At 40.9% G+C, this 54,677-nt stretch overlaps 1 protein-coding gene across 1 annotated transcript; it reads right to left on the reverse strand.

Moving 5' to 3' along the window:
• Positions 1-1,643: 1,643 nt before the first annotated feature.
• On the reverse strand, positions 1,644-47,967 carry KIF5B (kinesin family member 5B). Its single transcript, XM_053261885.1, has 26 exons — positions 47,566-47,967; positions 35,102-35,189; positions 32,568-32,641; positions 30,869-30,973; positions 29,890-29,938; positions 27,017-27,072; positions 26,847-26,934; positions 25,425-25,549; positions 23,022-23,126; positions 22,493-22,638; positions 21,743-21,891; positions 21,056-21,249; positions 20,055-20,123; positions 18,621-18,827; positions 14,671-14,814; positions 13,812-14,000; positions 11,862-11,979; positions 11,345-11,406; positions 11,135-11,244; positions 10,573-10,674; positions 9,076-9,136; positions 8,903-8,974; positions 8,705-8,809; positions 7,121-7,337; positions 6,328-6,478; positions 1,644-4,056 (listed from the first exon to the last, which is right to left on the reverse strand). Exons 1-25 carry the CDS (start codon positions 47,689-47,691, stop codon positions 6,342-6,344), a joined length of 2,898 nt encoding a protein of 965 aa, XP_053117860.1. The 5' UTR covers positions 47,692-47,967; the 3' UTR covers positions 1,644-4,056; positions 6,328-6,341.
• Between the last annotated feature and the right edge of the window lie 6,710 nt (positions 47,968-54,677).

Raw genomic sequence — 54,677 nt, forward strand, 5'->3', positions numbered from 1 at the left:
CACTAGAGAAGTACCAAATGTTTTAGCTGGAAGTCTTACCTGCTGTACACTTTAGTTGTACATCCAATTTTCTGTTCATTAGAAGGGATCACCTCTCACATTACTTTGCAACAGGATGGATAAACAGGGGTTTCCCCGCCAGGGGTTAGCTATACAGTACATTTCTTTTAAAGAGTAACTGCAGAGGTATTCTTGTTCAAATAGGGAGCTTCAGGTCTAAGACATCTACTCAAAGCCTGTCTGACTATTCACATATTAGAAAATGCAGGTCTTTTAGCAGTCTCCCCATGCTTTTTTTAAAAGATAGTTTGAAACTAATGCTTCATCTCTTTTCTTCTATCTCATCTATCAATGGTATAGACATTTTCAATATAACAAAAAGAATTATTGCACCCTCTAGTGGCTATTTATGTTCTTAGCAATTCAATCAGCATAACTGAGGTCATCAACAGATACCCTACAGGGATGAGGAACCTTTGGCACTCCAGCTGTTTTTGGACTACAGCTCCCATAATCCCCAGCCACAGAGGCCAATAGCTAGGGATGATGGGAATTGTAGGCCAACATCTGCAGGAGTGCCAAGGTTCCCCATCCCTGCATACATTTAAATGGAGAGTGTGTGCTAGGTTTGTTCATTCATTCATTCATTCATTCATTCAATTTCTGCATGATATGGGAGCGTGAATTAGTGCAGACAATGGGCAGCATCCACCATTTTCCCTAGTCTGGAACAGAAGGTCCTTCCCTCCAGAACAAGAGCTCCTGTGAATGAGTTTTCTTGGTGCAGAAATCAGATTTCCTGCATACAAAATCTAAATACTACTGCATACACAGTGGATTTCTGTATTTAAGTACACTCTCCTGTAGTCCCCCTCAAGAAATTCTAAGAAAGAAATCTATATTAGCTCAGGAAAAGTCTTGGGACTTTATTTTACAGATGACCTTTTTATGTGTCGTCGTGTCCCCCCCCCCCCCCCGCCCGCCAACACATACACTTTTAATTGTATCTTTGCTTCTATGGGTATTTTAAATTGATGCCTGCTTTGAGCATCTGAGAATAAAAGGTGGTATAGAAATTCTGCTAATCAAAATTAAAATCAAGGAGAAAACATCATTGAATTGTTACATGGATATATTAAGTTTTAAAAAATACAAACATATGGGTAAAGGCCAGCTCCATATGGCCTGGGCATATGTACTCCACAAATAGTAGGTCTGAGGAGCCTGCGCACACACCCCTTTCATAATATTTTCTATGCAGTCCTATGCACATTTGTTCTTGTATTGCACTATCCTGCAATCTGTTCATCCTATTTTTGCAGCAGACAGTATATACACACACAAGTTGGATGTCCTCACATACAAGTGTACACCCAATCCCCTGCAGCTCACTCCTGCTTCCCACTGTGCAAAGCACACGCATGGACGTGCACACTTACACTATGGCAGTGTGTGAACCAGCTCTTATTTTTATACTGTCCTTTGTCCTGGGACCCCAGACGCTTATAAGGCAGGCTGTTGAAACCACTTCCAAAATTTGTACTGCATCAATATACATCTATGATTCCCATATGGAAAAACAATACTACGAAAGTGATCCAACTAGCAAAGGTTATATAGGTCTCAATGAAGTTCACTAAAAATTCAAAGATTTTCTTTATTTAAAACACAAAAACATTTACAGCATGCAGGTAGTTGAAACTATATGGCATCTTCTCCAAACCATTTATTCTTCCATGAGAATGCACTGAGAATAAACCACTGTGTCCACAGGCAGACCTGTCATTTCATGTCTAATTCAGAGTTAAAATAAGTTCATCAGTAATGTTAAGCAAATAATTTAGTTGATCTCCACGAATAAATAGTGTTTTCATCTCACTCAATGCCTACCCCAAGCCATTTTTTAAAATGACCTAGAGGAATAAGAAAACCAAAGGGCTGTAAACTACAAGAGCAATGCATTTAAAATTCGATTGTAGATTGAAGTTTTTAAAATTTACAAAACCAGTAATTGTCCCATCTGTGCAACCTACCATAGGCGATCCAAACAACTAAAATAGGAGTTGTTTCAAAAATCTAAGTCGCAATTCTTGGTAAACTTCATAAAAGGTTAAAATAAAAAAAGCTTAGGTATAAAAAGGATGTACATTTTGAGCTACATGCTAGTTACAGTTTATTTAACTGCTTAATTACACAGCCATGTCAGCAGGAATGAAACTACCATTAACAGGCATGAGAAGATAGCCTGCTTCATTTGAGTATATTGCCACAAAACCAGACCAACTGTGTAAACTGAATTGGGACTAGAACTATATGGTTAATGTTGAGCAACTGGCATAGGCCATTATAACTGAAAACCAACTTCAACCAATTAAATATTTCTTCACTGCCCTTTTCCCTTTGTACGTCCCCCTTCCCCTTAAGTTCCAGATTTCCTCTTAAATTTGGAGTGTTTAGTTCAAGTGCACACACAAAAAAAAAAAAGAAAAGAAAGAAAAGAAAAAGGTCTAAGGTATGGAAATTCCAAACCAGCAAGTCTGGCTGATAAAATCCAGCCCCTAAATTAAGGGTGGTTAGGGTTTGGTTTTTGTTTTTTTAAAAAGGGACACAAATCAGAATAGAAAGAAATCCAATTTTTCTATTACTATGCTCCACCATAATACAAATACTTCAGTTTGTACCAAAAAAAGTCAGTCATCAAGATCTATAGAGAACCTTTTCCCCAAAATGTGCCTGTGAAAGCAAGAAAGAAAAAGCTGGTATCAATTTACTCTGGAAATGAAGTTATTCAGAATCTCAATTGCTGCAGAGTTGCTTCTCTTGCTGCCTATCAACTGGTGACTTATAAGAAAAGCCTTCTAAAACCTTTGGAATACTTCACACAGAAACTCCTTATCAAAAGCATGGTTTTAACTTCAGGGCATGTAGCTTAAGTGCTTTTTATTATAGGGCAAAACATAACCTTTTAAACTAGGGTTGAGGGCTTCACTTGCAACACACACAAGAGGCCGTAAGATGTCTGACAAGGTTCTTGACAAAAACATTTACAAATAAGTTACAGTACAGTTTTAGTGTAGCAGTTTCCATACTCATCTGATGTTGCTGACTATTTCAAGCACTTACTTTTCCTTTGTTTATCCAATTTGCTCCATTTATTCAGTCAACTCACATTCTCTTAAACAAAATTAAATTTTGTTTAAAATTTGAAACAAGTCAAGTCAAAATATGAAGTGCTGATAATGCAAGAGGAGGTTTACAGTATACCAAATTTATCAAGCTCTGGTGGCCACCAACAGGTTCATCAAGACGAACCAGAACATTTTCACTCCATCACACTTTTTCAAGGGTGATGAATTAGGAGAGATGAAAGAGTTCATTGCCAAGTCCTTCCATGTAAACTTACATTTACTACTTGCTATATAGTATTAACTCATTAACCTGATAAATTTAATCAAACAGTTAAGCAGCCTCAGACGTTTTAGTTCAATGTTTGAGACTTCAGTGCCTAAGGGCAGTCGTCATAAGCACACCTCAATAATTGCATACTGTACAAATAATTTTAGTCTTACGCGCTATACAGCCATTCAGGCAAACTTAATGTACAGTGCTGCTCTAATTCAAGAGTGGGTCAAGTAGTGTTATGAAAAGTGGTAAAATTAAAAACATACTTCAACATTGCTCCACATTCCCTAAGACCATAAAATATACACAAATTAAGCTAGGAAATTTCAGCTAAGATGTTGCTTGACATACATTCAACTTGGCACAGTGCAGACTAAATTTAAGACGTGAAAGACAGATCGTGTAATGAAAGAGCTACGTTTTAAGTTACACGTCAATTTTCCAATAACAACTTCCCCCCCCAGTTTTGTTGGGAATTAGTTAGCCAATTCTGTATAATGAGAAGAGCTGTACAGACCAGTATAAGTTTATACAATTTTCAAAAAATAATCCTACAATCCCAAGGGAGAGACAGATATAGAGATCACTGTCACGGAATGACTCTCATTGCGTGATATTCAATCCTCTTCATGCTGCACATACTTTTCACAGCATCTAGAAAGAATCAAAAGAAAACGTATACTTAGAAAGAAAAATACAACTACGGTAGCACTAGCTGGTATGAAAACAATTCTACGCTATTTCCAACTATTTACAAACTAAGCTTGCCCCATGATTTCAGCAGACATGCTGTGAAGTGCTACCAGAGTTAATTATTTACCCCTGCTAACTGAGCAAAGAGGCACCTTTTAAAGTGATGTCTTTCTTAATATTAGCAGGGGGAGAGCAATTGTCATTATCCAACCCCAGCACGTTTTTCCAGTAGCTATCTGGTGTCTACCTTGTGCTTCTTCGATTGAGCAGAACTAGCTCATTTGTTTTTGTTGCTGCTGCTCTGTATTTTATGGTCCTATTGTGTATGTTTTTCAAACTTTTAATTAGATTTGTATTTTTATATTCCAGTGTGATTATATTCCAGTGTAATTTGTATTGTGCTGGACTAGGACCGGGGAGACCCGAGTTCAAATCCCCATTCAGCCATAATACTAGCTGGGTGACTCTGGGCCAGTCACTTATTTCTCAGCCTAGCCTACTTCACAGGGTTGTTGTGAAAGAGAAATTTAAGTACGTAATACACCGCTCTGGGCTCCTTGGAGGAAGAGCGGGATATAAATAATAATAATAATAATAATAATATTGTTATAAATGTTTTGTAAGCCACCTTGAGATTGTTTTGGAGGAAAGGCAGTATAAAAATTTAACAATAAATCAATTTCTTTTTCTATGTATGCTGCTTTGTGAACTTTTGTTGAAACACAGGACAAAGAAACATAGTTAAGATTACAATGTATCATTGTTTTATTAAATACTTGCTTAGCTCAAGCATTCTAAAATTAGATTGTCCAATTCCCATGTAATTAATCTTCCAATGTGGTATTTTAAAATCCAAGCACTTCTTAAAAGTACCTGTATAAATTCTCTAGAATAAAGATTTTCTAGCTTGTTCCTCAGTTTACATTATAAAATCTTAATTTGAAAGAGAATCTTAATGTAAATTTGATTTATCCCTGTAATATTTTTAAAGAAATCCAATCCAGTTTTTCTCATCAACATTTCTTGTAATTGATACAAAGGTCAAGTTAAAACTTTGATTCCGTCTCTAGACAACTGGTATCTTAAACTGTGGGATTATGCATCAATGGCCAAAATTACTGCATATATTAAGAACAAATCTGAAGATTCTTTTTCTCAGACATGGAAACCATTTATTCAATATAATATAACACAGGGTTTGGTTCCTCACCCGAGATTTGGTTTCTCTTTGTAGAGATATTTAATGTGAATGCTCTGTGTAGATAACAGGTACACTAATTGACCTTACTGTTAATGTTTTTAAGTTTGCAGCCATTTATCTTTTAGATTGGAGAAGGGGAGAGGGAGATGATGGTGTAAAGAACTCAGGTGGAAGTAAACAGACTGTAATGAGAATCCTTGTAATTGTATCATTTGATCACGTCTTGTTTTTTTCTTTTTTTCTTCTGTTATTCCTATTTCTCTTATGTTTTTCTGTTTATATTATGGATAAAATAATAAAAATACTATTTTAAAAACCCCTTGAATCTGAGTAGCAACTAGGGGCCTGCATGAGCTGAGGTTCGTGCACTGGTTTGGTGCAAACAGGTTCGGCACCATGGGGAGGGGAAGCAGCAAGCAGGATCTCTAAACCAGGGATTCTCAACGTGTGGGTCCCCAGATGTAATTGGACTTCAACTCCCATAATTCCCAACCAAAGGCCATTGGGGCTGGGGATTATGGGAGTTGAAGTCCAATAACATCTGGGGATCCACATGTTGAGAAACGCTGCTCTAAACAAAGAGGAGAGCAGGTCCTTACCTGCTCTCTGCCACCTCATGCAGCTTCCTGTTGTGGCAGCAGCACTCATTCCAAGAACCTGCTTGTGGCACCAGCACAAACATGGCGCCACACCCCTCCCTGAGACACCAAACTGATTCAGCGCCAAACCAAGGCATGAACCTCGGTTCATGCACATCCCTAGTAGCAACTGCATGTTGTAGATCCACTCAAAGAAATAATTCAAATATATGGAACAAGTGTTACCTATCTGGGACACATTTAGTTAATTTTTTCTTATCCCATTTCTTCCATTGAAGATGCTTCTAATCCTCACAAATCCCTTGTATATCTGCACTCCCCCCACAACATATTCAAATAAGCATTCATATGCCCCATTTTCCTAGAAAATATTTGTTTCTCTAGACATATTTTAAAGAGACAGCAAGTTAAACAACTAACTAGATGGCCAACCTCTATGGTGAAACTTATGCTTTCTCCTGCCGCACTCCACCTCCACGGAGCACAACTGGCTGGCTGTTCTGAGTAAAAGCACTTCCCCCACGAATTGCACTTGGATGAGTTGGAGACGCCGCTGGATGTTGGCCAGGACGAATAGGCTTAGCTGAATGAAATAAATGCCAGTGTTGAAATTAACAAGACCACACAAATGATTAAGACTGCAACTGAGTACACTTAACATCACACTTAGAAGAGCAAGGAGCAAGCAAGAACATTTTAGATGTCGGAAATTGAGAGCCTCACCTGGCTTCAATAACTAAAGGCAAACAACAATGACATTCAGAAACCACCTAGCACTACGCATGAAGGTTTTTACCCCCTCTCTCCTCCCCACAAAGCTTAAGTGTCTGGCAGGACACCTACTCCAACATGATGTGAACACACAAGTTACTAATTGTATATTGTACATGATCACATACATACTTAGCATGATAACAGTCTCACGTAAAATTTCAGTGCCAAGTTGTGCAATATCAGTAACTGATGCCTTGAACTACCACATGCTTATTTCTACAGCTTAGGACAAAGCTTTTAAGTGCTCTTTCTAAAGACCTGAGTAGCCAACTCCAGGTAGGCTAATGAGGAATGGTCATACTTATACTGTATAAATAGAATGTATGAATATGCATACAGTATTCCACTGCTTCTGGTTGTATAAAGTGTTCAACAAGAATAAAACAAGTCATATTTATGCCACTAAAGTCATAACAAGTCATATTATGACACTTCCATTTTCTCTACTAACCAATCTGTGCTGAATGCCCCTTCCTGATCATGTTCTTTGATCTCACAGCTTCCTTAATACGATCTACTTCTTGTTGATATCGTTTGCGATCACGAGATGCATTCTCTTTGGCTTCCTTTAGTGCAGACTCCAAAGCTTTAACTCTCTCAGCCGTAGCTCTCAGCCGTTTCTCCAGTTTTGGAAGCTCACATCGAAGATCTGCATTATCACGTACCAGCTGAGGGGAAAACACACAAGCTTATTGACTTTACTGTCACAAGGAGGAAATTGCATTCTTCCGTGTTTGTTATGAGCAACACGTCATTGTAAATAGAAGGGTCATATTATTTTACAACAGGGATTGGGCATAAATTACACAGACTGAAGAAAACCCAAGCTTTTAAAAAAAAAAATCATGTAAGAGTTGCTAATCCCATGTGTGGCAGTTCTCGTGAGAGCTCATAGAGCTGCTGGATAGCGACGGGGACAGGCGGACAAACAACGGTGCCGGACGGCAGGAAAGCGAGGAGGAGGAAGCGGCGGTGGGCGGGGACTGGGAGGAAACTGCGGTGGAGGCAGGCGAAGAGGCAGGAAACTGCGAAGGGGCAAGCGGCCGGGTGGAAGCAGGGAGACGGGGCAGGTGGGGAAAAGCTGCAACAGGCAGGGGAGGAAGGAAACAGCTGGGCGGGGAGAACTAGAGGTGCAGATGCTCTGCACCCAGCCCAGCTAGTTGAATAATAATATTCAATATCACATTGACAGGGTTTGGCTCTGATTTCCACCACAGTCAGTGTGTATAAAGCAATCACTGCAGGTTTCTGATGTTGCCATTCAATAGGTTCAAGGTTTTTTTTTAAAGGAAGAGAGAGATTTTAGTCTAGAAAGTATGGGAGACTAAAGCCCCCTCTCTCATACTGTGACAAAAAACAAATGAGAGAAACTGAGTAGCTTTCTTCTGCTCTCATAACACAAAGACAAAATTCAAGACTAGGTTGAAGGAAGCAACTTTCTAAAAATTTACTGGTCTGACTGAAGTGGAATGAAAATAAACCTTTTCCTCTGAAAAAAAGAGGCTAAAATGCTCCTTGTTTTAACCACAGAGAAAAACAGGAGGAGCCTATTGCATTCGAGGTTGCTGGTTCGAATCCCCACTGGTATGTTTCTCAAACTATGGGAAACACGTATATCGGGCAGAAGCACTATAGGAAGATGCTGAAAGGCATCATCTCACACTGTGTGGGAGATGGCAATGGTAAACCCCTCCTGTATTCTACCAAAGACAACCACAGGGCACTATGGACACCAGGAGTCGACACCAACTCGATGGCACACTTTACCCATCCTGAATTTTACATCTGAATGTGCGAATGGATCCAAGAGCAAGCCACATCAAATAAAGCAAAAAAAAAAAAAAGGGGGGGGGAGAGCGAGTTCTCTGGTTTCACTCAGTTTGCTTGAATAAAGTAGCGCAACCCAATCACACAAACTATTTCTTGCAGCAATGCAAAGAGACCCATTCATAAGCCAAAGGACTTTAAGACCTACTAAACAGATACGCTTTTACAAAGCCATAGAATCTGTATGTAAGAATACATAACATTTCACCTGTTTGTGGACTTTTGTGAGCTGTTCAAGATTATTTTCAAGGAAGGAAATCTTTTGCTTTTGAGCAGCACTACCCCCAGTGTCATCGGAGTCAATTTCTGCACTCTGTGGTGAGAAAGATAAGCAATCTACATAAATTCAGATTATTCAGAAACACTAAAATGGCAACAGAATCAAGACAATTCCATTTCATATTACCTTCTTAACTCGAGTAGCCAAATCTTGAACAAACAGTTTCCTAAGATTGTGCAGGGTCTGAAGTTCTTTGGCCTAGTAACATGAGAATGTTGTCATTATGCCATTTTTTAAAATTTAATTTTTTTTAAACTAAAACTCAAGAATTTGAAATATAGTCTGAATCAATAGCTTACCACAGTCTCTTCTAAACCTTTCAAGTCTTGCCTTGCTTGTTCTCTTCTATCTTGCATAACCCTAGAAGTTGACAAAACACAATTGTATATTATACCCTTTACCCCACAGTCATTAGACCACTGAACCATTAGCAATTTGAATTGGGTTCTGGCTTATCAATATTTTTTAATTCTCTGGTTCAGTTCCCATTCAGATACTAACTTTATAAGTAATTTGAACCTGTTTAGATACAATTCACACAGAATAATATAGAACTTTTACTTGCAATGCAACTATTTCACTTGAGAAAAGGTTTTTACTGTATTTTCTGGTGGAAACTCTGCAGCGTATATGTTCTTAAGTTATTTTAAGGTGCCTGTGGCATTTACACCAAGGAGGCATGGCAGCAGCACAGCAGTACCCTCCAACCAACAATAGACTCCATGTGGTCAAAAGAGCCTAGAAGGAATGGCTACAGTGCAGTTGGGCCTTCCTGGCTCTAGGTTTGCTTGTCTTCCCGCACCCCCTCAGATCCCATGGAGCACTGTTTGCACTCTGCATGGGGGCATTTCGGCCCCTTGTTCTCTCCTCCACCTCGGAGGTGTTTGCTCAGGCGAGAGTGTCCAGGTTGGGCCTGCGGCGAGGCCATGGCCATATTTAGTGGCTGTGACATTTATGCCGATGCAGCATTTCTACCTGAAAATATGGTAACCATTTTTGAATAAGAGGTTTTTATGAAGTAACAGGATAAAAACAAGAAAATACCCTGTTTAGAATGAATGGTAGAATGGCAGCAAGGAGGTAGTGCAGTGCCAAGGAAACACAAGAAGCTTCTAGCATCATTTTAAGTCCTCCTGTCGCCAACAAGACCTCCATGCTGAGGTCTTATTGGCAACAGCCTGGTGGTAGGCCGGTCTCTACCTGATCACTAGGAGGACCACCAGTCCTAAGCCCTACCTGCTCTCCTGTTCTTTCTCCTCTTTTCAGATGGTACACGGGAAAATATACTTTTTCTAAATCTAGCTGGAGCAGATTCACCACTCCACAGAAGAATCTGCCAAGAGACTCATTACAGAACTGGTTACCACTTTGTATGTTTAGGGTTTCAGTTCAGGTTAAAGATCAAAGAGAATGTAGGTTCAGGTTCATTTCCTATTCACTGAAAAACCTTCTCTGAATTGGTTTTTGCATTCAGTTCAACTACCTGCTCAAGTCCCAAGTAGCGTAGAATAATGCAATGCATAAAAGCCAGGAATGTCATGTGTGACTCACAGACATGACCAGGGAGTTGTTTCTAAAACTAAGAATTTTTGACTAGAAAACTAAGTTCTCTTCCCTGAAGCCAGACAGTCTTTGCCCACATTTTTTTGACACTCAAAGCTAATACATCAATATAAGATTTCCTAGGATGCACAGGTAAGAAAGCTCATAGCTCAATACAGTAGGTCAAAATGAACATAGTTTCCACACGGCGTTCAATATACTCTGCCACAGATTCTATTAGAGTTCCTACTTACGTAAGTTCATGTAGTTTCCTGCTTTTCTCTTGATCTGTAGCTTTCAGTTTATCATGCTCAATTCTGAGTCTTTCCTGCTCAAGCATCATCTTCTGATTTTGACTTAACACAGAAAAACAAACATGTAACTAATTATAAAATAAGCAAGCTCTACAAAAGTCAACATTTCCTCATCTTGTGACGTATAGTACTCATCGCCAGAGTACACACTGCAGCAGGCTGGCTTCTTTTGTGCCAGTCACAAGGATTGCAACCCACAAAGGATCAGATTTTTCTTTTTAGTTGGAGAGTACGAAACTTTGACTGTTCATTATAATCAGCAAGGTTCAAATAAAAAACTTTCTATGGTCTTAACATAAAGTTTTCTCTTTAGGGAACAGAAGTTGCAAGATCAGTATTTCTCCCCTGTGGAGAAATACCACACTACTGAATACAGACCATACTTTACTTCCTGCTACAGAACAAAGCCGGAAGTGTTTCCAAGAACATAAAATTAAAGCATAATGAATCATTTACAATGTTACCTCCCTCCCACTAACATATCATCGTTTGCAAAACTTACTCTTGCAGTTCAGTAATTAGTTTCTCCTTTGCCTCAACTTCATCTCTTAGGCTACTAATCTGCTTTTGATGAGTCTCACGGTGACTTTGAATCTGCTGCTCAACAGCTTGCTAAAGAACCAAGTGCTTTGATTACTGTACATCATCTTAACACATTTTTGAAGAAATTCATTTTGAATAATCTGTTAAAACAAACTGAAAGGTTGCTTGCCTTGACTTCATTTGCAGTTTGAACTTTGTTTAAGTGCTCCTTCTCCATTTCATGAACTTTTTCTAGTGAGGGGGAAAACAAACCCTTTCAGATAAAGAATAAACTCTTATATGAACATACAATTTCAAACATTTGAAAAGTTATAGCATGCCACTTCCCAAAATAGTGTACTTAACACAAACAAGTTCATAAGAGGCCTTCTGGACCACACCAATGGTCCACCTAGTTCAGTATTCTAACAGTGGCCAATCAGATGCCTCTGGCAAAGTCACAAGTAGGGCAAAGCATATAACAATTGCACAGAAGTTCTCATAACTGTTCAACATGCTTCATATACACTTAGCAATCTTTACAGCTATATTAAGAAATAGGCCACTTTAATCCCTGTATTACACAGGGTTCAGGTCAACAGTGGCTTGCCCAAGGCTAGTGAGTTCATAGCCAAAATCAGTTTTGAATGGGAGACTTCCCAGCTCACAACTCATGCTCTTAACCATATGCATAAAGAAACACATACTTTGTGCTCGAAGCTCAACTAGCTCATCATTAAGTGAGTCCACAGATTCTTCAAGCTGTCTTTTCTTCTGTTCCACATTCTGAAGGTACTCTGTAAGTGACTTGATCTTGGCTTCATGCTTACAGAATGAAAATAAGACTGCATGTAGTTTTATTGTAATAGGTTCACACAAACGTTTATCATTTAAACTGCAAGACCAAAATGCACACACAGGAAAGGATATGAAGGAGTAGATTATTCTCCTCTGTTAATGACATCAAACCATACTCCTTTGAATCTGTCATTGTTGAACTATAAAGCAAAACAATTTACACTAAGCCTTTACTTGTTATGTGCTTGTTATGTTAAATGTTGGACAAGAATATATTTGTACACTGCCCCAAACACACATCTGTGGACCATTTACAAGACACACACACACTAACACAATTTACAATTCAACACAGCATTAAAACTGTTAAAAACTATAAATCTAATTAAAGCCCAGGTGAACAGGTGTGTCTTAACTGCCTTTTAAATAATTGTCTGAGATGGGGAGGCTCGTATTTCACCAGGGAGCACATTCTAAAGCCTGTCCAGCAATAGAGAAGGCCTGTCCCTGAGTAGCCACCAGACGAGCCAGTGGCAACTGTAGACGAAGCTCTCCAAATAATCTCAAAGAGCGGTGGAGATCAAGGCGAAGATTACATTCTCTTAAATACCCAGGACCTAAGCTGTAGGGCTTTATACGTTATAACCAGCACCTTGTATATTGCCCAAAAACTTAGCAGCCAGATTATATTTAAATATATAATCAGTTTGCCCTAATATTAAAAGCTTTAAAAGTGTTTAAGAATAGCTTAAGACAGGTAGGCAACTTTGGCTCTCCAGCTGTTGTAGAACTGCAAGTCTCATCATCCCCAGTCACAATAAACTGTGCCAAAGCCAAGGTTGCCTACCACTTGACTTAAGGTACATCTGATGGATCTATCTTAACCAATCTGTCATGGCAGCAAAATATGATTCAAGGCTAGGGAAATAAGGAAGCCTCTTTATATCTTTGACTTTGACAGCGCCCCCCACCCCCCCACATTAGAGCACTAGAACTAGCCTTTTGAAAAAAATGCTGAAAAGTTGTGAACTTAACTCAGCTATACTGTATACCATAAGAAGCCCACTAGAAACTGACATTCAATGCAAAGTAAACATAAAATATTCAAATTGGGAACACAATTTGAATTGTGAGCATAAATAGGAAGAAGTCACGCCAAGAGCATTTGGGAGGTCAGGGAGGGTGAGGAGAGGGGAGTAGATTCTGTCAACTCCCTGACAAACAACAGCCATCTCGCTCAGCCGAGGAGGTTTGTTTTGCAGCCCCAGACCTTCTGAAGAACCAGCTTCTGAAGAACCAGCCTGATTGCTTTCCTGTTCCATCTGTGCCTTCTACTCTAGTGCTTGACTTGTTCCACTTGTCTGAGGACCAGAGATCTCTCATGAGAGGGGAGATTTCTGGAGCCCTTGGTTAACCAAGAAGACACAGCAGGAGCGGAACCGAAGCCAGCTGCCAAAGCGGGGGCCAGCCTTTGGTGCCCGACCTTCAGTATGGGACTGGGGTCTGGCGGGAGGATATATTAAGGTGGGGTTGGGGGTTTCGGTTAACATTTGTTAGTCCTTTCACTGGGTTGTGCCAGGATTTTTGTCGCCATGTGTTTGGGTTCTCTTAGGCAGGGTGATGCGGCAATTCAGAGCTGCATTGTTTTAAGCAGTGTGTTTTTTAAAATGGTGTTTTAGTGTTTTTTTAATTTGTTGTGCACTGCCCAGAGCCGTTCGAGGGGGCTGTCTAGAAATGTAGTCAATCAATTCTAGATCTTTACTGGCGAAAAAAATGCAGTTTACCTTCTTAAACAAAAAACCACTAACCTAGGCATCAAGGAGCAAAGATGACAACAAGCAGTGTAAAGTCACATTTACCTGTGAAATGCGAAGCTGACAGGCTGCTAGCTCTTTTTCATTTTCTTCCATTTTCTTATTGCTTTCTGTCTGTGTGCTTTCTAGTTGCTTGCACCGTTTTACCATAGTTTTCACTTCGGATTTCATTTTACTGATGTAGAGTCTTGCAACTGTGAACTCCTCATCTATCATGCCAGTTCCTTCTGGTTGCTGAGGAGGAACAACTTTTGTTTTAGTTTCAACCATCTGAAAATTAGTTTAAAATCAGATCGTACAACAGATTTACAACGTTTGCCATGGCCACTGTTCAATATTCAAAGCATTCCCTTGCTATCAGTGTGCCTGCCAGATGGCAAAGCTTTAAACAATTAATTATGTTTAGTCTTGTGCGTTAAATTTTAAACCACACCACATTTTGGCATCTTGTGACATGAGGCATCATCCAGATTAGTCCATCACAACTAAGCACCTTTGAAGTCAATAAAGCAAATTAATGGGACTTAACATAGTCATGACTAGTCTGGATGTCATACATGGTTTAAAAACAGTCTTATTCTATGGGTTAATTTTTCTACATTGTAAAAGTAACTGCGGTCACATTCACAAGACAATAACAAGAGTTTTGGGGAAACAAAGCTAATCCCTATCATATTTGATACTTATAGCTTTCACATCTTCTGACCAGACATCCAATATAGCAAATAAGCTACATGTTAAATTAACAGAGAGAACACACTCCAGGGGGCATTTCTAGAGTTTAGGAATCTTATCTCCCAGGGATGGGGGAAGGGAAAAGGGGAGAGAGAGCGTGCGAGAGGGGGATAGGAGTAGGTGGATGAGGATTTGTTTTCTTAATATTTAGAACTTGGCTGCCACTTACCTTCACATCATTATTTCCCACAGCAATTCCTATTTCTGCAAGGTCTTTTAATAAAGATGCCATCATTTCTGTGGCCCGTTTTTTCTGGTGATTGGTCATTTCTTTAAGTTTTTGAAGTTCTGCGTCTATACTAGCTAATATTACCTGAAACAAGAACAATATACAACAGTTGATATGTGACTACCCAGCCAAGATTTTCAGCAGCATTGGTTAACCAAGGTAACTGCTGAAATTCTGTTGCTTGTTTTTAGTGCAATATAATGCTTTTCTTCTAATACAGAAAACTGCTGCATACAAAAATCCCGACTTCAAAAGCATCCACATGATTGTTATATATTCAACATAAGCTGCAGATCCATCCCTAACATACACCAGTTCTGGAAATAGAATTTTAGAAGTCAATGCTATTAGATTTGCCAATTGCTTAGAGCCTTGTGGAAGGACCTGCAGACACTGCTAAACCAGTATCGACTGTCTGATGCTCTGGCAGTCTCAATGAGTCAGAGTAAAGCCTAGAAGGCAGTATCCAGACTAATACTTGCCCAGAGATATTCCGTCCATGGCGGAGGAAGATTTTCAGCAATTCCACTTCTCTGCCCTGTGCCTCCCCTCAAAATGTGTCCCTGAAAACATTAATCTGGCTGCTGCCCATTGATTTGTCCTCTTTTGCTTGAGGAATTAATTTTGCTATTTCAAGTTTATAAATTAGAACCACTTGCATTGTGAAATATGGAGAATTGGCTCAAATCTCAACTCAGTTGAATTAAAGGCTGCATTTTGCCTGAAAACCAATTAGATTACATCAATCTGTACCTGAAACAGGGTGACAATCAATAGTGGCAGTTAAACCACAAAGAATGCTTTGGCATTTGTATGGAAAAATGTGAACCAATGTGAATCTTAGGCGATCATGTTAGACGCCTGTTTTCAGCTCCATGGATCAATTAAGAAGCTTATTTTAAAGGTAAAGACATTGTGTGTGGGCATACCCACATAAGCGGGGAGGAAAGGTAGTATTCTATATAAGTGCAATTCATAGTCTCCCACATGATCCCAGTACCTGTCCTCGCTCTGCACCAGACTTCTATTTAATACCAACACCAAATTCAAGCTTAAAATAAATTGCCATTGAACATAATATTACTGGTATCCCTATCAGTTAACAAGTTCCTACCTATGTGTAGTACTCAGCGAGATCAATTCTGCACAAGTGTAGGCTTTGCTCTTTACAAGGAAAAAGCAGCCATAATGATCTGATACCAGATGATTGCATCATGTTCCTGGGGAAAGTGGCTTGAATATTGTATCTTGCTAGACCAGGGAAATCCTTTTTCTCCTTTAAAATGTATATAGCCCAAGACTTTATACAACATCTATATTTTCTGATCAGATGCTGCCAGTATCATTTTGGAAAGGTAACAGCCTAGCTTTGTAGCTACTGGAGCAAAATAATCAATCTAAGCTTCAGCAGAAGAGAAATGCAATTCTTTAAATGTGGCCATGCCTTTCTGTCAGAGCACCAGTGCATGCATTCATTCATTCATTCACCCAGATTTCAGATACTCCTTTTAGCTCCTACTTCAGCTGCTCTGTTATCTATATATTCAGCTTTTACATGTAACTTTAAAAAACCCACCCTATTCATGCATGTCTCAGAATATTTCACAAACATGCAGAAAAAACTGTCCTTGGAACTATAGTTCTATCTCTCCAAATTGGGACAGACAAAACATGGAGTGGAAATTGCTATTGGTCATTGACGTATTTGTACAACCTGTGGATATTCATACTACAGTCTTTGCATCTTCAGTGTTGCAGAAAAGTTTGAAAGAGTGATGGCAAAAGACACTCAGACATTAGAAGCGATGCCATATTTTTGGCCATCACACTTTTCTTAAACTGAAAATTGCCAGGTACAGTAAATTAACATTTACATTTCAAGGTCTTATGGGCCTACATTGAGTTTTCATGATTTATGCCTCCACTGACAAAGATTTTTCAAGGGCTGAAAACAAGTGCCTTTTTTAAGATGATAATTTTAGAATAAAAATAGGAGTATTCAACAGGTTAAAGATGAAGGTGTTATATGCAGAGCCCTCAACTCTTGGCTCTTTCAGTATCAGTCATTTATTTTGTTGATTTGGAGTTTGTGCAGCTAGGTTTTTTAAAGTATTAATTAAAACAGACATGCTACAGCTAGTCCATGACATAGCACATACACTTACAAAGAGTCCTTTGCGACATTGTGTGCCATAACTATTGCACATGCTGGACCTGGGGGTGGGGTGGGGTGGGGTATTCTCAAAAATGGTCAATCAGACCTTGAAATGTAAAGTGTTCAGTTACTGTTTCTGGTAAATTTTCAGTTTAAGAAAAAGCATATTAACATAGAGAGACAGGATTGTTTGCACAGTCTCAGAACAGATGAGCTCTACACTACAGAAAAACTGTTTTAGTTACCAACACAAGATACTCTCCCACCCACCTCTGGGTAGTTCTGTTGAGCTTGCATTATTCAACACATTTCTTCAGGAGATTTATTTGCTATTCAGGTTAAATGATTCACAAGAGACACACACTCGTAACACTGCAAGTTTCAGAGTTCGTTGTTTTGGAAACAGTGCTATAATGAGGCCCATAAAGTGCTTTTGCAATTGCCATGAAGCATGTACAGCCATGAGCCAGGTGGACAAGAGGTAGGCATTACTGATGTTCTCTCTCACTCACACATCTCTACGAAGTAATCTAGCAACCAAGTAGTCCATTTAGTCCATAGCTGTTGCTCCTCAGTTTGGAAACTATTGGCTTGATACTTGGACTGAACTGGTTTACGCATTATTCTAAATGGACTACTTGGTTGCTATATTACTTCGTAGAGATGTGTGAGTGAGAGAAGAAACCAGTTCAGTCCAAGTATCAAGCCAATAGTTTCCAAACTGAGGAGCAACAGCTATGAGGTCTGATCGCTTTGGTGGTCAAAGAGAAACTGAAAGGAGGCTCCCCAACCGCCAATCTTAACAGACAAGACACAGCATGTGCAGGTGATGGGGGCGTCGAGAGAAGCTAATTAATCAGCCCGCGAGGTCCCTGCGCAGGCACAGAACCCATTTCTTATGGATACAATGGACCTCATCCAGATCCAGAAGAACCCACTGAAACAGAGATCACTACGAATGCACAACTTAACTGAACAAACAGGCATTTCTCATTAGTTAAGAACTTTGCCTTAGCCAAAATCATAGCTCATTTATAAAAGCAAGCAAGGTTCTCCAATCTATTTCTGTACAGCTTTGTTGTGCTAGTACCATGGTAGAACTGGCATGGTTTTATTAGAAAAACTTGTGGTTCTCCAACTTGGGTTTACTGAATTTGAGTAGTAGGAAGGGATTTAGGAATTATTCCATGAAGTTAGCATACGTTCATCACTGCCATAATAGAGTGTTTCCCTAATCTGACCTCTGATTGGAGAGGGGTAAGAAGTTACAGCCACCTTCATTCTTTGCCCCCCTTTTTGCAGCTTCCCTCAGGTCTGCTACACTTGCTCTGAAAGAGCCATCACCCTCCCCTATTATTCTATCCTCATATAGCCTTTTACAATGTTGGCACTTCCATAGCTTCCAGCTTGAAATCCTGAGACACCTTAGATCCGTGACACTGTTTGCTTAGCTTACATTAAGAATAGTGGTATCACTTGGTATCCAGCAATGACACCAACAATGCTGGTGCCATGTCATACTAGGCAACTTGGGGACACCCCAACTGCATTCTATAGAAAACATTAATGTGAGAGTGGAATTGTAAAATATTATACATGAACTCTAGTTCAACTTGTTAAAAGCCCATTTTAGATTAGCTTTGAAGTACTAAAACTTTAGATTTAAGATGTTCGTTCCTAGCAGCAAAAAAGCTGAGCTGCAGACATTTATCAGTTCTTTCTCCTGGTTTCTCACCGATTTCTGATTCAGTTCATCACTAAGCAGTTCATATTCTTTTGCCTTGTCCTCCACTTCCTGAGATTTTTGATCGTAGTTGACAGCAAGCTCCTCAAGGGCTTGGAGCACTTCTTTCACTTCCTCTTTAGAGGCATCATTTTCAGCTTGAAGGCGATTCAATTCAGCTTGCATATTGTCTTGGTCCCGCCTGGTAGATGCTAGAAGCTATGCACAAAAGATGGCAATTATTCTTTTGAAGCAGTTATTTCCTAAACTGTAAAAACTACAGAAAGCATGCATTTTAGAAGTCTACATGAATTATCTTTTATTGATGATTATCCATTTTTGTTGAGCAGCTATTTCCCAAGATATATTGTGACATGTATTTAGTTACTGTAGGGCAGGGGTCTGCAACCTGAGCTGCATGTGGCTGTTTGATTCATAGTAAATAAAAAGCCATCTTAAATCTATCCTGGCACTACAACACAAATTATCTGAAATGGATGATCTCAGAAAACCAAATAAATTGTACTTCATGTTTGGAACTGTCTACTGAAAACACACATTCAACTTAAATATGCATTTGGGCTTCTCAGAGTTTTCAGCTCAACATTCTTGTGAGCAAATGTTTTCTAACACAAATTTCACAAAGAAATAAAGGAGCCAAACTGGAAGATGTGGATCTAAAAATGAAAATCACAGCATATTCCAACACTTAGAATATTCTAAACAAGTCCAATAGCAGAAGATGTATTGAAATGAGTTAGAACACAAAAATATCATGTATATAGTTAAACAGAACAGAGGGGGATTATTGTGAACTACATTTGATTCCCCCATTATTTTTCTTCTCTTCCAGTAGTTACAATTAATTAGTCTGTGGTATTCTCAAAATATTTTTGTAAAAGGCAAACAAGAAGGGGCCCCTCTTTGAAAGCAGATCCCTTCTGTTGAGAGTTAGGTATACTGTAAGGATCTATGATCAAACTGTTACACTGCTTTAAGTCTTGAGAACCTCTTGGATTACAAGAATTCAGCTGTCAGGGATGTTCCTTAAGACATTACAAAGAAAAGAAACTCTTACAAATCAGTGGTCTAGCCTTTTTGAAGAGTTTATATTTCTAAAGTGCTTTAAATATACACTTTGAAATACTGCTAGCACATTTTCTGTACTTTATTAAAAGCAATACATTTATGCACAAGACCAGCACTAACTTTGGCATTGTTCCTATTCATTTAGAGCACGCCTGCTCTGGCCCCCCAGCTATTTTTGTACAACAACTCCCATAATCTCCAGACAAAGGGGCCAAGAGCCAGGGATTATGGGAGTAGTAGGCCAACATCTGTAGGAAGGCCAAAGTCGAGCAGCCCTGATATAGAGCCATCACTGGAGATGATGTCTTCCTTTTGATCTAGCTAGTGTCGCAACTACAAGAGAAAAGTAAAACTTACTTCTTCCTGATCCAACATTTGTGTTTTTAGCTTTTCTACCAGTTGGCTCTGCTGATTAATTTCTTCATCCTGAATTTTAAAGAGAGAAGAAAAGCACTTGAACTCTATAGTTAATAAAAACGTCAAAATTCTGACCCTGCCTCATCTTTAGAGGCAATGGCTAGGATCCATACAACCAGTTTCATGTTCCAAGGGTCTTTGGGCTTGTGTTCCTCAAACAGCAACTCCATTACCAAACTGCAATCAACTTTTGAAATTGAAGGGACTTTCTCAAGTCATTTAAGACATGTTGATGAGATCTGTTTAAAAAGTGAAGAATCCTTTGGGGCATGCTCAAACCATCTCTCTGGATCCTGGCCAACTTTCAGATTGAATTCTCAAATCAGTAACACACAACCAGAGTACTTGGCATCACACAAGTTTCAAAGGCAAGAAACTTTTATACGTATGCCAATTGTGTTTTAATGCAAATCTCGAAGATGCATCTGTTCAACCAGGCTTTAAGCTAAATTTTAAACTATTTAAATATTGTTAACTGTATATTTTACTTTTCGTAGATATATTTCAATTCTTCTGCAAATCTCCTTGAGATTTTGCAGTAGGCAATTACAAATCTGCAAAATGTTTAAATAAATGTTTAATTCGCATTCAGCCAGTTATTTAAGAACTTGATCAATTTAAAAACAAATGTTTCCTCCTTAGCATAGGATTTTTATGGCTCTAGAACTCAACATTCAAAGTACTGAAATACAGTTACTTTCAAACCTTATGCTGTTTTAATCAGCTTCACCTCTTGTTTTTACTACACAAACACATCTGAGTATTGACAAACACACAATATTCAGTTTCAATAATACGCATACATTCTTTGATCCCAGTGGAGTGATGTACCATTTCTTCACTTGTTTGCCAGAGCAATCTACTGGATTGTATTAACTAAAATATTTTTAAATCTGAAAAGGTTAGGCAATAGATGCATTAGAATATGAACTATGACATACCTTATCATCCAGTTGTTTGTACAATTTAGCAATTTCTTCCTCACACTTTCTCCTTTCAGCATCAGTAAAATTGCCAATCACTCCAATAGTAGCAGTTGGAGTGTCATTGGTAATAGTAGCATCCTTATCCACAGCAAATGCTTCCAAGTTGGCTTTTTCTTTATCAAACTGTTCATCAACTGGTACAGTCTCTCCTTTAAAAAACATTTTTGTTGGAAACACCTTTAAAAAACTGACTCAGCTTTGGATCAGTTTACATTAAGAGAAATGTTTCACCGAAACAGCATGTTTTTCACATTTCCAAGACTAATCTAGCTACCCAGAAGTGCCTGCTGGATTAAATACTATAGATCCTCTATAACTGAAGTTTTTTCCAGTGTAGTAATAAATGGGAAGGTCTTAACATGCTAACTGATCTGCTGAAATGCCTTCAAATTCCACAAGTGACATTACACTGAAGCACAGCATACAACCAAGAAACAATTTAGAAGGGGTAGAAAAACCACTAACTTCCTAAACATTTGCATCATATTATTAGATATCTATACAACTAAGAGCCGGAGTTTTTCCAGACTTGCCACTAAAATTTGAAATTAAGTTAGTTTGCCACATGTTGACAGAGAATGCTCTTAAGACATCATTAGTCTAACAGCAAAGCTGACACTGAAGATGTGTGACATAACTCACCATTGCGCCACCTATTGAGTTCATTCTCAAGCCACTGTATGGTGTTGCGCAGGGTCTTGTTTCTCTCCTTTTCTCTTTCATACTTTTTCTTCCATTGTTCTGCAGTGAGTTCCACATTGACACATACTGTGTTCTTGATAGTCTTTGCTCTAGGAAGGCAGGTTAAAAGTTAGTTAAAAGTCAGATCTGTCCTGCCTTGGAGCTAGTGGAGGGGGATAACCCACGAGATGTCCCTGTCAGTCAGCAACCAAGAAGCAGAGGCACAAGGCAGTTATACATCAGGAAGTTAGCCTTAATGTCAGTCAGAGATGAGTAAGGTTATAAGCAGAGCAGAGGCAAAGAGATTTCGAGTCAGCAGGGCTTAATGCATCAACACTGACTCTGCAGGCCAATAATGCATCAGACAATATATCTTAGAAGGCACATCATTCCTCTATTTGTAAAGCTTTTTAATGTCTTATGCATTTTGCATTGAAGAGAAAACTCAGAATCAAATATTGACAAGCTTTTAAGTAACATTTCCAACCAACTGTTCTTATACAAGATATGTTTTTGTACAAATATGTACAGCAAGTCATCCTGAATCAGCACACTGCAACCTTAATATAGATCACAATACAGGCCATCAGTAAGAACAGTAGCTTATTAGTACATGGAGGGGGGCCTAAGAACCTTTGGTTTCCATTGGAGCATATTAACTTTCTCTCGATTATGCTGAATTACTTTTCTTTTAAAAAATGTGTTACTCACCTTTGACCAAACAACAATGTAGATTTTGTTTCAGATTCGTTGTAAGATGATGGAGAGCAGCAAATAACAATTGTGGTTCTACAGTTTCCCCCTAGTGAATCTTGAAGGATTCTTGTCATTTTACTATCACGATATGGAACATATGTCTGTCAAAAAGAGAATGTGATCCAAGTTCACTATAAAACACTTTTTTAAATGAACATAACTAAGCTTTTAGCTAAGCACTTTGCTTTTGTTAAGTTACAGGTAGTAAATTCTATATTACATTTTCACTACCAAAGACATATACAAAATGCAGCATTAAGTTTTCAAGCAAGAAGTTGTACATAGAGTGTGGCATAAATGCCAAGTATTCCAAAACAACATTAACATGTATCAATGTAGTTAAAGATATTCAACACAGAGCCTGCTTCACTGCTCCAGATGTGCATTGTGCAAAACACTCAAAACCTTAAAACAGGGATTAAAAACTACTGGCAAAGGTTTATGTAACCCAAACCAAGTTTTTTCAAAACAGAGATAAACTTACACTGTTTTCAGCTAAAGCAGAAATGACATTTCCAAGAGCAGACAAAGATTTGTTGATGTTCTTAGCTTCATCCAGCACAGCACCTTCTGCTCCTGTTTTACTAACCTACAATATAGGCAGGTGTAATAAGGTTAAAGACAAACCATATGGTGTTCCCTTTGTTCAACAGAGTTTTCTCTACCTTTCCAATGTACCTCCTACACTCCACACCCTGCCCCAAAAGGGGAGGGGGGGAGACAGACACACCCTTTAGAATTATATGTGATCGGAAAGGGGTTGCGGGGGGGGGATCAATCTTTACTATATAACCATAGATGACAAACACAAAAACTAATATGGAATACAGAAGGTGCATACTATATAAATGGCCCAGCTAGATATACTCATGTGTCATGGTGAGCAAGTCAGAGAGTCCATCAAAAATGCTAGAGGTGTAACAGTTTATATAAGATGATCTCCATGACACTGAACAGCAGTTGACCACACACATTTTTTCCTAATTTTCTCAGCAAATGCCACAAACAATGCCATCTTACAGGTAACAAGCTCGGTTCTCACCATGCTCCCCTCTATAGAGACCTGCTGGAGCAGAGGGAGAGGCTGAGTTAACCCCCTCCCTCAAAAAATTCCTAGGCTTATGGCAGCCTGTCAGTTAACTTTTTCTTGCTTAGTAAATAAGGAAACCAAATCCTAGCCGTAGCTGGTCCCTCTGGCCAGAACCTGCACCTAAGCAGACTCCAGAGTAAAATGGGGGGTGCCTTCTATCCCACATTTGAGTAGGGGTGTGCACAAACCAAAACTTGCAGCTCAGATCAAACTCAAACCGAAGCACGTGCTGCCGAACCAGTTCGGTTGAACCGACCGGTCCAGTGCATTTGACTGAATCAGTTCAGTGATTCAGCTATACTTGTAAAGGGGAATCCTAGAAAGGGTCGCCAAAACTCCCACCCACCCCAGCACATCCCAAGCACATGGCAATCTGCATTTACCAAGCAGCCTGTGTGGTGGTGGCACGGTTGAGGCCTTTGTGCATGCCCAGAGGCCAACAACCCCAAAACACCTCACATGTGCTGCTTGGTAAATATGGATCACCGCGTGCTTGAGCAGTGTACATTCCTCGTAACTTCTGTCATAAGCCCAGTATCTGAGAGACACACAACTATTGATTGATCAGGATTCCAGAATATCGGCCATCAATATATACCAAAGGGACTGCTTCAAAGCACAATTTTTGTGAAAATTTTCTTTAAGAGGGATCAGTCCCATGAGAGTTCCTTCTCTATACAGGATTCAGTTTAAACAATGTCATCATTTGGCAAAACAAGTAGTCAGAACACCTCCCTGGTACATCCAAGTACAGTCAATTTAAAGAACAATTACACTCCTTCCCTTGTTGGATATAAAAGGTGAGCTGCCCTTCCTGATCACCACTATTGCAAGTGTTCAACTGATATTCAGAGACCTGATATCACTGCATCCCTCAATTTCCTTCATCTACGAGCAAGTTCATCAGTTATTTTAAGGACATTATATAATTTTGAATCATTTACTCCAATAAGAAAATTGAAACTTCTGACATGCATCAGTTTTGAGAGCTGTTTCTAGTGTTATTGCTTAACTTCACTTTCACATGTCAAACAAAAAGACATCATGCTCAGGTTTGTGTGTACACACACCCCCCACAAGCACTTTCCATTAGTACACTAAATGCAAGAGTAACAGACTAGGACTTGTTGTGAGATTTAATATTGAAACAGTGAAGCCAGCCTCAACTGACCCCCAATATTCCTACTGCTTCTGGGGCAGACCTTCCCATCTAATCTTGTTGCAGATTCTATAAGAAGTCTTATAATGTATCCAAGAGACAAAAAAACTTTGCACTCAGACAATCCACTGAAGAATGGCCTCAGCTGCAGGCCAGAAGCAGTAGATACATGATCTCACTCCATCTTGTCCAACAGAGGGGTCAGACATGAACATCAAAAGGGTGCAGTGGACTCCACTTCCTGCTGCCAATCTGTTACTGGCAGAAAATCAGCAATACATAACCAAACCCAAGAAGCAGGAGTGCTTTCAATTTATGCAGGAACCTTGAATCCAAATATATGTTTCTAGTAGCTGCAAACAGTGTTTTAAACATTAAAGACAATTTATATGAAAACTGAGCAATGCAGAGCAAACCACAACTATAGTATTTCAGCATATGAGTTTGCTAGAAACACTTCAGACAAGATGCTACTTCCCAAAGACTCCTGCATAAGACTGTAATAAGCGACATACAAGGTGGGAGGAATAGCCTATGGTTCACAATACAGATCAACAGGTCAGCACCTCCATCCCCTTATTGGACCCTGGACAATTTAGTTCATGATTCAGTTACAAAAATTAAGTACTATATATTACCTTTTCGCTACCTGCCAAGTCTACAAGGTAGAGCTTTCCACTCAATTTCTGTTCTGTTTGTGTATTTTCTTGCTTTACATTAATGAGGAAGATGCTATGACTCCGAGAGCTATGTTCATTCATGTCTATAATGGAAAAGTTTCAGAGTTAGGTAAATATGCATTTTTGCAACACTGGCTCACCTGTTAATTCATTACAAGCCCTAAACTAACTAAAGTGGAAGAAGCCATTTGATAACCCACAGAAACAAACTGTATTATCAAGGGGACTGATTGATCCTCCTCCCCTTTCACTTTAACCTCTCTAACGTGTTTGTCATCTTCATATTGTAAGACTGAAACAAGAAACTGGTTTTTAAATATATGTTCAACAATTAGATATTAAACACGTAGTAGTCGTGGTGTTTTAAAAGCAGAATGGACCTGTCCAATATGTGTAGTTATAGATTTGCTTCTTAAAGCCATACTAGAGTCTTTGTAGCAGTAATGGAAGAAATAGGGAAGTGGTGTTTGTTAGCTTATAAGAGAGATATGCCAGGGATTCCCAACCTGTGATACTCCATATGTTGCTGAACTACAACTCCTATCATCTCCAGCCACAATAAATTGTAGCTGGGGATGACAGGAGCTATAGTTCAGCAACTTCTGGAGCAGCACAGGTTGGGAACAGCCAATATATACAAATGTTTTTATTTGTTTTGTGCTAAAATAGTCTTCAAAACTGATAAAAGTTCTCTGCTACATAGCAACCATTAATCTGCGTATCACGTGCAGAAGAGATCTAGTATGTTAACACAACTCTATTTTTCTTAATATAGACCAGAAACTGCCAACTAGCTGCCTGTTAGCCACACCCAGCTGCCACTAGCAAGACCTCCCCATCCCTGTGCCACATTTGGGCACAGGGAAATTTTAAATGGGAAATAAGCAGCTTTTTATTCCATGCTCAGAGCAGCACCTGCTCATTGAGTAATTGGCCACCGGCCAAAAGAACTGCAAAGGAGTCACACATCCCACTCTGCTAGCTGGCAGCTTCCAAACAGGAAATGGGAAGTCTCCCACTGCCTGATAGGAGGGGCACCTGCTTGCTAAATGAGAAGGAGCGCCTTGTGCCCTGCTCCTAGACTGGCCAGCCTCCTTCCCCAGCCCAGGGGACTGGCACTAGCTGGTCAAAAAGGCAATGAGCACTGCTTCTCACTCAGCCAGTAAGTCCTCTTGGCTTTCTGTTATGCCTGAACCTGCCTAAAGTTTCCCAGTGGCAGAAAGGTGCCATTTAAGCACAATATTGAACACCTGGTGCTTTTTGTTTATATTATATGCACTTACAACTCTAGACAGCAGTCTGCATAGAACAAAATTGGAGGTTTGTCAGGAGAATATAAATGGCTTTAATTAAAAATATAATGCAAAGTTAGCCACTTACTTGTAACCGCTACATGTCTGTTAGATTTTCCTTCATCTATAGTATCCATAACTTCATCTGGACTACATACAAAACGTTCAGTGCAGCCCTGAGACAGTGCAAATACAAGTGTAATGTAAGAAACAAGAAGAAAGCTAGGGCCAAAATTCTTCTTTGGTTCTTAAGCCTACCTTCACATAAGGTACTCTGTTTTTGTCCTCATGAACAGAAAGATTGGTCTTTGAGACTGAAAAAAGAAAGAAGTTTTAAAATAGTTCTGTCAGACAGCTACTGTCTCAAAGAACAAGGTCAATCAATTCCAGCTTTCTGCTTGCAACTGTGATAAGCCTGATGTCCCTGTCAGAGCATGACATGGATGGCCACCCCTTGTTGTTACTCAGCACTGGTATGAAAGATTTATTTCCTCCTAATGGGGAGGTTTCACATCATCACTGGACAGGATCCAGACTAAACACCATTGACCTATATGAGACAACTTTACTAGCTAGTCTCATTTGTTTCAATGGTGTTTGATCATGATCAACTTTGTTGGTAGATCATGTCTATCAACTGACAGACCCATTCCCCATTATGTCTAATCTCATTTTAAAGACAAATTAGTAGCAACCACCACCTCTTGTGGCAGTAAACTCCATGAGTCGATTAGAAGCCATGTGAAACAGTATTTCCGTTTATTGGTCATGAACATATTGTTAACCAGCTCTATTCAGTGACTTAACTTCTACTGTTTATATACAGACACAGAAGAGAGAATACAAAAACTTCTCCTCCCTCTCGCCTCACCATTCAAACTTTTGTAGAGCATGTCATGTTTCCCCTTACTCATCTTTCTCAGCTTCACTTTTTTAGTCTGTGTGAAAAACACTCCAATCCCTTGATAACTGAAAGTGTCCATGCTTTTCCCAAGATGTAGCCACACCATAGATTTGTGTATTCACATAACAGTATGTCATTTATTCTCTATTCTCTAATTATTCTCAATCTCAATGATTTTGCCTTTCTTATTACTGTAGCATATGAAACTGAAAGTTTTCAGTGAGCTTGTGATTAATCTTGTTATTTTAATGAAAGCCACTCACTGGAAGTATTGGAAGTAGAAGAGGTATAAACAAAACATTATCCTCTTCTATGAATAATCATAGCAAAGAGACACTAAAATATGTGCTTTGTGCAGTGTCAGAAATTGTTGAGAAAGATAATATACAGTGCATTATATATATGTCCTATATACTTATAACTCTACACAGCTACTGAACAAAACTGCAGCTCTGTCAAATTTATGTTATTTGTATTTATTCATTCAATGTATATACCGCCCTTCCTGAAGTGTCTCAGAGCAGTTTACATTAAGATTAAACACAAACAAAACAAAATTAAAAATAATTTAAAGCAGATTAAAAACTAAGACTAGATATCATTAGAAGCCAGGCTAAGAAGATGGTTCTTTAAGGCAATGAATATGTACTGAGGCCTTTGCCTACTGCCCAACTTTTAAACATAAACCCATCTATTTTTGAAATAATTCTGTTATACCTTACAAGGTTGCTGCAATGTTTTCTCAACCTTGAAGGTCTTTTACTCCAACGCCCTGCTCAGAACATGAAACTGCTACATAGAATCAGAAAGATCTTTTGAGTACTTCAAAAAATAGGATCTATGAATATATCTGTGTCTGGTATAAGAACCAAGTTCATAATTTTCTTTGGGTCTGGAATATCATGTTTGCAGTAATTCGAATGCCTGTACATTTGGAGAATATCAAAGATGCATGACCCACTACAAAGAATAAGACTAATCCCATCGTGAGGTTGTTCAAATGACTGGGTGGGGCAGCCAGCAGGGGAGACTGGTTTAACTCACCTCCCCCCCCCCCCCCGATGACTGCGCCAATATTGCTGAACTACGGAGCGCGCTCACAGACAATCCACGCTGCATTCCTGCAGCGCAGAGCTCTGGAAATTGCACAATGCACCGCGCAATACACGCGATGAATTGGAGGAGTCCCCCAGGAGAGAGGTGCTCTAAGCACCCATCTCTATGTCTGCCGAGGCTAAACACAGCCCCAGCACACAAATAATCCGGTAGCCCACATTAAAGGAGGGCGGGGCTAGGCAGGTCTGAGAGCGGGGCTAGGCGGGTCTCTTAGCCTGCATTAGGCTGCATGTGATAACAGCCTCCTTATCGTCTACAGTCTTTCCATCAGACTGCCACATTAAATCCACCTTGTTTCCACTATTTATACATAAAATCTGAACTTACTTACTGCCCTTCCTAAAAAAAAAAAAAAAAGAAAGAAAGAAAGAATATCCCAAGGCATTATACCTTTGTAATCTGCCAAAGATCATGGAATTCATCTAGCTTCCCCATTGTAGCTTCCTCTTAACTACCCACTCCTTTAAATCTGCTACTCTTTCTTCTAAGAAGCCCCTGGTGGCGCAGTGGTAAGACTGCCGCCCTGTAACCAGAAGGTTACAAGTTCAATCCTGACCAGGGGCTCAAGGTTGACTCAGCCTTCCAACCTTCCGAGGTCGGTAAAATGAGTACCCAGAATGTTGGGGACAATATGCTAAATCATTGTAAACCGCTTAGAGAGCTCCAGCTATAAAGCGGTATATAAATGTAAATGCTATTGCTATTGTGCATCGATCAATGTCTTATTCCTTTCTTCATGCTCAAGTGATGTCCCCTCAAATGGGTACCCCTTGTAAGGCCCTCTTATAATGCCCTCTTATCTTTCTTTTGTTTCCTTGCACATTTTAATCTATCCTCAAACCTACCTTTGACTCTAGCTACCCCCCCCTCCGATCAGTCTCTCCTCTCCATTTTATCTTCTCTTTAGTTTTTCAACAACCAAAGCTATCAGTAACTAGGCAACATATTTATCTGCATATGGTTTCAACTGCATGTCTAACAGATTCCACCCTGCTGGTTCCTAACTTTTAGATTACAAGACAAATTAATTGCAAGATCATCAAGTTCTATCATACTCCATTTGCAACACAGGAGCCTGATACTTCCCATCAAGAAAAGAACATGTGCTCACCATCCAGAAGGTCCCTTATTTTATCCAGATAAATTTCAAAATACGACACCTGAAAGTATAAAAGTGTTGAGAAATAAATATTCATCTGTCCATGTACCAAAGTAGCTGGCAAGCTTAAACATAAAAAGACTAAAGGCAAGAAGAGACAAATTTGGGGGGGGGGGGGTTCACAGCGTGAAAGTGAAAAAAACTGTCAGTAAAAACACACATCTCATGTTTTCCTTTAAGATTAGTATAAATGTTTTTTTTAGAGTTTCAGGATTCTAGTGTCTTTCAAATATGTGCATTGGGGCCAATGTTTTGTCAATGTCTCTGTAGAGAGAGACATGGCATATTTCCCTTGAATGACATTTGGTGTATAAATAAGATCATTACAACAGATAGTGATGCAAAGTGCTTACATTTGTAGCTAAAGAAATATTGTCTCTGCTTCTTTGCCATAAGTTGTTTATATATGTTAAAAAATCTGCAAGAGCTCATTACACGGAGGACCAGCCTTCAACAGAATATATCTGTAGCAATCATTTGTTCTATTGCCACAAGCAAACATTAGTTATCCACCTATCCACTTCAAGGCAGATCTACTCCAACCACTGTCCCCTGTAGCACGCTCCACTTTTTTACCATCTTTGAAAGGACTTCAAATCATTTATGATGTTTCAAAAGCTAGGCTTTGGGTGAACTCAGAAAACCAGTAAGCAGCCTACTGCATAGCACAGGATATAGAATTTTATTCTGCTATTTTAAAAAAATAAATACAGAATATGCAGGGTTGGTGTTTCGTTTGTTTTTAAATGTCTACATGTAAAGCATCTGGCATTTTGGGTGATCTTTTTAGAGTGGTAATTTATACTTTCTACTCCTTAGGGAATCATACTTCTATTTCATGGAGTCATGGGAGTTATACATCCCAAGTACTCTCAATCCTGAGATGAGCTGTCCGGCTTGAAACATACAATTAAAACAAAACAAGAGTTACCTTAATATGGAACTCCAAATTTTCATCCATGGAATAAATATAATTAAAAATATCTTGCACTATCCTTGGAATAATCCCCATCCCGTCTGGATCATGTAGTTTCCCCTTGGTTGAAAGAGGGAACAAAAATGTAATTACTACATATACGAGAAATGTTTTGAACACGCAGAAGAAAGATTTTTAAACATATTTGTACAATCATATCCAGAACATGCTTCAGCCAAACCTAAATCACCTTCTGAAATTTTAACTGTGGAAAGCTAAGTATCTTCCTAATTCTTCTATGGAAGTAAATAGTATGTGCAGCCCAATGCAAGCAAAACAAAGATTAAGTAGTAATGACTTTGCAGTCAGAAGCAAGAGGCAAGTTCCCTCTCTGGCATCTCCAGACAGGTATGAGAGAGATCCCTGCCTGTAACCTTGGAGACACTGCTGCCAGTCTGTGTAGACAATACTGAGCAAGAAGGACCAATGGTCTGACTTGGTGTAAGGCAACTTCCTATGCATTATTAATATGAATACTCCTAATATGCAGTCGCTCAGAACAATATCTAATGACTTTGAACTGGTGTTTTGCTTTCCAGTAACTGCAGAGTTAGAAGTCTGAATATTTTGGTCAAATAAAACCAGGAGCAGCACCCAGACTAAGACTTGTGCAAGCAAATAATTCCACTCACACACTGGGAAGAGGGGCAATTTTCATCCATCTCCCTTCTGCCTGCCAAAAATATGTTCCTGAGGGCTGGAAGACCCTTGGGGACATATTTTCAGCAGACACAGAGGACAGCAAAAGGAATAGAAATTGGTGAAATTACCCTTCCTGCCCTGTGTACAAGCTCTGTTTGCACAACTCTTCATCCAGATGCTGCCTCAGAACATTCAAAAAACAGAAAAGGAATTGCCAACATTGAACAATGAAGAGTCAAGAGGACATTAAGGAACTAGGAGTATATTGGGGTCCTTTGGATCAAGCCCAAAAATGTTGTGCACACACCAGGGGTTCTCCACTTCTCCATACACACCACAATAGCCTCTCAGACACTCTCATCCCCAGCAAAAAAACAAATCAAATATCCTATTCCTGAATGTCTCAAGGCCTTCCAGAGCAGGATTCAATGTGGCACAAACTGCTGCAGTTAAAAAGAAGGTTGGCAACTGCCCCACGCCACAGGTGGAGGCATTTTCTGTTCATGCATGTGATTCTTTGGATCCCAGCCCATTTATTATACACAAAGCAGAACTGACTTAAGAACTGATAGAAGTCAACAGCACATGTCTTGGAACAAGGATACGTGAGCAATTCAAATACACTTTTTGCATGGAGAATACCAAGATGTTTACCCACTTAAATAAATAGGAAGTCACCTGACATGACTATAAAAAATTATGCAACTAATAAGTATTTAAAATGTAACAAAACTATATTAGGACTAAACTTGTGTTCAAGCTTTAAGAATAATTACTTTATTGAAGAAAAAGTGATCTTTTGACAAGAGTTACCATAGGAAAAGGGAGGGATAACCATATAATTTATACATTTTGCTAATCTGGTACAGTAAACAAAAGTACTATTTATGCAAGTTACAGTAATAAGAATATGCAATGAGTACATTACAAAGGAAGGAAGCAGTATCAGTCACTGGTTTGACAGGGAGCTTAATATGAACATCTTACCAAATTTCCTTTCCAGATTTCTTACCTCCATAGTATGGGTTTTCCCCGATGATGTTTGTCCATAAGCAAATATCGTACCATTGTATCCCTCAAGTACATCTAGAAAGAAGGTATACGAAGGATAAATTTATGTAATTGTATACCACTACTAAGCGGTGCACAACAAAGAACACAATTAAAATAGAAACTGAGCCAGCAATGACACACAGTAAAACACCAACCAACAATAAGTCAAGGCAAATGCCAGTCTGAAAAGAAACGCTTTAACCCAACAGTGAAAAGCTACCAGTGAGAGGGCCTGCCAGGCCTCCAGGGGAAGGCAGTCTACAATCTAGGTACAAGAAATCCTCTGGTGGAGGTGAGGCTCTAAGCAGGGACCCCTACCCAAGTGATCACAATGTTTGGGCAGGCTCATAAGCAAGGAGGTGGTTCTTTAGGTATACTGGCCCTCAAACTGTTAAGGGCTTTAAAGAGATAACAAAAGCACCCTGAGTTGTGCACGAAAAACTGTGAGTCAATGTGGATGAAGCAGCAAGATACTTGCTTGGCTCCTGCCGACAGTCTGGCCTGTTGCCAGTCTGGCTGTATTCTGGAATCGTTGCAAGTTTCCACATTTTTCAAGGGCAAACCTATGCCGCACAGGGAAAATAGTAGGGATGTGCACAAAATGGATTTTTGTTTTGCTTCAAGCTCAAAATGAAATGTAAAACATTTTGTCAGAACAGGAGTTGATCCTGGTTGTTTTGAGGAATAACTCAAAATGTTGTGAGCGCTTCAGCCTTAGGGAACAATGGGGAAATTCAAGACACCCCATTGTTCCCCATGGGTAGCTCCTAGGATCCTATGGAGGTTTGAGGGAAAGGTTAAAAAAAATTAGGACTCACCCATTTCTTTTGTGGGTTGGGTAGAATCATCATGCCCTACCACACAACCCACTTTGGTGTCCCTAGGAGCTACCCATGGAGAACTACGGGGTGTCTCGAGTTCCCTCATTGTTCCCTATGGCCGGAACAAGCCGCACTCACAGAGTGCAGCCCGCACAAGTTTTGCATCGCGATTAGCAATGCATTTTGCAACCCGGCCTTGCAAAACACTGCCAATTAGAAGCACACAGTAAAAAGGAATCTGCCCCTCCCAACACAGAACACATATTTCAAACAGTCCAAAAATGGCAAAAAAAGAATCACTGACCCAGAATCCACTGCCAGCCACAGTGCCTGAGCTGCAGTAACACCACTGGCACAAGCTGCTCTCTCTCACACTATGATGTCTCCTTACTTCCTAGCACTGCAACAGCTGCCACAGCAGCAGCAAGCACAGCCATAAGCTCAACTAGAGCAACCTGAGCACGCCTTGCAATGCAGATTGCCGCGCAGACCAGAGCAGTGAGTGAAGCACAAGTTAGTCTCAAGGCCAGAAATGGCACTTATCCCAGCGATCACAAATTATACATACACCCGCCACTGTCCATTTCTTGCCACAATACTCTCAAAAACCAACCAAACCACAACTCAAGGAAGGCAGGCACCCAAGTTCTGCCTTTGTCAGTCTGCGATCCAACAAAACCAGATGGTTATAGCAGCAATAGCAAAGCATACTCTATTCATTAAATTCAGTGCCGAGAAAAGAAAACCACAAAAATCAAACCTGCCTTGATTCCCTCCTCCTCTCCTGATATATCCTCTTCAAGAGCTCTCTCTACCTCCCAGTCCCTTTGAATACATTTTGAAATTCATTCCTTATGTGCCCCCCACTCCTGCTCCCCCCCCGACCCCTGCCAAAGGGGGCACAGTTGATTTGTATGACAACAAGCCAACCAAGCAGCAAGAAGATTGCAAACCCATCAGAAGCCAGTGCCAGAAAACCAATCAGCAAGAGGAAGACAGGCCTCTTAATGGCACTCAGAATGTCACATTGTTTCTATTCGAAATGGAATGGTTCTCTTCCAAGCTCAGAACAAGCCCTTTACTTAAAAGGCATTCTGTTTCAAGCCCGTTTTGAATCAAAATGTTTTGACCACAAAACGTTTTGCACATCCCTAGTAAATAGAGCATCAATGTGACCAAGGCATGAGTGACAGTGGTCAGCTTTGCTGCTCCAAGCAAAGATGCAGGTAGTACACAAGCTAAAGAGGTAACCCTGCAGAGGTAATCCTGTCCTGACCATTCAGGACAACTCCCAAATTGAGTACTTGGGGTCACACGACTCTCAGGGATATATTTCTGGCAGCAAAGCATACAAGGAGAGAAGAGACACAAGAATTGCTTTCCCACCCCTCTCCTCTTGCACTGGACTGCATGGCAAGTCTTTGTGCAGCTAGTGCCCTTGCTCCCTCATAATGCTGCAGAGAATGTGGGCTATAAGTACAGACTACAGCTTGAAGGAGCATAACAGTCTCACAAACCAAAGTCATTCTTCAACCAAAACTACACTGTTTCCTCCAAAACCAAACCACCATTAGGTGGAAGAAGGACAAGGCAGCCATAGCACTATGCCCACAAGCCTCCATTTGTGACGTGTGCCTTTGTAATTGCTATATATTAAGAAGTCTCCTCTTACCTTTGACAATCTTTTTTGCACAGTCATTATATACTTGCTCCTGTGATGTGTGTGACTGGAATACACGGTCAAATGCATACGGTTTGGACTGGAAAGACAAAAATAAGCTATTATAGAAACAGAAGTTTACAGTTAGACTAGATCTTTAATCTACCATGTTTGATACTTTTGAGAGTTACTGCATGTAGGGACCAGTCTCCCCACCCTCTAAAGAGTTAACAGGAAGTGAACCCTTGTCTTGACTGACAGGCTGGTGAACTCCAGGGCTCAACCAATCAGTCAACCAGGTGGGTGGGACCTGAGAGCTGCAGGGGAAATTCTGGGAAGAAGAAAGAGAGTCTGTGCTCAGAGCATGGAGGAGGACATGCGGCAACTGAGTTTTGCTGCAGCAGGATAACTGAAGATCCTTGTAAGACAGGATTGCAGGAGGCTTAATCTTCAGGAGTTTGGCGAGTTCAAGGGAAGGAAGCTAGGGTCTTTGGCTTTGGGAATTCAGAACAAGAAAAGCATGTTTAGTCAGACTTCATGTCAGGAATTTATATTTATTTGTGTGTGTGCTTTGCATTTTCCTAAATAGCCATTCTTTGCAACTAAGTAATGAAGCTTTCAAAGTGTGCCACCTTAGAACCAGCAAGGCGTACTGAAGCATTCTTGTAACCAACTAAGTGTTTTTCAGTGTATCTAAAAAGCTGAAAGCCTCAGACAGAACCAGGCTGTAGTATTTTTAATAAGTCTTTTTTTCTGTTCTTTACTTTTTACACACCTCCAAGGGTTGGTTACTAACCCAGCAGGAGAAAGGGGGATTTCTCTGGTACAAGACATGTCTCAATGAGAGCTTGGCCAAATTAACAACTAACTCCATGTGCAGGCAGACGCCTAGGAGAGCAATTGGATTTATACACTTGCTTGTTAGCAAGGAGGAAAAGGCAAATGGGGGTCTTTGATCACTCCAATTCCCATTCAGAGTAGCCTGTAGGAGAGATCTGGTGGCAGCAGTAACCTATCAGAACTTCTGGGTTTACCAGAATCTTTTTCTTAGCTCTCTGGGTTTTGAAAGTTAAGGTTTTGTAATCATTTGTAGGCAGCTTCTCTGAGCACACTGCAGAAATGACTCATCGCTGATAGAAGTCATTCCTGGGCTAGTTGACTGAGAAGGCTGCTAAGAGCTGGTTAAAACTGGTTCAGCCAGTTTATTCATTAACTGACTTGAGTCAGGAAAGGAAAATTTGCATACACCAATTAACCACATTGCAAAAATGAAGTTCTTTAGAATGAAAAGTTTAGGCTAATTTTCATGTTCTTTCTAATTAAAGCAAATTTCTCTGTTTGAAAGATAAACAATTCAAAAAACCATTGAAACGAAATTACAAGAGGAAGAGGACGACATTTTTCAGTCTGGTTATTTCTGTCCAACTTTTCAGCTGACAAAGGTGACTGAAAGATGTGTACCATGTGAATATCCAATATGCAAAATGTAAGAGCCTAAGCCTTTACAACAGCTGAAATACCAAGATAAAAATATACTACTGAGGCTTGAGGTAACACTTTTCAGACACCAGAGAAGATCAGAGTATAAAACTTGAAATTATACCACTATTAGGGACTATTATTGAATTGTTTAGCAAACTAATTTTTATCTCTTAACCTCTTCCTAGTCTTACCATGTTGTCTAACACAGAGTAATGTTCAGCTCTACCAACTCCTAGCAGGGCTTCAAATACAAGACAGAGCTTGTTATTTAAAAATGTTGTCCAAGTATAGGAATGAGCTCAGTCTGTTAGTTGAAAGGATAACAATCATGGTTTAGTATTTCCTGAATTTTATTCACCAAGTTAGAAGTTTAGCAGCTGAGTCACCTGAATTCTGGTTGCTACAAGTTGTTTCTGAGCACCTTGCAATCAGGAATACTCAAGGCAAGATGACTTGAAAATTACTTGTATTCATACCTCTAGCAGCTGAGAAAGTGCCTTGATAACATAAAATCTAAGAGGAAAAAGCCACTGAACAGACAAAATCTATCTGGAGTTAGACAGCTATACATTTGGTAATTATTTTAATCACTCCTAACTACGATCATCAGGTAGAAATATTAATGAACTTTAGGTTTTAGTATTCTCCTTGTTAAAGATATGTACAGTCCAAGATCTACTCAAGTATAATCTGAAACCGATTCTTTAAATGATGAAGCAGGAGTTCCCATATTAAGCACTTAAGCCCCTTGATGTCAATGAAAAAGAATTAAAGGAAGTGCTTAAACCTCTCCAGTTGAAATCAATGGGATTCTGAAGTGCTAGACTTTGGGAGAATTATGCCCAAAGCACTAAGAGGTTGGATTTCAAAACAATTAAATGGCTTACAAACAAGCCAGGGTACCTGAGCAGGTGATGAATACTTCTGGAGAAACTCAACAATGCCAATTTAAATAACCAAAGAACAGAGGCACAGGAAGCCACTTCTTCAAGCCTTTAATAAAAGTTTAACTATTAGGATTCTGGAAACTCAAAGTTATATCTAACTGTAGCTTTGACCCAAAAGTTTTTCCAGTTACACAAACTTTACTATGCATTAATAAGGTCAAAATAAAATATTTTATTGTTATAAAACAAAAGCCAAGCTTTCAGCTGCTTTTGTCTGAAATGGAAAACTTTTAAATAATAATGAAACAGGATTTCTGGGATATGTGGATGAACACCAATTCTCAGCATTGGACAGAAATGTAAGCATGTATATTTCATAGTACTACAGAGTCAATCAACTGATACCATCATGAAGGTTGGCATTGGCTTAGGTGCATATCAACACAAATATAAAAGTTTAAATATCTGAAGTATTCACCCAAGTCTAATGTAAAATATGCCACAGATAACTCTCATTAGGTAATTGCACTAGAGGTAACACTGGAGCCCTCAACAGCAGGACAGCTATGCTGAACCCTGGTACTAGCCCTGGGGCCACCAGATTAAGTGACTTATTGGGATAGGGCCATAGCTTAGTGGAAGAAAGTTTGCTTTGCATGCAGAAGGTCCCAGGTTCAATCTCCAACATTTCCAGGTAGGGCTGGGAAAGAAGAGTCTTTCCTTGGAGCACTGCTGCCGGTCAGCAGAGAGAATATTGAGCTAAATTGTTTGGACATGGTATGAGGCAGTTTCCTATGTACCTGATGTTGTACATCTTATATTTCATTATGCATGTGAAAATTCCTCTTAAATTGGCAAATTATTTGAAAATTCAGCAATTACAACTTCATACGCTAATGGGGTGGGGAAACTACAAGGGTACTTACACAGGTTCACTGAACTTCTTGTTTAGAACAGAAAACTACTTTATAAAAATGGATTTTATCCATTTTATAAAAGTAGGTTTGGTTTCCAGTTTACATTGGATTTAAACAATACATCTTACCTAGCAACAGCAGCCATAAACCCAAGTAAAACAGCAAGTACCTCACTGAAGTACTGTTAACCAGGAAAGTTTGCCTCTACCAATTCTAGTCTTGCTCAAAGGTTGCTATTCCCCTTGCCACCCTCATTCATCCTACTAGCATGCTTGGCTTAACAGCAGCCAACACAGAGATTGGCACAGTTGATGTCAACTAAAACAAGATACCTGCAAGTTAGACTGGTCATTCACAAATGCTTCTACAATTGCTGGAGAAAGACAACATCTGGAAGCACAAATACAGATCCAAATCACTGCAGAAAACAGCAGAAGCTGGTTTGAATCCCCGCTGGTATGTTTCCCAGAATATGGGAATATGTTTCCCAAAATATGGGAAACACCTATATCGGGCAGCAGCAATATAGGAAGGTGCTGAAAGGCATCATCTCACACTCCACGGGAGGAGGCAATGGTAAACCCCTCAAACCACATTGCTCTTTGGTCACCGGGAGTCAACACCGACTCGAGGGTACAATTTTACCTTTACTGTATACCACACATACAAAATAAGTTCTGAAACTCTATTCTCCCCCTTTTCTGCAGGAGTTGCCTGCAGAAAATGCAGTCATCTGGAGTCCATAGGTGTGATTAGAAGCAACCATAAATCTTTCTGCCTTTGTAACCCCATACAAAGGGGAAGACCTCTTATCTCGCCCAAGATGACCACACTTTGCAGAGAACTCATGGAAAGGATCAGCCTCACCATAACAGGCTTTGGAGACATGTAGAAACAGCAAGAGATTCCACCTGTGTCAGAACTCAGGGAAGTAGGGAAAGGAAAATACAGACAAATATACTAAAATAATGGCCAACTATGAAGGCCAGCCAAGCTTTGTGAACCTCTGGCAGCCATGAAAACAAGGACATACTTCCACCCTATTTTATCAAAGCCTAAAGGCAAGTTCACACAAAAGACCAACATGAATTTATTTTATCTACATTCCATGCAATTTTCTTTAAAAATATAACTCCACATAGTTGAAAGTAAATCCTATTACACAGTATTCTTTAGTCAGTGAATATTCTTTCACATGGTGAAAGGTTCTGGCCTTTTCTTCTTGCAACTGCTTGTCGATATAAAAGTGATGCTTGGTTTCATGGAAGCAGAGACTTCTATTCTGCTTTGTCACAGATAACTGAAGTAGAGTAAGGACTATATGTCCTTACTCTGCTTTAGAACTAGATACTGGTAGAGCAAATGGGACTCTCTCAAGGATGTGCCAACATAAAACATTACTTACACTCAAGTGAAAGGAAAGAACATCCATGTGTGTCCATTCAATATAACTGTACTTAAGAAAAGAAGTCACAGATCTCTGCTCCCAGACTTTGCAAAACTATACATATGGACTATATTAACTCACCATATTTCTCTGAATCCAAGACTAGGTTTTTCCCCAAATTGGAGTGTTGTCTTAAATTCAGAGTCCTCTGCCTTTTTCATAAACAGAGGCATAACTTCTATTTAATCTGTATTTTTAAGGGTGTCATCTTAAATTCAGAATTGCCTTCTATTTGGGTAAGTGCAGTTCTAACTTAAAAGGGGGTGTTTGAGATATGACCATAAAGAAATCAAAGAGGATATTATAGAACTGGAAAAGTTGCAGGAGAGAGCAACAAGTGACTAGGGGGCCAGAGCACTTTTTAAAAAAAACCAAGGTAAGGTTACAACATTTGGGTTTTTTAGTTTAGAAAAATGGTGACTAAGTGGAAACATAAAATTTATAAGATTAGGCATAGTGTTTTGAGGGAGTTTTTCCTTCCTCTATCACAACATTAGAACCAGGGGTCATCCATGAAACTGATTGCCAAAAGGTTTAGGTCCGACAAGAAGGAAGCACTTTTTCACACAACACATAATTTATGGAATTCTCTGCCATTCAAGGTGGTAATGACCACAAGCTTAGATGGCTTTAAAAGGGGTCTAGTCAAATTCATGGAGGACAAGTCCATCAGCGACTACAGGCTACCTCTGAATACCAGTTTCAGGAAAGCAAGAGCAGGAGAGGGGACATGCCTTTATCTCCTGGCTTGTGGGCTTCCCACTGTGAGAAATAGGATGCTGGACTAGATAGGCCTTGAGCCTGATCCAATAAGACTCTTATGTCCCCTGCCACCCATCCAAATACATCAATTTAGGCTCATCCTTACAAGGAACTTGAATAAACTTTATGTTGAATTATGCTATGTCGCCTTCCTTAATCTGTCACGAGAGTGATACAAATACAAGACATATTTAAAACATATGTATACAGTGCCACAGAATAAGCCTCAAGAATAAATTAAAGTGTCAAACATGATGGGTTACCAATACTACCAAAACTCCAATAAGAACTCTACTGTGCCTCATGTTTTATAGCAGTAAAGTGTCAAAGCCTTCCAAACATGCTTTGACTCATGGAAGGAGAGCTGGTCTTGTGGCAAGATGAAGAGTGCCGTCAAGTCGATTTTGACTCCTGGCGCTCACAGAGCCCTGTGGTTTTCTTTTGGTAGAATACAAGAGGGGTTTACCCTTGCCTCCTCCTGCACAGTATGAGATAATGCCTTTCAGCATCTTCCTATATCACTGCTGATATAGTACCAGAGGTGATTCGAACCTGCAACCTTCTGCTTGCTAGTCAAGCATTTCCCCTCTACGCCACTTAAAGTGCTCAGTCTTGTGGTAGAAAGCATGAATTGTCCTCTTTGCTAAGCAGAGTCTGCCCTGGTTTGCATTTGAATGGAAGACTACATGTGAACACTTTAAGATATTCTCCTTAAGGCATGGAGCTTCTCTGGGAAGAGCAGCTACATGCAGAAGGTCCCAGGTTCCCTCCCTGGCATATCCAAGATAGGACAGGGAGATACTCCTACCTGCAACCTTGGGAAAGCCACTGCCAGAATGGGCAGACAATACTGAGCTTGTTGGACCCATGGTCTGACTCAGTATAAGGCACCTTCCTATATTTTCAGACCTCTATGATCTGAACTCTCATTATTAAGACAGGTATAATCATAATCCAATAACTTCTTAAAGCGTGAACATAGTTAGCAAGTGTATAAGTTGCAGAAACCCATTCCATATGCTTACCATCTTAAAAAATGTTGAAAAAATTGGCAAAATAGATTTGGACACTGAAGCATCCAAGTTTCATGTTAGACATGAAAAAGGCAAATTCCATGCTAGTGATCATTAGAAAGGGGACTGAAAATAAAAATGCTAATATTATAATGCCCTTATATAAATCTATGGTGCGGCCACATTTGGAGTACTGCATACAGTTCTGGTCACCATATCTTAAGAAGGACACTGTAGAACTGGAAGAGGTGCAGAAGAGGGTAACCAAGATGATCAAGGGTATTACCTTACTTATGAAGCAAGGCTACAGCATTTGGGGCTTTTTAGTTTGAAAAAGAGGCAACTACAGGGAGACATGATAGAGATGTATAAAATAATGTATGGAGTAGAGAGAGTGAACAGAGAAATTCTTCTCCCTCTCACACAAAACACAACACTAGAACCAGGGGTCATCCCATAAAACTGAAGGCCAGGAAATTTAGGACTAACAAAATGGAGGTACTTTTTCCATACAATGCATAGTTAATCTATGGAATTCTCTGCCACGGGATGTGGTGATGGCCATTAACTTGGATGGCTTTAAAAAGGGGCTTAGACAAATTCATGGAGGACTACAGGTCACCTCCAGCATCAGAGGCATGATACCTCTAAATAGCAGTTGCAGGGGAGCAACAACAAGAGATAGGGTATGCCCTCACCTCTTGCCTGTGGGCTTCTCAGAGGCAGCTAGTAAAGCAGCTGTGTGAAGTGTGATGCTGGACCAGAGAGGCCATGGGCCTGTTCCAGGAGGGCTGTACTTACATGTAAAAGTATACCAAAGAAAAAGACATGCAAATAGTCACTAGACTGCTTGCCTACAGCAAGCAGCATTTTGTGTTGCCAGAACCTATCAGTAAATACTCCGAGGCTCAACAGCAAGAAGACTGTTTCCATTTGGAAGTGCTCCCATCAGAGCTGAGGCTTGCTTTACTCCATTCCTATCTCACTCCCCCGGCAGCCAGTCACTACAGCCTACTCACCACGAAAGTCTCCAAATTCTGTGAAAGCAGAGCTGACTATAGCTGGTGAGGAAAGGAATAAAAAGAGAAATGGCAAGATGTAGGAAAGGGGGGGTGGAGAGAGACCAGTAAACTACAGCCAGCTCAAGTGCAAAAAAGCAGGGGGCAGAAACTCCTGCTGGGAGAGGTGGGAACACATGTTAAGTACCTACATGCAATGAGACTGCCATAGTGAGAAACAAAAATGGAAAGAGTATATGCACTGAAATACATACATGGGTTTCTCTAATGATCCTGTAAACTGAAGGAAAACAAAACAAACTTGGCTTGCATGTAGTGAACCAGACCTTATGGTGTACTTAATAGGACGACAAGCATTGTAGCTTCTGTATTCCTTCTATAATTTCAAGCTATTATTCTTAACAAGGTACATCCATGCCCTACTTATGCCATACTGTGGTACTCTACACTTTACCTGTGGATAGCTAGTAGATGGGACCATCCAGTCTCAGTGATACAGTGGTCCAAAAAAATCTTTCTGCCCCTTACAATTATTTAAGTATAAACCATTCCACACACCTTGACATTGTCACTCATATTTAGAATAAAGGACTATTGATATAGTAAACACTTTTCATACTCAATAGTTAGACCATTACACCAGCATGGTGTAGCGGTTTTTTTGGACCAGGACCAGGGAGATCCGAGTTCAAATCCCCATTCAGCCATGAAACTCACTGGGTGACTCAGGGCCAGTCACCTCTTTCAGCCTAATGTACCAGGAGAGGAGAGCAAGCATGACTTGTCCCCTTAGCTATAGTGGTGTGCATGGAACCGCGCCTCTGCAGTTCAGCACCAGGGGTTTCTTTAAGGGCAGGGAGTTACACTTACCCCTCCCACTGGCACTCCTTTTTAAAAGCAGTTATTGGGGCAGCAGCATACCTCCCTGCCACCCCTGCCCCCGTTTTTGGCCAGAAGTACCATGCTCACATGCGCATGTCATGTGTACCTGCCTGATGTATGCCTACACACATGCGCCCACCCAACATGCAAGCGTGTGACACGCGCACGGTACATCTGGCCAAAATCAGGGGCAAGGAGGCACACTGCTGCCCCCAAAACTGCTTTTAAAAAGGAGCACCAGTGAGAGGAAAGCGGTGGGAGGGGTAAGTACACCCCCCGCCCTTAAAGAACCACGCACACCCCAGCTACGAACCACCAAACTGCGCCACGTTCGAACTGGTTCGGAGGCCTCTACAATAGCCTCTGGACCAGTTCGTGCACATCCCTACTTAGCTAAACAGAGTCTGCCCTGGTTGCATATGAATGGGAGACCTGATGTGTGAGCACTGTAAGGTATTCTCCTCAGGGGATGGAGCTGCTCTGGGAAGAGCATCTCGGTTCCAAGTTCCCTCCCTAGCATCTCCAAGATAGGGCTAAGAGAGATTCCTGCCTGCAACCTTGGAGAAGCCGCTGCCAGTCTGTGTAGACAATACTGAGCTAGACAGACAAATGGTCTGACTCAGTATATGGCAGCTTCCTGTGTTCCTCACTGGGTTCTTGTGATAGCATACATAACCATGTGCAGCACTCTGGGCTTCATAGAGAGAACAGCCAGATATGAATGTAAACATAAAGAAATAAAATAAAATGTTCCCAAATCCATTCTATATTGAATGCATGGATACCTAAGGTAACTTTCAAACCTTAGCATGGTTTAAGTCTGCATACAAAGCCAGCCTTCCCCAATAACCTCTACACAGAAGTTTAGTTTGATTTGTAGACTTCGATTTTTGTCCTGAATTGCAAGTTAAACCTTTTATTCAAATGACAAGTATAAGAAGCTCAAACGTGCTGTAGCTGCAGTGCCAAACAGACTAAGTTGCTTTCGTTATGCTATGTGATCAAGATTGTAAAATATATATAGTTGCACTATAAGGCAAGGTGGAGCCAGCACATTGGTCCTGTGCTTTGGTTCCGGAGCAGAGGCCATAGGTGACAATACTTCAGAATACAGTAGTGTAAGTAAGGCAGGCAGAAAATAAGGCTTAAGGGCCAAAAGTTATGCTGGGAAGCCATAGGAAATTGAAGAAGGGGATGAAGTTTCTGAAAGTAGAGTGCTCAGACACAAGGCAAGGAAGATGAGAAAAGGCAGCCAAGAAGAGGGATTTTAAACTCCAGCAATCTTTCTGGCTCCCATCCCAGAGGCTTGCCATCTCATCCCAATCTCTAGTTGTAGATGCTCACACTCCATTACTAATATTAAGGAGACTTTTCAATTCCTGTTCATCTTATCACTTATCTTATGGCTATCATACCAGTGAATATGACCCAGGTGGAATTACTCTTCCTTGCCCAAGCCTTGGGGAGGACACAATGTATTGTTTAATCCCTTGGAAGCATGCCATATGCTTTATAGCCTTTATATTGCTCATCTTCACAGCAACCACAGAAGATATGGTTACTATAATTCATGTTTTACGGATGGGTAGCAGAAACATACTGGATACTTTTGGCCACATCACCAAGCCCGAACTGGGATTTGAACAAAGTCTCACGCCCAACACAGTCAAAAGAAAGTGTCTCCCACATACAACTGGCAATATTCTTCCATATTATCTCACTAAGCCCATCCGAAACAAGGTTTCAAAGCACCCCCATCACATCAGACATCTTACATGAGAAATTTGTGAAGGTGGAGGTATGTGCAAGGCCCTCCAAACCACCACACACACAAGCTGTAAAATAGCTTATTGTTTACAATTTGACTGTCAAGTGACCTAATTACTAATATTCTGGCATGTGTTTGTCAAGCTTATCAGAAGAGAGCAGCATACATTAAATTTAACCAGATATCCAGAATTTTGGTAAAGCTGAGTTGCAAATTTAATACTGCAGTTTAGGGATGTGCACGGAACCAGCAACTGCCGGTTTGAAGGTGGGAGTGGGATAGCTTTAAGGACAGGGGTGGGCGCTTTCCCCCACCCGCATTGGGCTTTAAAATGGCTCCGCGGGGAACTTCCAGTCCACCACACACCAGGATGGCAAGGAGGTATGCTGTCACCCTGTGGGGCCATTTTAAAGCATAGCGCCAGTAGGGGAAACACACGGGTGGGGGAGCACCCTCACCAGTCCTTAAAGCTATCCCCCCCACCTTTAGGAACATAGGAAGCTGCCATATACTGAGTCAGACCATAGGTCCATCCCGCTCAGTATTGTCTGCACAGACTGACAGTGGCTTCTCCAAGGTTGCAGGCAGGAATCTCTCTCAGACCTATCTTGAAGATGCTAGGGAAGGGAACTTGGAACCTAGATGCTCTTCCAAGTGCAGCTCCATCCCTTTAGGGGAATATCTTACAGTGCTCACACATCAAGTCTCCCATTTGTATGCAACCAGGGCAGACCCGGCTTAGCTAAGTGGATAAGTCATGCTTGCTACCACAAGACCAGCTCTCCTCTTTGTACTGGCCAAACCTCCGGACTTTCGAACCGGTTTGGAGGTCCGTAAAAGGGCCTCCAAACCAGTTCATGCACATCCCTACTGCAGTTCAAGAATTTATTTTAACCAGTTAGTCATTTGTCCTAGTTGTGAACTACTGTTCTCCTCGGATATCTGATTTGGGTGGCTTTGAATGAAAAATAACCTGCAGAGCAGCAAAATAAGTTTTCTCTAAGCCAGCTTTAAAATGGAGATTCTCTAGACTTAATGTGGCATGATGATCTTTAACACCGAAGTTAGAATAAGGCATTCTTAAATGAGACACTTGTTTTCTGAGGGGGGAAAGCAAGCTTAGTCTTACAGAACCTACGCATGAGCAAATGCTTACCAACAAGAAAGCTACTGTACACTGATCTAGAATTTGGTACAAAATGTTAAATGAGCTGTCAAACTGGTAACATAGGCAAAACTTGTGTGCCTCCACAAAATCCATTTCATTGATCTCTATGTAGTAATTTATTTCAACAAAAGTAATGTTTCTGAAGGATTTAAACATCAAACATTAGATTAGTTGATGAGCATAAAAACCTTGTTCTTTGGCATTTCTGCCTCCCAGCCCCCAACACACATTTGATGACTTCTGAAGTATTTTGATATGTCAGTTCCATGAGCATCTAGAGGTTAACATCCAAGCTTAGCCAAGACTTGGCTTTTAACCATTCTCTCTCATGTACTTTTTATTACAGTGCCTAAGTCACTATTAGTGCAGTTCAAGCTCTATGTCTGCAATATGCTTTAAGTTCAATGTGTCAAGAATTTCACATTCTGTTAATTATTCAAGAATTTGCAAGCTCACTCAGCTTTACAGCTCAACATTTTACAACCAGTAAATTGCAGAGGTTTAAAAAAATAAGCTAGCTTCACTACAAATAAGTGTCAGCTGATACCAGCTCCCAGAGACGGAAGGTGGGGTGGGAAGCCGTGACACAACTGTTAGCAGATACCATGCATTTACAAGTACTGCTTTTTCTTCCCATCCAGTGGAGGCCTGCAGTACGGAATGAAAGAACAGGCGGAGCAGAACCACACGAGTGGCTTTTTTCTTTCCTCTTTTCTTTTTTTGCCAAGAGCTTTATGACTGGCCAAACTGCCCCGCTCAGCAGCTAGGCTTATGACACCATGGAGCTTATTTTCCCCTAGACGATCTGATTGCCATCCGTGCATCCCCTACCCAGAGGAGGCGAGGGCCAAGGGCTTTGCAGCTGCTCCGTCTGCCAGAGGCCAGCGCCCACTCGCGCAAGAATGCCCATCAGTCTTCTCCGGCCCATTCAGCGGCTCGCCTCAGCTCCATCCGCCGCCCTGTGCTCCGGGCGCCTGGACTGCAGCCGCCGCCACCCCCCACTTGCCCCACAGGTCGCCCTCCGCTCCCCGCGCCCTCTCAAGCCCTTTTAGCGGGCCCCGCCACTCTCCCGCCGCCCCACCCCCGGGGGACCCCCTTCCTCCTCCTCGCGGGCCCCCTGCCTGCCCTCACCGCGATGACGACGGTGTCTTCGGCCTGGAACTTGGCGATGTACTTGTCGCCTCGAGTCACCTCCGAGTCGTTGAGGGGCCTGAAGCGACACATCACTTTGATGTTGCACTCCGCCGGGTCCGCCATCTTAGGCCAAAGCCGCCGCCTCCCGGCTCCTCAGCCCAGCCTAAACCGCTGTCTCCAACTGGCCGGGGCCGCCTCCAAATTTCCTTCGCCCGGCCGCGAGAGACCCGGGAGACCCACCGCCCTGGGGAGAATGGGGAGGGTGCTGCTCCGCCCAGGCCGCCGCCTCCTCCAGCATTCACTTCTTCTCAAATATGGCAGCCATGGCGGCGCCTGAAGCCGGCGAATCCGGGCCCTCCCCCTCTCCGGGCAGGGGTGGAGCCGACAGCAGGGCAGGGAGAGGGTGACGTCACCCTCTGCAGAGAAGGACGCCGGCTGGCTCCGCCTCGGGCTTACTACGCAGGCGCAGAAACCGTCCTACGTTCCTCTGCACATCCGCTGGGAGAATGGAGCTAAAGTGTCTGCCTCAGACAAGGAGATGTAAAGCGCAGGCGCAGGGTATTAAAGTGGCTGGAAGAGTGGACGGCGGAGAGAGAAAGTCCTATATTGCGCAGGCGCATGGAGGGATGTTTAGACGGGAGTGGGAAGGAATGACGGTGGAACAGAACGTGCAAGACAAGAGGCAACTAATAGATCTCTAGATTATGTATGAGATTTGGTGCATTTGTTTATTTTCCTCCTCCTTCCAGTCCCTTTTTTGTTTTGTACCCTGTATTTTAAAATTTGTATAGTAAGTTGTGATTTATATTAGGATTGTAAACTGCAAGGGGTATATCTAATGTGAGGCAGGTAGGGCACGTGCCCTGGGTGCCACTTGAAGGGGGCGCCATTTTTTTAAATTAAAAAGCTAAAAAAAAAGGGCACTGGAAACAAAATGTCCACCGTGCATGCTCAAATGGCCTCTGTGAGGCCCTAGGCGATGCCAGCAGCCATTTTGTTTTCAGTGGCCTATATATATATATGGCAACCACAGATGCTCAAATGGTCCCTGCAAGGCCCTAGAGTCCAGCGGGGGGAAGGGGAACCCTTGCAGACCCACCCACCCCCAGTCTTTAGGAAACCCCCTGAAGGGGTTACAGGTTAAAAAAAAAATTTAAATAATTGATATAAGTCACTGTACACATATTCAGATTGGCACTACGTACAGAGAATTAGGGCTTGTGAATACTGAGCTAAAGCTTATGAGCTAGGATTGTATTCATTTTCTCTTACTTTGCTTCTTGTGATAAGTGAGGTAACTGTGATGTCTTAATAATATGGCTATTAATGGCGAGTTTGTCTCTGAATCAGTGTGAAATCCTTAGTATTAAGGCCCACTGGGAGTTTCTTGCTCTCTTTCTCTCATTTTAACTGTCTTTCTGAAATACTAGAATATATTCCAAGTAGTGACACAGTTTACTCTGCATATTCTTTAATTATTTTCAGAGTATCTGGGAAAAGTCAAATTCTCCATTTATTTTTAAAACTGATGTAACAGTGATGCTACAATGCATAGTAGAGAATTAGACAGGCACTTCTGTTTAGTTTCCCAAGTACACCTCCACATAGTATTTGGGTATTTCATGAGCCCCAGCATACTGAAATTTGTAGTTTCCCAGCATGTTTTGGTCTGGCTGCATCCACTGCTAAATAGTTTTTGAAATATTAAAAGTTTAACGAGCTTGACTTGTATTTTTCAGCTGATATTATGGTAAAGTTATCTGAAAAATGGGTGTCAGATGTTTGGAAGGGGCAATTTCAGTGCTTGCCCTAGGTGCTATTTTCCCTAGATACGCCTCTGTAAACCGCCCAGAGTGCACTATCAGGAAGGCTATTTATTTATTTAAAAATATATATCCTAGTTCTCCAGTGCAATACTGCTGGGGGCAGCTTACAAAAATAGTAAAACAATCAACATTATAAAAGGATATAACATTAATAAAATCAATAAACATTTACTAAAAACAGAGCCCTGTTAAAGCAAATTTGAAAGTTGAAAATAATGTTAAAAACCCATGAAATACAGCTGAAGATAGAACACTAAAAACCATGTCTCTCATATATACAGGTGAAACTCGGAAAATTAGAATATCGTGCAAAAGTCCATTAATTTCAGTAATGCAAATTAAAAGGTGAAACTGATATATGAGACAGACGCATTACATGCAAAGCGAGATAAGTCAAGCCTTAATTTGTTATAATTGTAATGATCATGGCGTACAGCTCATGAAAACCCCAAATCCACAATCTCAGAAAATTAGAATATTACATGGAACCAATAAGACAAGGATTGTAGAATAGAACAATATCGGACCTCCGAAAAGTATACAGTGTACTGTGCTTGATTGGCCAGCAAACTCGCCTGACCTGACCCCATAGAGAATCTATGGGGCATTGCCAAGAGAAGGATGAGAGACATGAGACCAAACAATGCAGAATTGCTGAAGGCCGCTAATGAAGCATCCTGGTCTTCCATAATACCTCATCAGTGCCACAGGCTGATAGCATCCATGCCACGCCGCATTGAGGCAGTAATTGCTGCAAAAGGGGCCCAAACCAAGTACTGAATACATATGCATGCTTATACTTTTCAGAGGTCCGATATTGTTCTATTCTTCAATCCTTGTCTTCTTGGTTCCATGTAATATTCTAATTTTCTGAGATTGTGGATTTGGGGTTTTCATGAGCTGTACGCCATGATCATCACAATTATAACAAATTAAGGCTTGACTTATCTCGCTTTGCATGTAATGCGTCTGTCTCATATATCAGTTTCACCTTTTAATTTGCATTACTGAAATTAATGGACTTTTGCACGATATTCTAATTTTCTGAGTTTCACCTGTAGAGAGAGAGAGAGCATAAGGAAGCTCTTTCAGGACATCCCAAAGTTGAGGGGCCACAATAAAAAAGGCCCTGTCTTTAGTCCCTGCCATCCAGATTTTAGACTATGATGGGGCCTTGAGCAGGGCCCGAGATGCTGAATGAAGAGGAAGCCAAGTCCTGTACTGAATATTAGATAAATATATAAAGCTGTGGTACTAGATGAATCAAGCCATTGATGCATCGAGTTCAGTGCTATATAGTCTGACTGGAGCTCTCGCCTAACTCTGCTACCTTGGATCCTTTAAGATGAAAGAAGCCAGGGATTGATGTGAGGCTGTCTGTATACAAAACATGTACTCAACCACTGAGCTCTGGCTGCTCCCGCAACATAGAGAGCCAGCATGGTGTAGTGGCTGGAGTGTTGGACTAGAACCAGGGTGCAAGTTCAAATCTCCATTCAGCCATGAAGTTCACTGAGTGACTCTAGGCCAGATACTTCTCTCTCGACCTAACCTACCTCACAGGGTTGCTATGAGGATAAACATAAACCATGTATCACCGCTCTGGGCTCTTCGGAGGAAGGATATTAACGTAAAAATTAATTAAATATGAAGCCACCTTCTACTGAGTCAGACCATTGGTTTGTCCATCTAGCTCAATATTGCTTGTGTTGACTGGCAGCAGCTTTCTAGGGCAGGGGTCTCAAACTGCAGCCCTCCTGCAAATGTTGGTCTACATTGCCCATCATCCCTGGCTACTGGCCATGGCTGCGTATGATGGAAGGCTGCAGTTTGAGACCCCAAATCTATGGTTTTAGATGGGCTACCCAGACTTACCTGGAAATGGCAAAGAATGAATCTGAGACCTGCATGCCAAGCCTGCGCAGCACCACTGCGCTACAGCCCAATTCCCCAGACTACATATACACAGATACCTGTGAGGTGCTTTATTATTGTATTTATCGTATGTCTTCTTTCCAAGGGGCATATGGTAGCGTAACATCCCCTGCCCTTATTTTGTTTTAGTAACAGTCTTGTGAGATAGGCTGGTCTAAGAATAACTTGCCAAGTATACCCAGTGAGCTTTGCAGCTCAAATTTACTGGAGCTGGGTGCCCCTCTGGGGAACGCAGTCAGTGGCGCGGCAGCACAAGCCACCCTGAACTGGCCCTCACAGGGAGCACTGGGCAAGGTGGGGTCTGCTAATAGCATAGTCTCGTGAGAGCTCGGGGGCTCTCACGAGGTTTTGGTTTGAGATCTCGGCTGGGGCCAAGATCTCGCTAGAGTTGCCCGGATGCTGGGAACTATTTAAAGGTCAGCTGGCCAGTGATGAGGGGCCAGTATGCAAGGAGGGCTCAAGCAGGAAGGAGCCCAGTGACTCATACCTCACCCATGTCCTTGGGGGTCTTGTGAAGGCAACAAGCCTCCATGTATGGAACTACACCACCTCGATGCCAAAAGACTCTGAGGACAGTCTGGATTAATAAGCCCGACGCTAGAGGATGGGGCCCTCTCCAAAGGGACTTGACAAATACACTCTCATAAAGGAATGAAGTCACTTTAATAAGGTGTGTAGTGTGTGTGTATGTTTCAGAAAAAGAAGAAATTGATTGTAGAATGCCCTGAGATCTCAGAAACAGGAGGAGGGATAAATTATTCTTTGTGTTTTAAATTCTTTCTTTGTTACTGAAAGTTAGAGGAAAACACACTGATCTAATTTGTCTGAGCTGCATTCACCAAACTGTGCAATATGTTAACAAGGGCAACTCAGGTGGCCATCCACAGATCACATGATTCCAATTAAGCTGGGTTGCAGCAAGTAGGTCTGGCTGAAAATATTTAATTATTCCAGCAGTGGGTCTGAAAACATTCCATTGTTTTTGTTCAGATGTAGACTCCCATCAGATCAATCAACTCCCTATTCAGTTACTAAAATGTTACTTAACTCCTATATGGTTGTATACGAGAATTATATTACAAGAGGGAGACTCAAATCTGCCGATCCCTTATGGAGGATGCTCAAGTACAGTGTTGTTAAACTTTCTACCTTCAGATAACACTTTCCAAATAAAGTTATGTGTTAAGGAATCATTGCACAGCTGCCATATTTTTCTTCCACATTGAAGAAATTTGAGGTAGGTCTTCTTCCCCTCATCAGGAATAAATTCAGTGGTAGAGCATCTGCCTTGCATGCAGAAGGTCCCAGGTTCAACTCCTGATATCTCCAGGTAGGGCTGAGAGAAACGTCTGCCTGAAACTTTGGAGAAACCACTGCCAGTCAATACAGGCAGTACTGAGCTAGATGGACCTGGTCTGATTCTGTATAAGGCAGCTTCCTATGTTCCTATGGGATTTTTAAAGTCCCTGTGACTCCTTTTCCATGAAGCATGTCAGCAATATTTCACGTCACTCATCCTGTTTTGTGCTTGAGATCAATTTTTCCTGATGTTTTCAAGCATCAATAATCACCTGATGTGTGCATGACTGACATTTGAATACTTTGGCCTGTTTTCATATTGTCTTATCAAAGCAGTGGGAGTGACCTCAAAGGGTTTTTGAAATCAAACAACTTAAACACAACATTTCCGTTCCCCTTCTTAGCATTCCTGGAGGTGGTAACGTAGGGAAGTCCCAAAATACTGATAGTTTTATTATGAGGGGGAATTTAAAAGAAAGCTAAATATTTTCTGGATAAGAGCTGGAAACAACCAGTAAAGGCCTGAACAGTAAAGGCCTCTGCTGAAATCTGGCATCAGCAACAGCTTTAATCTAAATAAAGCCCCTGTGGCACAAAACAAGATACGGCCGCAAATTTATATCTTACTTTGTTTTAAGGTCACACAGAGCTTGAAATTCATAAGGTATGAAAGAGTTTCTTTCTTTACAAAATAGCTCTGAATCTAAAAGCTTGGACATTTCCCCACAGCAGCTGAAAATTATTTTTATTTGCAAATTAAAGTTATTTGGAAATAAGAGACTGATAATACATAGGGTTACATTCATAAGAGCTGTGCAATTTAATGGAATCTTGCTCTACATGCTGTACTCCTCAAACTTTCCTCAGTCGCTGCTTTCGGATGTTAACACCAAACCGGAGGCAAACATGCCAGACGTTTGAGTTTGTGGTCGTCTGGATGCATGAAACCATGGTTTCATCAACAAACCGCTGGTTGGTTTTTGACCCCAAACCTGCATTTAAGCCTTCGGTGTGTAGTTTGTAGTTTCACTGCTGAAACCTCAGGTCTGAAGGCAGCATCATGTCGTCTGAATTCTGCTGGCGCTGTAACCTGGGTTTTGTATGCAAGTTCATCCCACTAAGATCAAGAGTCTGGCTCAGAGCAGCCCAGAAATGCATCCATTCTAGGGTGGCCATGGTTCTTGCTGACCATCTCTTGGAGCTGATGCTCTGCCATCTGCACACTCCACCTGCTGTTGCCTAGCAACAGGGATGGCATGTCCCTGGCCTCAATGCATTTAAGGTGGGGAGAACCACATAGGAAAAAGCCTGCTTTCCACTGCATCTTATGGTCCCCCCTTGTCAATCCACACAAAAAGGATGGGAATGACAAGAGAGGTCTGCAGCAATTCAGGACTGCAGAAATATATGCACAAAGATATGGAGCCCTGGTGACACTGGAAACAGGGCAACTCTGTTGTTTCTCAGCAAAGGGCACATATGCCAGAGGAGAGATACCACGTCACTTGGCAGAAATACCAACGTGCCAATTCTGTGCATAAACTCATGGAAACCCTGGGCATGGAAGCCTTCCTGTTGTCTCAAAGAAAGAGACAACACATTTCCCCACAAATCTGGTGCCTCTGTCTGACCATTTGCTTGGATTACTTTAGCAACCTGCAACACACACCTTGGCACGTTGCCCGACATGCAGGACCTTTAATTGGAATTACCATACAAAACATTGTGATAACTTCCATCCAGGCAACAGGAAGGGAAACAAGCGCATAGAACCCTTTCATTAATAACACACCTGATCAAGTGCAGCTACCCAGCAAGGCATCCTTTCACATGTGTTGCATGTCAGCGTGGTGTAGTGGTTAGAACGCCGGACTAGTACCAGGGAGACCTGAGTTCAAATCCCTATTCAGCCATAATACTAGCTGGGTGACTCTGGGCCAGTCACTTCTCTCTCAGCCCAGCCTACTTCACAGGGTTGTTGTGAAAGAGAAAATTAAGTATGTAATACACCGCTCTGGGCTCCTTGGAGGAAGAGTGGGATATAAATGT

The sequence above is a fragment of the Hemicordylus capensis genome, chromosome 6 (assembly GCF_027244095.1).
Source record: "Hemicordylus capensis ecotype Gifberg chromosome 6, rHemCap1.1.pri, whole genome shotgun sequence".
Lineage (NCBI taxonomy): Eukaryota > Metazoa > Chordata > Lepidosauria > Squamata > Cordylidae > Hemicordylus > Hemicordylus capensis.

Bases quoted from the DNA above. Each gene is read 5' to 3' on its own strand.
- KIF5B (XM_053261885.1), bottom strand. From the start codon at position 47,691: ATGGCGGACCCGGCGGAGTGCAACATCAAAGTGATGTGTCGCTTCAGG. The intron at 29,939-30,868 runs GTAACTCTTGTT...TTATACTTTCAG, and splicing joins ATTTGGAGTTCCATATTAAG to GTGTCGTATTTTGAAATTTA. The intron at 27,073-29,889 runs GTGAGCACATGT...TTCTTTTTTCAG, and splicing joins AATAAGGGACCTTCTGGATG to TCTCAAAGACCAATCTTTCT.